The sequence below is a fragment of the Trifolium pratense genome, linkage group LG2, assembly GCF_020283565.1.
Source record: "Trifolium pratense cultivar HEN17-A07 linkage group LG2, ARS_RC_1.1, whole genome shotgun sequence".
Classification (NCBI taxonomy): Eukaryota; Viridiplantae; Streptophyta; class Magnoliopsida; order Fabales; family Fabaceae; genus Trifolium; species Trifolium pratense.
In genome coordinates, this window is record NC_060060.1 from 50,681,707 (window position 1) to 50,732,990 (window position 51,284).

Here is a 51,284-nt window from a genome sequence, read left to right on the forward strand (position 1 = left end):
TGTTTGTTTGTGGTTTATTGTAGGGTAGTTCGACCTACTACTACAACCTATGAATCACCATCATACAATGCACAATATCTTTACTCTATAATATATATTTAAACAACATAAGATACAGTAATATATTTCAAATTTACCATTGAACACAGCTTATGTTAAAATCATTTGATATGTTATTGAGACACATCAAGATTAACGATTTATTAAATAACGTAAATTTTGATGGGTTTCAATAACATATCAAATGATTTTCAAAAAATTTTAAAAAATTTATGGAGCATCTATACAATATAAACTTTCAATCTAACAGTGAATTTCGTAAAGGTGGTCACCGTATGACTCGTTAGAATTTTGTGTTCCGGTGGCGTTTCCACAAGCCGTGTGTACAGTGGCCCACATTCACAGCAACATGCCGTAAGCAACCCCTCTTCCCCTTCTTTCTAATTCTAAAATCTACTACTCCTCTTAAATCTTAAACTAACTACCACTTTTTTCATTCTTCCACTTTTTCACCTCCCAACAAATCAAATTTTGTAATAACAAACCTAATCAAAATAAACAAACCCTAATAATGGCCAAGAAACGTGTTCCCGATTGGCTCAACAGTCCTCTCTGGTCATCTCCCTCCGAACAACACCGCTTCTCCTCCGCCGTTCCTGAACCACCGGAACAACCTCCTTCTCCACCTCCTCTCACCATCAAACAAGATCCTCCTTCAATTCAACATTCCCGAACCAATCACAATCACAATCACAATGCCATTGCCATTGCCACTTCTTCTTCTTCCTCTTCCGCTTCTACTTCCTCCGCCGATGAAAATTCCCACTCCCGTCAGGCTCAGTCCCAGGCCAATTTGTTAGCCGAGGTACTTTTCACTTCATACTCTGAAATCTAAATGCAAATTGGCTAATTTATTATTATTATTATTATTATTATTATTTTGTTCAAATTTACTAATATTGTTAATTTTTGTTGTTACTATTAGTTATCTAGGAAGGTTATTGATATGCGTGAATTGAGAAGAATCGCATCTCAAGGAATACCTGATGTTTCTGGTTTACGTTCTACTGTCTGGAAGGTACAATACTTTTCATTTTTCTTTCAAATTCAACTTAATTAACTGATTATAGCATAAGTGTTTACATATAAACTATTTTTTAATTTTTTTATAATACATATTAACTATTTCTATAACTAAAATGGAAATAAAGTTAACTTAATTCTTATAAACTATAATCGGTAAGGTTTTAAATAACGGCTGTGACCGCGTTAAACAACGGTGACCGCGTTAAATAACGGTCACGGTCACATTAAGGATTTCGTGATTTCGGCTGTTACGGATGCTGCATTATGGATTATGGTCATCACGGTGTGAATTAATCACAATATTGCAAAGATCTTATTAAAATTATTGTACTATCATATATGTGTAACAACTTAAATTAGAGATAAATGTGAAATTTTGAACTAGGAAAGAGTTAAAAGGAGATAACACGTAATTTATGTTCATATTTATACCAAAAATTGTGATTTTTGTTCTTTTCAATTGAAAAAAAAAAAACGGAAGTCTCTATTTATTAGCATTTTGTCGTATCGGCGTGATTTTTTTTACCCTATAAAAATGGCGAAAAATGGTAACGGCTATATTGTTTTGTCCCGGCTGTTTTTGTGGACAGACCGTTTTTTAACACCTTGATAATCTGTTTTCATTAGCTATCCTGGGAGCTTATGGAAATAAACTGAAAACGGCTTATGGACATGTTATAAGTTGTTTCCATAAACTCTCCCAAATAGTCTCGTAAATATTTATGCTAGTAGATAAGTTCAAATAAGTCAATCCGGATAGGCACCGACTAAAAAGTATGTATATTGATTTTGCAATTTGTGTAACTTTTGCAGATTTTTCTAGGGTATCTTCCACCTGATCGTGGCCTCTGGTCCTCTGAATTAGCAAAGAAGAGGTCTCAATATAAACGATTCAAACAAGAGATTCTCATCAATCCTGTAAGTTAGTTGGTTTGGTTGGTTATTTATACTAATTTATTCTATTGGCTTTGTCTGCTTAGCTCCTATCTGAATATTTTTGTGGCTAGTTAGTCAGAAATCACGAGGAGGATGTGCAACTCTGGCAATTATGATGCTGATGAAGTTAAATGTGAGACCAGGGGCATCCTTTCTAGATCACAAATCACTCATGGGGAACATCCATTGAGTCTTGGCAAGACCAGCATATGGAATCAATTTTTCCAGGTACTAGTCTTCTGCAAACTTTTCTCTATAACAAATTAGGAAGCTACTTGTACTTCCCTTCTGCGTAAACTGTGTTTATGCTGCTTTGCACCATTGCCTTTATCATAATTACTGTATCCTCTGTTGTGAAGTAAGCTTCTAAATTGTTATAGTATATTATTACGAGTTTTGCATGTCATGGTTTATTTTATTTGTACAATAATAGTGGGTTTTGATGTAATTATATTTATTTGTACAATAATAGTGGGTTTTGATGTAAACATGCTGACACATACCACTGATGACCTTACTGTTATTGATATTTTAATTGTTAATAATGCTTAATGCTCCTTTTTATGTCGCAAACTATACAAATGTATCTCATAATGTGCTGTACTCTGGGGAGTGAAGACTTTGATATTAAATGTTACACTTTGTATGTTTTAGGATACCGATATCATAGAGCAGATTGACCGTGATGTAAAGCGTACTCATCCAGATATGCCTTTCTTCTGTGGTGATTCTCAATTAGCAAAATCTAATCAGGTTGTTCCTTTGTTTCTTTTGAAACTCACGCAGACTTAATAACAGAAGCCTTTTTCTTGTCCCGAATCTTTTGATTTGATTTTCTTTTTTGGGGGCATTTTCAGGAGGCTTTAAAGAACATATTAATTATTTTTGCAAAGTTGAACCCAGGTATTAGATATGTTCAAGGGATGAATGAAGTATTGGCTCCTTTATTCTATGTGTTCAAAAATGATCCTGACGAGGAAAACGCAGTAAGTATATATCCTTGCGAGCTCTCCCTCACTGCTCTTTCTCTTTAAGGTTGAAATTGTATTATTGCTTTCCGAGAGAATTAGGACAAGAAATATTGCCAAATTCAAAATTCAGCTTTCCAATGTACATAAAAGAAAATGAAAATATGTGAAATGATTAATATGTCCATGGTAATGTTGACGAGCTTTTTCTTTCCAAAATATTTCTCAAATAGCAGTGGTTGAGTAATGTAGATTCACGTTATTCATGTTGTAACACAGGCCTTTTATTATACGCAGGCCTTTTCTGAAGCAGACACATTCTTTTGTTTTGTTGAACTATTGAGTGGATTCCGCGATAATTTTTGTCAACAACTTGACAATAGTATTGTTGGAATTCGTTCAACTATAACAAGATTGTCTCAGCTTTTGAAAGAACATGATGAAGAACTATGGCGTCATCTTGAGGTCATGACCAAAGTAAGATGCATTTTTAAGTACATGTTCTATCTAAATATAACAGAACCATTTTAATAATCTGAGGAAGGACAAACGTTTAGAGGGAGAATTTAACCTTAGAAAGTTGATGAGTAATTCAATTTGGTTGGCACATCAATAATGAGGACATTGCCCTGTTCAGTCATGCTCTGTTTTGTTAAATTTGTGTTTATTTATTTTTTAAACATTTTATATCTCTCTTATATTAATAATTATTAAATTAACTAGAAAGTTTGTTTATGTTAGTAGATAACGAAAGTTACAAATGTTAGAACCACAGATAGTTAACTGTCCAGCAGACGAACTGTGAGACAGGGCAGGAGTAAAATAGGGAAGATGGGAAGTTTGTTAGATTCTTTTATTATTTTTTTGTTAGATTTCTCATGAACGAACACCTGGGACGGATTTTCTATTCTCCGCATTATTCATCTCTGTGTGTTTGTATATCTTATTGATTCTGCCTAGTGATAGACACCAGAATTTGAATAGAAAAACTGAGTAATATTGATACCAAGTAAAACTAATCAGAGAAATAATTTTTGCTATTGTGTTTAATGTAAATTTGAAGGAAAACTATGGCAATGACCAGAGGAGGATTCCTAGCAGAATGGAAATAAGAAAAGCAGAGATTATAAACGCCCCCTTTCTACTCAATAATTTTCATGCCCCCTTTTTGTTTACCCCCCCCCTTCTCTCTCTCTCTCTCTCTCTCTCTCTCTCTCTCTCTCTCTCTCTCTCTCTCTCTCTCTCTGTCTCTCTGTCTCTCTCTCTCTCTCTCCGAATACCTCCTTGTATCTCCTCCTTTCTTTTCTTCCTGCTGTTAATCCTGTTATACTCTCCCTCCCTCCCCTTCCAACTTTGTGTCTATTTCTACTTTTTTCTGTTACTTGCGAATGTGTTTGATTTAGTTATTGAGCAGTTGATTATAAAAATCTCACATTTCTGTTTCTAAATATCAGGTCAACCCCCAATTTTATGCATTTAGGTGGATTACTCTCCTCTTGACTCAGGACTTCAGTTTTGTTGATATCCTTCGTATTTGGGACACCCTTATAAGTGATCCTGATGGTCCACAGGTACAAATTTATTCTATTCTACCATGTATTGTGTTATGTTATAGCTTATTTCAGATATATCTTATGATGATATCTTGATTGTATTTTGAGTGACTTAAATGATCTTAGGATTAGTTGACATTATAAGAGATGATTTGAAGTTGTTAAGTTACTTTTAGATAGCAAATATGAAGCAAAGGACTTGGCTCCTAAGTGGAGGATATATTGTACTTATTGTACAGGAGTAAAGGACAAGGTATCTTCCAATAGAAATCACAAAACCGAAGGAACACAAAGTAAAACCCCGCACAAGATACCAAAAAGCAAACAGATCACGAGGAGACAAATAAGGAACCACCCCAACCGCCGTAAAACCCTTCTAGGAAACCCCTCCATAAAAAGGTCCGCAGCAAAAGGGAACGGTTTTATGAAAGAAAAAAAACACTCCATTTTTCCTTCAGCAAAGAAGACAATTTTATTGCTTCACACTGCTTGTACTGAATAGAATTCTGATTTTTTTTTTTTAAATCAACGAAAGAAGAATTCTGAATTATTTGTTCATTAACAGTGATTCAGTCCCTACTTTTACTTTATAATGTTCTGTATCCTATTTATCCCTCAAAAATATATACCTTGAATGTTATAGGATCCTATTGTAAAGGAGAGATGATTAGTCATGTTGTTGGGTGGATTTATATTTATAAAACAAAACAAAGGGCTTCTTCTTGTGTTGCACTTATTTGTGCAAGGGTATACATTACAACTTACAAGTCATGTTCTTTTCATGACATCTACCTTTCTACAATAGATTCATTTTATCTCAAATTGTGTTTTGAGAAAAGCATCGGATCATGTGTTTCATTTTACCAAGTACATTTTTTAATTCTTTTAGTGGAAATAGAAAAACTGGAAACTAACTTGTAGTACTGTGTAGGAGACACTTCTCAGGGTATGCTGTGCAATGCTAATTCTCGTCCGTAGGCGCCTCTTGGCGGGTGATTTCACTTCTAATCTCAAGTTGCTGCAAAGTTATCCTCCTACAAACATTAGTCATTTGCTCCATGTTGCCAATAAGTTACGTGTACAGCCAGTCTAATGGTTTTCCCTGTTCAATTTTTGCATTTAGTTTTTGTCTTCAGTGTAGCATTTCACTTTTATGTTTGTAAATTACTCTGTAAATGTTGGTTCTGGGCAGCAACTGGTATTGTTTTATACTCGATTTTTTTCTTTTTAAAATTTTGTTTATTGCAATTTTTAAGCCTAAGTTACCGATGAATTTCTTTTGTATCACTATTAATTATCCACTTACACGTGTCCGCGTGGCCTCAAAGGGACAATAGATTGGTGGTAACTTAACTGTTATGAAGACTGTATTTTCTAATGTTTATTTAAGGCTTTTAAGTTTTTTCACGTGTTCTTGTTGACTGATGGTTGATACTTGATATGGCTTGGTTTTCAATTTTTTTGCTGCATACCATTCACCTAATTACGCATTTCTCCTATATTATAAAAGACAATATCCATGTGTAGTGTTTAATAGACATTACTGGCATAGAACCTTTTTATCCTATCAAACGACACTACCCATGTGTAGTAGTGAGACATGTTACCAGTGACATAGAACCTGAGTCCTGAGGCATCAGGATGCCAGAAATGGCAACGTACCTGAATTGGCATTAATGACTGAGCAAATAACAAGCCAACCACCAAGAATTAGAATTGTGTTTTTATACTCTCTTTGTCTTATATGATTCAGAGTGACGCAGTCGCAGAGAGAATTACCTACAGAGAAGGATTTGGATTTTTTTAATAGTGACCAAGTAAAAAACATTGGACAGAAATTTGTCTGCTTTTAATTTTTCAACCACTATATTAATCTAACGGTTGAAATTTAAGTGTGTAGAAAGTTGAGAGAATAATTAGTGGATGTAAAGTTGCTTTAAATGTGTGGTACAAGATATTTAGATGGCTAGGAGTGGTTATAGTGATGCCGCCGAATCTTTTTCATCTTTTTTACTGTTTGAGTGAAGCGGTGTTTTCAAAAAAGTCTAGAAATGGCTTTAGATTGGTGTGACATTGGTGATTTGGTCGTTATGAAAAGCGAGGAATAATTGTGTTTTCAATAATATAGTTTTGGACTCGTCGGAGATTGCGGAGAGTGTCAAAGTGCTATCCTGGAATTTGAATTTGAGTGTTGATAGGTTGAAGATTTTCCTTGCCTTTTTTATGAATGGTGTTGGGACCCGGAAATTTGTTTTAACCGGTAGCTGATGTTTAGGGGCGCAGGTGTGCTAGTGGTGCTGCTGTCTCGGGGTTCTAAAGGTCTTCGGCTCCTCCCGCGCTAGTGTGTGTTTGTGGGTTCTTGCTGTGTAGGGAGTTTTTGCCTAGGCTTCATTGACTCTGTTTTCTTGGCTTTTCAAAGGTGCAACTTTTGGTGTGGATTGAAGCTTTGATAATTGGTGCTGTGGTGTTGTGTTTTTGTAGCCTGGTGGTCTTTTGTTTTTGTTGTGTTTGTGCCGTTTAGGCTTGTTGCTTTTCTCCTATTGTATTTCTTTCCCTCTCTTGGTATGCCTTATACCATGGTTGGAGGTAGTTAATAAAGTTTGCTTTTCAAAAAAAATTAGTGGAGAGGATCTAAAGTCAATAAATTAGTGCTATAAAAACATATTACATGTATTTTAAACAACAATAAACTATTTTTTTCTTCTTGGTTGACGAAGATAAACTAGTTTATTGTCGTCCTTTAAAATACACATAGTTTAGAGTTGAGATTCTCTTTATTTTTTCTTTTTATTATCATAGTTTTGAATAATTTTTCAAATATATATTAAATAATTGGACCCGCCAAATATTACATTATTATATTTATATTTTCAAAACATTAATAACGGTCAAAATGGAGAGGCTAAAAAATATAAGAGGATTTTGACTAAGTTTTTTAAGAGGAGTTGAAATCCTCTCAATTTTCAATTATTTCTATTTTGTTCATTATTATATTGTTATAAAAATATAAATTCAAAAATGTGACATTAAATAAGATCAAATCACTTTTATACACCCAAAATATTTAAAAAGTTTAGGAATGAAAGAAGTAGAATTTATTGAAAATGGAAAGTAACTCAAATGCTATCAGGTGCTCAATTTTTTTAGTATGCATCGAATTTTTGGTTACCACAACACTTGTCTAAATTATCCTTTTCTACTTGAAAATATTGTTCTCATTCATACATATTAGAATTATCTATTACATTGCTTAGAATATTCCAACACCGACCTTAGCTCAGTTGGTAGAGCGGAGGACTGTAGTTGGTATTAAAGCCAGATAGCCATCCTTAGGTCGCTGGTTCGAATCCGGCAGGTCGGATTTTCTTTTTATATTTTTACATAAATATCCTCGCCTGGTTGGCACATGACTTTATATTATTAATTCATCCATTTCTTCCTCTCTCACTTTCTTTTTTTTGGTCAAGTCTCACTTTCTAATTATATCATATTATTATTATTATTAAATAGAGACTTCAGCTATATACGTGCACATATAAATATAGCATTGTATGATCTAAACATGTATAAGTATAACCATGTTTTGTTAAACAGGTATTAAAAAATGTCAAAAACTTTGCCAATCCAACCAAAGTAACTTTAAATTTAGTTTCTTAGTTGTCTACCTTTTCTTAGTTGTTTACCTTGTCAGTTACATGAAGCAAAATTTCATGGCCATAAAAATATTTATACATGAAGTAAAAGATCATTAAATTATAGGTAGTCTTTTTTCATGTTTCAATTGACTTGTTCCCATATCAACAACTTTTGGGAATTAATTCATATAAAAAATGAGCATAAATTCAAATACTACTTTGTTCCATTCAATTACAAGATTGAATGAAACCGGTTACCAAGTTTGTTATGATGCTCCACCCCATATTGTTTCAGATGGTTTATGGGGTGGTCAAAAAAATGGAAGGACTCCAATGAAATCTTTCTTGCCCGTGATTGAATTGCAATTGCTTATCATTTTTGGCATCACTCAAATATGCAATTTGCTTATCAAACCATTGGGACTTCCTCTATTCATTCCACAAATGATGGTAATTACCTTCAATTTAAGGCTTAAAATATGAGCTTCAAATCTAAACCATTTCATTATAGTACATTTAAGGCATAACTACACCTGTGCTTCATTACGTTTATTTTAAGTTTCAATTTGGTCTCTTGCGTTTAAAACGTATCAATTTGGTCCCTTACGTTTTAACCGTTTGCATTAGTTAGTCCTTTCCGTCAGTTTTGTCACATGTGACAATCAGTTTGCATATGTGGACAGACACGTGGACACTTAGACACACCGACAAGTGTATAGTTCGAACGGTGTTAGTGACAAAATTAACGGAAATGACTAAATTGAAACCTAATGGAAACGTAAAGACCAAATTGATAGATTTTAAACGTAAGAGACCAAATTGAAACCTAAAATAAACGTAAGGACTAAATGTATAGTTAAGCCTACATTTAAACAAGTTTGTGCTGAAAATAATTAAACAAACTCATTCATTTGCAGGCTGGGTTAATTATAGGTTTTTCATTTGAGATAAAGCCATTGGAGCCATACATGACCATGTTGTTTCCATATGGAACACATGACATAATTTCAGCAATTTCATCAATTGGTTTTGTACTTTTTGTATTTATAAACGGTGTACAAATGGATTTCAGCATGATAACAAGGACAGGAACCAAAGCATGGACAATTTCAATAATGGGATTAGTTATGCCATTAGTTATTGGATTTGCACCACTACTATTATTTCCTGAAGAAATAGAAGCCATTCAAAGAGCGCACGGACCCGGAATTTATGTGTCATTGGTATCTCATACTATAAGTTCATTTGCTGTAATTGCTTCATTTTTAAGTGAACTTCAAATCCAAAACTCTGAACTTGGTAGATTGGCTTTATCCTCAGCTTTGGTTACTGACATATTGAGAACAACCATTACAACCAATATTGTTGCTGTTATGAGTCATCCTGATATGAAAGTGGTTTTAAGAAACTTGTTATCACTTTTTGCACTTGCTATATTCATTCCATTAATATGTAGGCCAATAATGTTTTGGATCATTAAACATACACCAGAAGGAAGACCTGTGAAAGATAGTTATATTTATATCATCATTACAATGGTTTTTGGTTTAGGTGTTTTATCTGTTAATATAGATCAAGAATTTGTTTTAGGAGCTTTCATTTTGGGACTATCTGTTCCTGAAGGACCTCCTTTAGGATCTGCATTAGTTAAGAAGCTCCAATTCTTTGGTCCAACATTCTTTTTACCTATTTTTGTGACTACCTCTGTGTTGAAATCAGATTTTTCAATGAATATTTCATCATATGTTATGTTATCTATGGGTTCAGTGATCGTTGCTACTCATTTGATCAAAATAACAACATGTTTTATAACTGCCTTGTGTTGCAAAATGCCTATCACTGATGCTATGTGTCTTGCCCTCATTTTGAACACCAAAGGCGTAGTTGAAATCGGCGTCTACAATTCCTTATTCGACAATAATGTACGTACTACATTTACTCTTTTATATTTAAATATGTTTTTATTCCTTTAATTTATGATTATGTTGCTTTAGGAACCTACAAAAATTACAATTTTATTTATGATACCATATTATGTTTTTATATTGGGCACATATGGACCATTATTGTATGTATGCAGATTCTTAATGGGCAAGCATATGGAGTGTTGATGATTAGTGTAATGATGACAGCAAGTATTATGCATTGGTTGGTTAAATTACTATATGATCCTTCAAGGAAATATGCTGGATACCAGAAAAGGAGCTTAATGGGCTTAAAAAGAAATTCAGAAGTGAGAATACTAGTAACACTACAAAAACATAACCATATTTCAACAGCAATAGATTTCCTTGACCTATGTTGTCCAACACTTGAGAATCCAATCACTGTGGATGTACTTCATGTAATTGAGCTAGTTGGAAGAGCATTGCCTATTTTCATTCCTCATTGTCTTCAAAGACAGACATCAGGATCAGCTTCGCATAAATCATACTCTGACGATGTCATTCTTGCTTTCGATATCTACGAGCATGATAATGAAAATGCATTATCAATAAACACTTATACAGCAATATCTCCAGCAAATCTCATGTATGAAGATGTTTGTAACCTTGCTTTGGACAAAGTTGCTTCCATCATCATTCTTCCATTTCATATAAGGTGGTCTGCGGATGGTGCAATTGAATCTGATGACAAGAAAATTTTAAGAGCATTGAACCAAAAAGTCCTCGAAATAGCTCCATGTTCCGTTGGTATCCTCGTGACACGTGCTAATTCAATACCGAAAGCAACAACAACATCAGAACATTCCATTACACGATTGGCCGTCATTTATTTAGGTGGAAACAAAGACGATAAAGAGGTTTTATGCTTAGCAAAACGAGTGATGAACAATGCTAGGATCAACCTTGTTGTTTACCACCTTGTTGCTAAAGATTGCAAAGGTGACTTGGAGCAGTTAATGGTAAATGGTGATGATGATGAAGTGTTGCAAGAAATGATAAATGCGACAAATGTGAGGTATCAAAAAATATCAACAAAAGATGGATCAGAAACAGCTTGTTTTCTAGGCGAAGTTGCGAATCAACATGATTATTTTATAGTTGGGAGAAGACATGAAACTCATTCTCCTCAAACAGATGGATTATCAGAATGGAGTGAATTTCCTGAACTTGGTGTTATTGGTGATTTTCTTGCTTCACCTGATCTTAATAGTTGTGCATCTATTTTAGTTGTGCAGCAACAACTCTCACGCAAGAACGAGCACAAAAGTTGATTCTATAGTTGTCAAAATTAGAAAAAATATAAAAATTTATTTGTAGCATGTTAAATAAAATTGATTTCAATAATATATGCAAATACATTTTCTCTATATTTTTCCAACTAAGTAATGAAATGTTTTACTAATTTTATAGTCACATAAAGCCACTTTTGTAAATTTTTGCTAATTTCATTAACAACATATAACAATTCAAACCAAATAACCATAATCTTCACTAGAGCAAGGATTAAACTTCACCCATAATCTTTAGATTGTTATATATCTTGTTCAACTATTTGACCTAAATTTTCTCTTATCTCTGAAGCTTGAGTTTGAATTGCATTTACAATGTTCATATGAATTCATCGTGTTTATGACAAATTTGAGTTGTTTCAAATTTGTTTGCCATATGAACGATTTAATCAGGAATTTGACTAAAAGTACTAACTTGAAACTTTTTAAACATAATGGATGAAATTCAAACCTAAAATAAATGTAAGGTGTCAAATATGCAATTAAGCCATTTATTAAACATAAAAAAATTTATTTTATTTTTCACTACTAGATAATATTTTTTTAGTGAACATCTTAAATTAGAATAGTATTAAAAACGAGGTTTGAAAATTGGAGTAGAATTTTCTATGGATTAGAATTCAGAATTGAAGAGTAGAATTGAATTCTTTGTGAGTAGTATTCAATTGGAAATTAGAAATTTAAAATTATCTATCGAGGCAGTGAATACTGAATCTCACTTAATTGGAGTAGTAATTGGAATTTAGGTGTATTTGAGTTGTAATTGCAATTATTTGGGTATTGAATGTTTTTTTTTTTTCCTTCCTTTGATTGGAATCTATTGAAAAATAAAATGATAGTGTTTTTTTTCTTTCTTTTTTTTTCTTTGATGAGACAACCTAAAGTACTTGAATCCGTAGCTCAATTGGTAGTGGGAATGAATTGAAAACGTACCTAAATAGATGAGTAAAGAAGATCCTGGGGTGGCAGTGCTGAAATTGCCTAAAAGAAAGGCCCAAGTTGTTACACTATGGACTACTCTGCATGACCACAAGTTGGCGGTGAACTAATCACACAAAACCTCGAACATTTGTAAACTAAATAAAAATAGAAAACAAAGCTAGAACATAAGAACTTATAAAAAAAGAAGAAGCTAGAACATAAGAAATAAGCAAAGAACTTTTATTGATAACTTGGAATTTGTTTACAAGATGGAGCTTTTACAAAGGACCAACACGTCTTTAAATTTGGTCTTTAAATTTGACTTTTATTCCTGGCAGTGACTTGATCATGAATTCTTGGCTTCTAACTTGCTGTTCACGAACATGGTTAGATCCCACACGGTTGTGGATGGCTTAGCTATGGCACAACTTGACTTTTCATTGTCTGTAACATTTTTTTTTTGAATCAATTGTCTTTAATATTTAGTGATGTTTTATTTGGCTTTTGGCTATCAGTATCACCAACACTTAATAACATTGAAAATTCACTTTCTCTTTCATTAAAGAATGACTTCCACTTACATAATTGAAGTCTTGGTCATTAAGACACCTTAAAATGCATCGAATATGCACTTTTCTCTTCACATTTCCAACAATATTAAGTCCATGAGTTGGTTTAGTAGTGTTGACTTGAGTCCTTGTAATATGCTTCTCTCAAGATTTCAAGTTCGATTTCCTTTGGTGCCAATTTCGATGGGCTAATCCATACAAAGGAAAAAAAAACTCTGGCTTTAAATGGGCCTACGCAAGTAGGCGGTGTGATTGGTCTCCTCAGATTAGTCTATCCTAGAACCGGATACAGAGTTTAAACAAAAATCCAATAAAAAAAACAAAGTAAATAATTCTAATAAATTTATTTAAAAGCTTAATTTATTTAAGTAAAATACTAATAAATAATAGAGATATTTGAATGCAAAAACAAATTAACGCGCATTCTCGAAGATTCGTTTCCCTCTTTTTCACTTTACTTTTCCCTCCCAGAATCTCTCTCGCTCTCTGTTCATCAATCTCATAACCAATTCATCGATCTCTCACTCAAAATCACTCTCCGTTCTCACTCGCCGTTCATCACACGCCGTTGATCACTCTCCGTCTCGGAGCACCGCACGCCATCACCGTTCATCATTCGTAATGCAATTTAGATATATTGTTCAATTGATTTACTATTGTATTTTAGTTCAAATGGTAATTCAATTTAGTATATTATTGAGTTAAGTTTGTCTTTTATACCTGAATTTAGGAAAATCTTAAGTTCATGATCGATGCAAAAATATCTTCATTATAATAAAATGTTTTGAGATTATGCAACTTAGAATTAGTATATAAGTTTTGCAAGTGATTTAGTTGGCTTATATTTAGAGCAGGTGGAGTATTATTTTGCTTTTGCTTTGTTAAATGAATCAATTCAATTTAAAGTTATAATTTATCTGTGTAAGTTGATAAATAAGCAGGGTAGATACTAGTGTTGGATAACCATAATATGAATTAGTTATTGAGTGTATTTCTTCGGTTAAATTTTAAGTGTATTTTAGCTTCTGTTTTGCCTGTTCAGGTTGTGTCATACTGATGATTGCTATATGCAGTCTCATTATGTTTTGTTACTGTAGTGAGAGGTGAAATTATATAATCATCTTATTGCTGTCTTCTTTTTGGTCCTCCTCAGGACTATAGAAAATTAGTATTTATTGTACAACATATGGTGGAGGCGTATATTGCGGTACTGAAATCTCTGGCTGGAGAGAAATTGGTATGTATCCCCCTTGTAATTTCATGTTCACATTTGTATTCATCAGTGTCATGTTTTTTTTTTTGGACTAATCACTGTCATGATTTAGTTTCCTTGATTAATGTAATTCATGCCTTGCTCTTGTATTGATCTTGATCCTTGTTAACAGCTGATTACTGAGGCTCAACTATGTGCAATTGCATTTCTGGGAACAGTTATGTCTCTGTTGACATGTCTTCAGTGGCACTCTAGTGGTCATGAGCCCATAATTGAACTCTCAAGGCGGTTGTTATCTGTACAGAAAGATCTTGGGTTGCGATGGGAGCCTGGTTTGTCAACACAACTTGAGCACGACGGTTTGAGCATGACGGTTTGATAACAGGAATAATACAAAGGTTAATTCTTAATCCATCTCATACAAGACCTTCACCATTTTAATTATCCGTGTTTTAAATTTTATGGTATGATTTGTATGAAGATAGAAGTTACAACACAAATTTAGTTACATGTTATTAAGATTTTAAGATTTATGTCTGCAAATTACAGATCCACTTCGAAACTACATGGCCAGAGATATGGGTGGATACCATGAGTAATGTTGATGTATTAGTTGCTGCTATTGGAACTTGCGGCACTATTACAGGCACTGGAGATTATCTGAGAATGATAAACAGAAAAATACAGGTTTGATTATTCCTTTTTTATGCATTTTGTTTTTTCAAATTGAATGATGTATACTTGTTGTTTTTGGCACTTAATTCACTATATATAATATCACAAATTCAAATTTCATAACCTGCATGCTATTGGTGTTAAAAGAAATTTCATGTATTGAATTTGAATCAGTGTGATGATAACTTGTTTAATAAATGAACCAAGCTACTTGAATTACCGTAAAATTAGGATTGATGGACAAATGCTTACAACATCAAGCCCAGTTCTTTTCGCGAAATTCAGGGCCCGCTCTTCTGCTTCTGTCTTGGCATAAGACGACGCGTTCCACTTTAGCTTTGAGACAAGCTTCATCTGCAAATTTCTTATTTTTCTGCTATGGCCGTTTTCTAATCGCTTGTTTTTGGTAAGCACACTAGATATGGTTTTCTGCTATGTTGCCTGACTAATACTCCATTAGTCTTGGTTTATTAGTTCAGCGATATGATTAAGTTTATATTCTACTCTCGTGCCTGTTCCTGCTCCATACTCTAATGCACATGTTCTACCTGAAAAACAAATAGCTTGTCTCAGTGAGTTCCCTACTACATACATAGATGTTAGTAAGTTTATTCTTAACCTACCAATTGATCGGGAGAAAAGTATTTTCATAAACAATATAATCAATCATAAATAAAAGTGTAACTCACAATTATTATTTTTATAATTCAAGTACACTCTGAGCTGAGCTATTCTCAAATGCCTGCTCACCCGATTGATACTAAAGGCTAACAATAGTCAAGTGGTTCCATTATTCTTCAAGTTGGAATTCATACTTAATACTAACTGAATTAGTTATTTTTGACAAGTGTTGGCTGATGGTTGAGGCAATATGATCATGTGGTTCACGTCAGTGGCGAATCCAGGATCCTGAGTTGGGGAGTGTTATTAAAGAAATTAAATTAATAATTATTATATATAAATAAGATATTAAATTATAAATTTTAATGATAATATTCTCATTCCTATGTGATTAAAGAAATTTATGAATTATCAAATGATTGAGCTTAATCAAAGTTCTGCCCTGACTTGGGCATGCTGCAACGTTAAACCTATTAGAGAGAGTTTGTCAGCCATTTAGGTCTCACAAGACTTGATGGATCAGTCTGTAGTTGTGTGCAGAGAATATCCGGTTTACATCAAAATAATCAAATGGTTAAGCTCAAATAGTGAATGAAATTCCCTAAAAATGAATTATTGGGAGAAGTATAGTTTGATTCCCAAAAAGAACAATTATTTATTGAATTTTACTTACGTCTGAGTCGAACTTCGAATTATAAAAATCTTCTCTTAAAAATGTAAGAGTTAACACACAAATAAAAACACTTACTCCCTCCGGCCTTAATTACATCAATTATTCAATAAATCTATAAAAATAAATATTTACTTATAATTAAGACTAACATATGCGAGTTCTACACACATCTCCAATTATTTTGCACTTTTGCATGAGTATAGGTAATTCATCAATTATTTAATAAGTAAAAAAATAAATAAAGATAAAAACATACAAATAAAAGTCTACAACCCTATGCATACTGTAGGCCCTATATGAAACAAGCATGTGTTGCCAATCTTGGCTGTATACCGTTCGGTCAAAATAAAAAAGATAGCTCATGCAACCTGAAGTGAGAAAATGGTGATGCGAATTCAATATTTGAGGGTGTGCAAAATAGTCCGAAAGTAGGATTTTAGGAGTAAATTATACAAATCCAGAGGATGCAAAGTGCACCATAAGGTCCGCCCAACTAAGCGTGGTTTTGGTGACTGGTCCATTTCGCGAGGGAGCCTTAACTCGGTCCGAAATATATTCAATTAATGTAAAATTCAAATATTGTTGCTTTTGGTTCAAATAATGTAAAACTAAAAATTTGTTGGTTTTAGTTCTTGCTGTTAGCTTATTGGGCCACATGATCTAAACAAAAGTTAACAAGTTTTGAATTAAAAATAAAAAAGAAATTACAAGAACAAAATAAAAAAAGACTATAATTATAGAGTAAAATTTATATTTAAGCATTAATTAAATTATCGTGTGAAGGCTACATTACAGGGACTATAATTTCACTCTAATTTATCTTTCATTGATAATCTGAGTAAAAGACCATTATTCTCTATATAGTTTGTTAAAAAAAAAAAAAAAAAACCTTGTGGTCTCGTGTGAAAGTTATAGATAGTTTTACAACTTATTTATAATGGTCAAAGTTTCTTTTTTTTTTTTTGAAAGATAATGGTTAAAGATAACTCATCCCTGATTTTTTTTCTCTCATTGTCTAATTATATCATATGATTAAATAGACATCTCAACAATGTGCACATAATATAGCATTGGATGGTCTAAAAATAATAAAGGTGTTCTGTTAAAAATATATTTAAATAAAGTCAACAACCTTGTAAATATAGCATTCTATGGCTTAAAATACAAATTGTTTAGTTATTTATCTTGTACACCAAAGCAGTTCTTCATAGAATTATAAAAATAAATTATTCAAACTCACAACCAAAGGAAATTTAACCACAACATATGCAAAAAAAATCATTAAATTCTAGCTAGTTTTTGTTTTTCTTCCATTTTCTTTCCATTGAATTGATTTGTTCTCATATCAATTTTGGGGAATTAACTCATACAAAAATGAGTATAAGTTCAAATTATACTTTGTTCCATTCAGTTACTAGATTGAATCAAACAAGTTACCAAGTTTGTTTTGATGCTCCACCCCATATTGTTTCTGATGGTTTATGGGGTGGTAAAGAAAATGGAAGGACTCCAATAAAATCTTTCTTTCCCATGTTTGAGTTACAAATCCTTATCATTTTTGTCCTCACCCAAGTGTGCACTATTCTTCTCAAACCCTTAAAACTCCCTCAATTCATTATACAAATGATTGTAAGTACCTCCAAGTTTTTTTTTCCTTCATGTTTTTAAACTGAATAATAGAATAATTTATTTAGGGTAGATGTGAATAATTTGTATCAACATGTACCAATATATTTATTATTGTTTTCCTGGCTTGTTCATTATACTTTTAGAAAAAAGTTGAATTACAAAAAGAAAAATAATAAATTTCATCTTCAACATAAAATAATAGAATGTCTCTAATTTCATTGAAGACTATAAAGTTCTCTAGAAATGGTAGGTGATCATGAATGGATAAAAATTAACATCATATTAAATTTAACTCATTCTTATTAAATCGGATTGTAAGCCAAACACTATTGGACTTAAAGCATGGATATAAAATTGCAGATTATACCCTGAATTCAAAAGACCGATATAAGATTAAGATTATAAGTGAGATGTGTCACTCTTTATAAATTTGTTCCAGAACTTAAATTATATTCTATGTGGAACTTGGATTTTTCTTGATAATAATGCTAATATTGGAGACTGGTTTTTTTTTTTTCCTTTTCTAATTCAATATTTTACAGTAGTAACATAATCAAGTTTGTGCATAAATTGAACACACTATATTTTTATTCCATTTGCAGGCTGGATTGATTATAGGTGTTACATTTGAGATAAAGCCATTGGAACCATACATGACCATTTTGTTTCCATATGGTACACATGACACAATTTCAGCAATTTCATCAATTGGTTTTGTACTTTTTGTATTTATAAACGGTGTACAAATGGATTTCAGCATGATAACAAGGACAGGAAACAAAGCATGGACAATTTCAGTAGTTGGATTAGTTATGCCATTAGTTATTGGATTAATACCAGTAATACTATTCCCCGGAAGATTAGAAAGGCTTGAAAATGCTAATGGACATGGAATTGTTGTGGCATTGATAACTCATAGTATGAGTTCATTTGCAGTAATTGCTTCCCTATTAAGTGAACTTCAAATCCAAAACTCTGAGATTGGTAGATTGGCTTTGTCCTCAGCTTTGGTTAGTGACATATTGAGAATAACAATTACAACAAATCTTGTTGTTATGGGTAATCCAAATATGAAAATGATTTCAAGAAACTTGGCCTCCCTTTTTGCACTTGCTATATTCATTCCATTAATATGTAGGCCAATAATGTTTTGGATCATTAAACATACACCAGAAGGAAGACCTGTGAAAGATGGTTATATTTATGTTATCATTTCAATGGTTTTTGCTTTAGGTGTTTTATCAGTTAAGATTGATCAAGAATTTGTCTTAGGAGCTTTCATTTTGGGACTTTCTGTGCCTGAAGGACCTCCTTTAGGATCTGCATTGGTTAAGAAGCTTCAATTCTTTGGAATAACATTATTTTTACCTATCTTTGTGACTACGTCTGTGTTGAAAGCAGATTTTACAATGAATTTTTCATCATATGTTATGGTGTCAACTGGTATTGTGGTCTTTGTTACTCACTTGATCAAAATAACAGTATGTTTTATAACTGCTCTTTCTTGCAAGATGCCTGTCACTGATGCTTTGTGTCTTTCCCTCATTTTGAACACTAAAGGCGTCGTTGAAATTGGCATCTTCAATGCCTTATTCGACAATGATGTACGTACTACAATTTTTTTAGGCTTAAATATGTTTTTCATTGCTTACTGAATGTTTGTTTCTCTTTTGGTTACTCTGAAAAATTTTCATTTCATTTTGATCCCCCGTTTCTATCTCAACTTTGGTTCTTATAGCTATCCAAAAATTCTATTAAATACAATAGCTATAAGGACCACATTTTAGAAACGAGGAATAAAAATGAGACAAAATATTTTTATGTGTGTGAATATATATGAATTTCTTAAACTATCACTATCTCTCATATTTGGTTCATGAGCTATAGAAATATAATAAGTAGTAAATAATAAAATTTCAATCTATCGAGTTAGTCCATGAACCATCATTATCTCTCCCGTTTTTATAGTAACTCAAAGAATAAGTTGTGATGAATTAATAATAGATGAAGGACCACTTATTATATTTTTAACTTGATGAATTAATTATTGTTATTCAAATATGATGATAAATGTATACATGTATATATGCAGATTATTAATGGGCAAACATATGGAGTGATGATTATAAGTGTAATGTTCATAGCAAGCATTGTGCATTGGTCAGTTAAGTTATTATATGATCCATCAAGAAAATATGCTGGATACCAAAAAAGGAACATAATGGGATTAAAAAGAAGCTCAGATCTAAGAATACTAATAGCACTTCAAAAACAAAACCATATTTCAGCAGCCATAGATTTCTTAGACCTATGTTGTCCAACACAAGAATCTCCAATCACAGTTGATGTACTTCATGTAATTGAGCTAGTTGGAAGAGCCTTGCCTGTTTTCATTCCTCATTGTCTTCAAAGACAAGCATCAGGATCAGCTTCGCATAAATCATACTCTGACGATGTCATCCTTGCTTTCGATATCTACGAGCATGATAATGAAAATGCAGTATCAATAAACACTTACACAGCAATATCTCCAGCAAATCTCATGTTTGAAGATGTTTGTCACCTTGCATTGGACAAAGTTGCATCGATAATCATTCTTCCATTTCATATAAGGTGGTCTGCTGATGGTGTAGTTGAATCTGATGACAAGAAAATTTTAAGAGCATTGAACCAAAAAGTCCTCGAAATAGCTCCATGTTCCGTTGGAATCCTCGTAACTCGTATTAATTTGATACCAAAAGCAACACCAACAACATCAATTACATCAGAATATTCCACTACTCGATTAGCTGTCATTTATTTAGGTGGATGTGACGATGATGATGAGATTTTATGTTTAGCGAAACGAGCGATGAATAATCCTAGGATCAACCTAGTTGTTTACCATCTTGTTTCTAAGGATTGCATAGAGGAATTGGAGGATTTGATGGTAAATAGTGATGGATTATTGCAAGAAATGAAAAATGCTGAAGGTGTGAGGTATCAACAAATTTTCACAAAGGAAGGATCCGAAACAGCTTGTTTTCTACGTGAGGTTGTGAATGAACATGATTATTTTATTGTTGGGAGAAGACATGGAATTAGTTCTCCTCAAACTGATGGATTATCAGAATGGAGTGAATTTCCTGAACTTGGTGTTATTGGTGATTTTCTTGCTGCACCTGATCTTAATAGTAGTGCATCTATTATGGTTGTGCAGCAACAAATTTCACGCAAGAAAGAGCTTAATGGATGGATTTTGTAGGTATCAAAATATATAGAATAAACAAAAGCTTGCATTGCGATTAACCTTGCCTTGATTCATTCTGTTCATTTTTATGTACAATTCTCTATAATACATTTATATGTACACCCCACAATTTGTTTAAAGTCCAGATTTCTTTTGTTGACTTTGGATCCGTGTGCGTTTTTTCTACAAAAAGGTTAACACTATCATAGAAACTATTTAATCTACTTAATCACAACTAATCTAATTTTTACAATAAATTGAAAAAAAATTATCATAGTTTCTTGCAACACAAGTTAATAGTGCCTTGAATATACTATTCAAAGTTGCTCATTTAGGCACCTATCAGATCCTTCAAACATTAAAAAAGAGAAAGACAGAGAGATTGAAGAGGAGCACAAAGCAACAAGGTGGAGAAGCATTTGTGGCTTGATCATTCGACTTTGGATGCAAATTCATTTTCATTTCATCTCAATTGTAAAGCTACCAAGAGGAAATTATCTTTGTGTTGGGATTGTGTAATTAACTACTATTCCTTTGTAAATTCTACCGTCATAATAAAAATAGCATCGATCCATGAAGACTACTAAAAATTAAGGAAAAGGTTTTTACTATATTTATTGCATTTCATTGATTTGCTAAACAATATGGGACTGGACAACTTTTGTTGTATCTGTTTGATTTGAAACTGGTTATAGGATTGGACAAATTAGGTAGCAAGGGACAGGACAAAATCAAGATTTTTTGTCCCTCACTGAACCACATGACAACTTTTTGTCCAAGGTACAACTATAAAAAATGCGAAAATACTAATTTTATTTTCGAATATAAAAATATTATCACCATATATCTCTGCGGTACAGTTTTGTCATGTCCTGCATTATCTTGTTCTGTCCAGTACTATTCTGTCCAGTTCTTGCTATTTTACGAATCAAACGCACCCATAATGTACAAATATATGTATGTTATCATTGTCTTACGAATGATTTTATTTTGTTGCAAAATTATGATGAAAGTTATTTTTATTTTGTGTAAAAGTTCAATTACAATATGAAAAGGGATTTGATTTATTGAAAGAAGTAATCTATTACGGTGTGAAAAACCAAATGAAGTCCGTGTAAAAAGTAAGACAGTTGAGATCATAGTCTTAGGTCTCGCATCTTAGTTATTGTAAAATATTCAAAGGGATTTTTTTTTTGACAATAAGAAGCTTAATTCATTTCATTAAGCAAATAGTGATCAATACAACGAGGAGTACGTCGACTAAAAAATATAGCGACTAGCTAAGGAATAGGCCGCCATTGCTAAGGGTGAGCAACCATATTCTCTTTCCGCTTGACTTACTTGACCTCAAAGTTTGGAGCTAACATTAATAATGACTTAATAATATGAGAAATTACACACACTACTAAATTCCGATGGACCTCCTTGCCTAGATGCTAAAGCCTTAACCACAATTTTTGAATCACTTTCAAATATGACATGAGAAAGACCTCTGTTGATTGCTTCCTCAATTGCTTCTTCTCGTGTCATTGCTTCTCCCTCCAAAATGCTTAATCTTCCTTGATAGAGGTTAGTTCCTGCAAGTACAAAACGTCCTCGATGGTCACGTAAACACCACCCCCATCTCGTTACTCCGGCTGCATCATAAAAACTAGCGTCGACGTTGCACTTCAAGAAACCGGGGCTAGGTGGAAGCCACCGTGTTGCTGTTGTCACATGTGCCATAATACTAGGTGGAAGCCACTAGCGTCTACACAAAACTGTTTCGGTTTTGCCATATGTGCCATAATAAAACCGATGCTTTACCTGCTGTTGTCACATTCTCATTGCAGCATATATTAAAAATCAGTTCCTTGATATTATGGCTCTCTTGGATCCATTTTTGTATAATATGTTCTAGCCCCATTGGATTATTATGGCTTGGATTGTTATCTTTAGATCAAGAATTCAATAGAATTTGCAAAGTCTGGTTGGGAGCAATAGCATACCTATTCATTAATTTCTGGATTATATTAATAATACAGCCTTTGTTTCAGTTATCATGGGAATGAGCTCATATTACTTTTGCTGGTGTTAGTTTTGGTGACGAAGAGCAAATATTCCTGTAAGTCGTCCATTGTTGATGTCGCCCGTTTGTGGTTTGGCCTAAGAAATCCAATAGTTGTTTTCCATCTGCGTAGCTCGAAATAGAATTTGACAAAGGTTGAGTAAGCACTCCATTTTACTCGACTAGTTGTTGCTTCGTCTTTGAAGTTATGCAGATGGAAGCAATTATTACATTTCTTGGGCTACGAATCAAAGAGGCGGAGTCAACAATGGGCGGCTTAGGGAATATGTGCTCCTCTTTCTGGTGGCAAAGGACTATCTTAATGGCAACAGTTGCCGTCGAGACTGCTCAACCTCTTTTTAATGCCACCTATTTCATTTTTTGACTACCACACCTTCAAGCCGAATTCCGAGTTGGGTAAGTTTCACTAGTATTCTCTATCTTATAAAATTATTGTTGTCAGTTTCATTCACATTACTTCATTTTCTTTGTGATTGTTACAGTCATCTACGGATCAAACATACCCTAGAGATTAGCCGGACTAATCTTTGCACTTATCTAGTTATTGAGTATCATTGTTCTAATATCTCAGGCTGCATGACAAGTGATTCTTCAAATTAGGAGTATGTCTTAATTGATCATATCCTGATTTTACAAGCTTAATTGAGTTACTAATCTAACTAAGATTTCTATTTGCAAAATTTTCCCATCTCACAATTAGTGATAGTTTCCGTAGTTTATATACTCAAAATTGTTGACACGTTGTGAGAGACTAATCTCTTCCACTAGATCCAACTCCCGATTAGTAATAAAATATGATTTTAACACATACAAATCTTATTCCAATAACAAACATGCATTCATGACTTCACGCACTCAGGACGTAGGTAATTGTTCAATCAAGATTGGATGGTTCAAATCTAAGATTGGATGACGCTCAACTAATTAAGGATATTCTTAGTGTGTGACTGCGGGAAATTCTCAACTCTGAGGAATCCAATTTTCATCTAAAATCTACATCTAACATTCCGAGGATGTAGGTTTTAGATGTCAGAAGCCATGTCTCTCCAAAAACCAATCAGAAATGGTCACGGGACAGTGGTCAAGAGACTATGACCATTGGCCAATCTATGTATACCCCCAATTTGGATTCTAGAATTCGAACAATCAAAAACATGTTTCGAATTCTAGAACTCAAACATAGTATTTATATAAAACCACAGGGTGTGAGAGACTTGCAGGAAAAAGAAATTCTCATATGTTGAAGGGCATATGGGCAGCAGAGGAGGCCATGGCCCATAACCATAGGCCTTACATCAAGTAAATAAGATGTTTTCTCTCGTCTTTCATGTATTTTTTATACCCTAAATATTTCAATTTTATCCTTGCTAAAAACTCCGGTTCGCAGAAATCGAAGTTTTTTCTAGTTCAAATTCAGGTAACAGAAACCGAATTTTTTTTCAAGGTAAAAAAAATTCGGTTCGTAGCAACCGAAATTTTTATTAAAGGGGAAAAAAAGTAAAATTCAGAAGGAAAAAGAACCATGAGGGCCTAAAAAGAAAACATCGATAAATAAGACTAACAAAGTCACGTGAATGACTGCTTTCTCCTTCCGTTATTTTCTTTCTTTCCTCTTTGGTGTATATGTCCTTGTTTGTCCCACCATTTGTGGTGTCTATTTCCAATTCATGAAAGGTCTCACTCATTAATTTATTTATTTATGAATTAATCAATTTAAGAGGCTCTTTAATAGAAGCATCTAACAATATATAAGAAACCCTTTAAGTTGCCCCCAATTCATAATCGAATTGTGATCTACATATAACATATTTTTGTTTTTGTCCCATTAAGTTTTTATTGTTTGACTGTAGTCCTTGTAAATAAAAAAATTGTCACTTCTAGTCCTTGTAGTTAGCTTATTCGATCACGTGACATGATTTTATTGGGCCACTTATGACATTAGGACTTGAAAAACTAAATATAAACAACATATTATAATGGTCAAAGGATAACTCATCCATGTTTTATTCTCTTTTTGTCTAATTATACCATATGGTTAAGACACCTCAACAATGTGTACATGTAAAAATAGCAGTGCATGCTTGTAATAAACGTGTTATGTCGAACCATGTATATTGAAATAAAGTATAACAACTTGCCAATTTAATTACCTAAACAATCAATCTTAAAATTTAGTTATTTAGTTATTTTCCTTGTCAGTTACACCGTAGAAGTTTTTTGTAATGACCATAAAAAGAAATTATTCAAACTCACAAGCAACCCAAATTCAACCACAACATGATGCAAAAAATCATGAAACACTTGCTAGATTATTTTTTTCTTTCTCTCCATTGAATTAATTGATTTTTCTCATACCAATTCTTGGGAATTAATTAACTCATATAAAAATGAGCATAAATTCAAATTATAGTTTATTTCATTCAGTCACTAGATTGAATCAAAGCAGCTACGAAGTTTGTTTTGAGGCTCCACCACATATTGTTTCAGATGGTTTATGGGGTGGTAAAGGAAATCGAAGGACTCCAATGAAATCTTTCTTTCCCTTGTTTGAATTACAAACCCTTATCATTTTTGTCCTCACCCAAATGTGCAGTTACCTTCTCAAACCCTTAAAACTCCCTCAATTCATTGTACAAATGATTGTAAGTACCTCCAACTTTTTTAAAAATATATTTTCAAACCGAATAAGTTATATATGGTAAATGTGAAAGATTTGTATCAATATGTACCAATATATTTATTGTTTTCCTAGATTGTTCATTATACTTTTAGGAAAATAAAAAGTTGAATTACAAAAAAAAAATAAAAATTTGTCGCTGATACAGTTGAGAACTATTAAGTTTTCATATTTTTGTGGTTGAGTATAGGCCTCTCAAATTCTAATATGGTATCAGAGCCTATCCTAGATCCATTTGTTGTTTATTGTGGAGACCTCCCATATTTGGGCCACCCGTTGTTGTTGATCCCACGTTCCAGCTTGTTCAGTTCTGGACGTGAGGGGGGGGGGGGTGTTAGAAGTCCCACATTGGCTAGAGATATGGTAAAGATAGCCTTTATAAGTGTAGTGCAAACCTCAACTCTCAAGCTAGCTTTTGTGGTTGAGTATAGGCCTTGTTAGAATAGAAAATATTATATTATTTGTTGAGAAAATATCTCGATTTGGTTTGTTTATTCTTAGCCCTATAATAAAGGGATTTAGTTTAGATTTAAATTTATTCACTTGGTTATAAATACCAATGTAGTATCATACTATTTGATTAATGTAAATAATGTAAATATTGTAATTAGGGTTATTGACATCACTATCAATAATATTTTATTGTTCCTTATTATTTTCTCCTATTCTTTCACCCAAATTTGTCTCTAATTCCATTGAAGACTATTAACTTCTCTATAAATGGCCACGTGACCCTGAATTGATAAACGTTGATATCATATTAAATTTCTATATTAGATCTCATTCTTATAAAATTAAATTGTAAACCTATCATTATTGGACTTGGTGCATATATATATAAAATGGAATATTATATCCTAAATGTCTAAGTTTCGATAGACTTATATCATATTAGGTTTATTTATATCGGGCATAATTCATCCCTATAAAACAAGATTGTAAAGTAAGAGATGTGACTCTTTATAAATTTGTTCTGGACATTAATAATATTCTAAGTCAAAGTTTGATTTTTCTCGATAATGATACCAATATTGGAGACTAATTTTATTTTATTGTCTCTAATTCAATAATATATTATGGTAGTAACATAATCAAGTTTGTGCTAAAATTGAACACACTATTTTTCATTCCATTTACAGGCTGGACTGATTATAGGTGTTTCATTTGAGATAAAGTCATTGGAGACATACATTAACATTTTGTTTCCATATGGTACACATGACACAATTTCAGCAATTTCATCAATTGGTTTTGTACTTTTTGTATTTATAAACGGTGTACAAATGGATTTCAGCATGATAACAAGAACAGGAAATAAAGCATGGACAATTTCAATTGTTGGATTAGTTATACCATTAGCTCTTGGTGTTATACCACTAATACTATACCCTGAAAGAATAGAAAGCATTGAAAAAGCAAATGGACATGGAATTTTTGTGGCATTGATAACTCATAGTATGAGTTCATTTGCAGTAATTGCTTCCCTCTTAAGTGAACTTCAAATCCAAAACTCTGAGATTGGTAGATTGGCTTTGTCCTCAGCTTTGGTTGGTGACATATTGAGAACAACCATTACAACAAATATTGTTGTTGTTATGGGTAATCCAAATATGAAAATCATTTCAAGAAACTTGTTATCACTTTTTGCACTTGTTATATTCATTCCATTAATATGTAGGCCAATAATGTTTTGGATCATTAAACATACACCAGAAGGAAGACCTGTGAAAGATGGTTATATTTATGTTATCATTTCAATGGTTTTTGCTTTAGGTGTTTTATCAGTTAAGATTGATCAAGAATTTGTCTTAGGAGCTTTCATTTTGGGACTTTCTGTGCCTGAAGGACCTCCTTTAGGATCTGCATTGGTTAAGAAGCTTCAATTCTTTGGAATAACATTATTTTTACCTATCTTTGTGACTACCTCTGTGTTGAAAGCAGATTTAACAATGGATTTTTCATCATATATTATGGTGTCTACTGGTATGGTGGTCCTTGTTACTCACTTGGTCAAGATAACAGCATGTTTTATAACTGCTCTTTGTTGCATGATGCCTGTCACTGATGCTTTATGTCTTTCCCTCATTTTGAACACTAAAGGCGTAGTTGAAATTGGCACCTACAATGCCTTATTCGACAATGATGTACGTATTACTTACATTGGCTTAATTGCACATTTGGTCTTTTATGTTTATTTTAGGTTTCAAGTTGGTCCCTTATGTTTCAAATTGACCCCTTATATTTTAAAAGTTTCAAGTTGGTCCCTCGAGTTTCTAAAATTTGAATTAGTTAGTCCTATAAATAGGGACTAAATAATTCAAATTTTGAAACTTGAGGGGACCAACTTGAAACGTTTAAGACATAAGGGACCAATTTGAAACTATCAGTATCTCTCCTATTTTTATGATGATTCATAAACTAACTTGATGAATTGATAATAGATGAAGGACTACTTATTATATTTCTTTCTAACTTGATAGATTAATTATTCTTATTCAAATATGATCATAAATGTATGTATGCATTGCATGTATGCAGATTATTGATGAGCAAGCATATGCAGTGATGATTATAAGTGTAATGTTCATAGCCAGCATTGTGCATTGGTCAGTTAAGTTATTATATGATCCATCAAGAAAATATGCTGGATACCAAAAAAGGAACATAATGGGATTAAAAAGAAACTCTGATCTAAGAATACTGATAACACTTCAAAAACATAACCATATTTCAGCAGCAATAGATTTCTTAGACCTATGTTCTCCAACACATGAATCTCCAATCACAGTTGAAGTACTTCATGTAATTGAGCTAGTTGGAAGAGCCTTGCCTGTTTTCATTCCTCATTGTCTTCAAAGACAAGACTCGGGATCTGCTTCGCATAAATCATACTCTGACGATGTCATCCTTGCTTTCGATATCTACAAGCATGATAATGAAAATGCAGTATCAATAAACACTTACACAGCAATATCTCCAGCAAATCTCATGTTTGAAGATGTCTGTAATCTTGCATTGGACAAAGTTGCATCAATAATCATTCTTCCATTTCATATAAGGTGGTCTAGTGATGGTGTAGTTGAATCTGATGACAAAAAGGTTTTAAGAGCATTGAATCAAAAAGTCCTCGAAATAGCTCCATGTTCCGTTGGAATCCTCGTAACTCGTGCTAATTCAATATCGAAAACAACACCAATAACATCTGTAACATCAGAATTTTCCACTATTCGATTAGCTGTAATTTATTTAGGCGGAAACAACGATGATGATGAGATTTTATGTTTAGTGAAACGTGCAATGAAAAATCAAAGGATCAACCTAGTTGTTTACCATCTTGTTGCTAAGGATTGCATAGCAGAATTGGAGGATTTAATGGTAGATGGTCATGACTTATTGCAAGAAGTAAAACGTGCTGAAAATGTGAAGTATCAAGAGATTTTCACAAAGGATGGATCACAAACAGCTTGTTTTCTACGTGAGATTGTGAATGAACATGATTATTTTATTGTTGGGAGAAGACATGGAATTCGTTCTCCTCAAACAGATGGATTATCAGAATGGAGTGAATTTCCTGAACTTGGTGCTATCGGTGATTTCCTTGCTTCACCTGATCTTAATAGTTGTGCATCTGTTATGGTTGTGCAGCAACAACTTTTACGCAAGAAAGAACTTAAAGAGTGGATTTTATAGGTTTCAAAATAGAGGCAGATTCCATATAAATTCAGAAAAACCATTAACTATTTTTACAAAATTCTATGTATAGCCTACTAATGTACGACCTTTATGAAAATCTTTTTTGGCAAGCAAGTTACTCCCTCTTGACTTAAATCTTAGTTAGATACACATGTTCTTTTTGTTCAAGTATGCAGTTGACTGTAACACATGATCTAACAATCTTTAGGTTCAGCCTTTATTTATATATATGACTCAAATTTTAGTGGGAATGGATTGAAAATGTAGTTGAACTTCAAGGTATGTGGTTCGATTTCCACAGACAAAAACTCTACTAGAGAGGGATAGAGAATATCGTGAGATACAATATCGGGATTGCCTACTAAATACATAGAATATGGGTTTGGACCGTTACTAAGCAACTTGCTTGCTGGCAACTCATGGATCTATGATCTCATGGGTTTGTAAAAAATATAATTTTTTACAAATCTATAACAAATGCTATTAAAATAATACAAAATCTATAACAAATGCTATTAAAATAATAAAATAGATTTTTTAAATAAATAAATTACCTAAGGAATATCTATTTTAGTTTTAAATTTTACGATTCGATCCTCCTTTTCCCCCCTCGTCCCAACGGCCATAAGCTCATCCTAGAGCAGAAAGCCATAACGGCCGTTGGATGGATCTGACTCGAACCGACCCAAAAGGCTACGTTTTTTCTTCAACCCCCTTCATTTGCATCTTCTTATCTCTCTCTTCTCGATCAACTCTCTCAAATCATCTCAATCTGAAAACCCTAACGCCACCTTTACCCTCCAATTCCGGTTGCCACAGACGGCATCTCTCAATATTAAACCGATCAAACTCTCTTTTACCATCTCTACTTCAAAAGCCCTCAACTGATTTTCGGTTCTGGTAAGTTACGCCGTCAACACCGCCACAGGTTCTGCGTTTTCCGACCGCCGTGGACCTCAGTTTAAGAAAAGGCACATATTACACACTTCACTGCATCGTTCTCGTAAGATCTATCAATAATTTTTATTTTTTTAATCAATTCCGGTTTATTATTGTTATCTGTGAAATTTCATATGAAATTCTATTGGAATTATCTTTTGAATACCGATTATTAATTATTGATATATATGCAATTTTGAAGCCAACTAATTACAATAACTGATTCTGAATCAGTTAAATCAGTTATTTGGTTGGTGTTCATTGGATTTTGGATTTTTCTTTTGCCTTAAGACAATTTAATTTGATATTATTCATTTCCGATTTGTAATGATTCTAAAAACAACCTAATTGAAGTAGATATGGAGGAACAATTCATACTTAGAGTTCCACCGAATGTTGCGGAGCGGATAGAGCGTCTTCTGAATGAAAACAATGCTTCTTCATCGGAGGACAAGTCGCTAGATTTGCAATTTGGCGAGGATGGAAGAAGCGGTACATTTGTGATTGGGGATGAGCACTTCCCAGCTTCTCTATTGGATCTTCCTGCTGTGGTTGAATCATACAAGACTTATGATGATAACTCTTTGGTTAAGACTGCTGATATTGGTCAGGTCAGGTATCCATCGTTGGTTGCATTGTTCGTTCGGTCTTAATCTTATTCCTAGATCTGGATGATTAAATAATTGCTTGCTTTCATAATGAATTCAACAACAGATTATTATGGTGAGGGAATCTGGTGATGCTGCTCCGGATGTAATTGAGTGTAGACATGGCCTAACACCTCCGATGAGAGATGCTCGCAAACGTAGATTCCGCAGAGAGCCTGACCTCAATGTAATATATTCATTCGCACATAACATTATCTTAGCATACCTGAGGCCACTCTATTATTTTAAAAAAATTGTCTGCTCTCTTACCGAATTTTTTCATTCTTCATTTTGCAGCCTGAGCTTGTCTCCCGTGTTGAGAAAGATCTTCTCAAAATCATTGCTGGAGGAACGGCTGAAAATCTTGATATCCTTTCATCTTGTTTGTTTCAAGCAATAATTTAGTGAACTTTCTAAATCTCTACGTATTTTATCATTCCACTTTGAAATGGATAGCTGATGAGATCATTTTCGTTACTTACCTTTTTTGCATTTGCATCAACGACAAAAATTTGACATGGTTTCATGTGATCTATTTGCATCAATGACAAAAGTAAGTTTGTTGATTTTATATTAGTGTTAAGTGTAAACAACCTTTGGCTATTTTCTTGACTGAGATTCACATGTGGAAGTAGCTGAACAAGAAGGGGAAGAGAATGCTCGAAGTGCTAATAAAAAACCTGCAGCTACACCTGCATCAAAGCATGATGTTCCAGAGACTCATACAAACGCTGGGGATGCTGACAGGAGCGATTCTGATGAATCTGATGAATCAGTTTGACCAATATTAACTACCAATGAGTATTGATATCAGATGAATGCTTGTAGACACCTTTTTTGACATATTCTTGAACACTCTTTATGAATAATAGATTATTTTATAATAAGAAAAAGAGTCAATTTTTGAAAATATATATTGATTTTCTAAAAAATGAATAAATCATAAAAGGGTGTATAAAAAGGTGTTTTGCTTTCATTCACATTGTATAATTTTGTTCTGTTAAATTTGATCCCATCTACAGTTTTAAGATAGGATGCAAGATTTGCTATCCCATATTGTGCAATTATGTTACATTATCTGTTGTATTTTACCCTAACTTTATGTAAACAGTAAACTGCCTGTAAGGTCCTACTTCACCCAGCCCAGCATATATGAGAATAAGGTTAACCATATGTTTTTAAAGATATTGTGTTATTGTGCAAAGCAAATGCTTCATAATACGGGATTTAAGTTTTGTTTAGTAAACATCATCTGTTGGTCTTTCTCACTTATCCAAAATCTTAAGTAATTAAGTTTATGATCTTTCTCACTTATATAGTATTCAATTTTTTCTATAAAAAAAGTACTCACCTTCCACTTTTTCAAGCAATATAGAATTTAATTTACAGTACCTCACATTTGTCACAACAAAAACATGCCTCCACCAAAACTTGACCAAAACTTGTCCAGCAAGCTTGTGACTACAATGGACATATCATTGAAATTGAATCACTATTATATAGAGAGTACTCCATGTAGCATCCACATGTGCACATTACCACCAACCATAATGATAATGTCATAACGGATGTTGGAACAACGTGTTTGAGACAAACAATTTGCATCACTGAAAGAAGATCTGAAATTCAGAAATTATAAGGCTTATGTCAAACCAAGCTGAGTTTGTATAAGTTTTAAATTTTTTTAACATTTACTAAACTAAATTCACGCATAATTCTTGATTCTTATACGCAAAAAAACTAACAGAACACAAAATATAACTGAAAAGTTTTCCTATTTATGCAGTGAAAAAAACATTACTTCAACTCATAACATTAAACAAAAAAACTCATAACATTAAAGACAACATAACTTCATAACATTACTTCCTAGTTTCCGTCACCAAAAAAAAAAAACACATTACTTCCTAGTTTAATTCCTAGTACATAACATTAAACACAACATACCGTTACTTCATAGTCCTTCCTAGTTTAACTCCTTAGACTTCCTTGTTTAATAGTATTTCATAACTGTTAATTCCCAGTGCCCTCCAAGAACTTCAGGGTTTGTCATATGCATGCTTCATCCTTGAAAGTGTGGTTACTTCATTGTCGAATGGACTCTTGTTCCTAAATGTTATATAAAGAGAATTTTCTTGCATGTTCATAACTCACATCATATAACAAACACCAATATACAAATAAATCTAAAGTCTTACAAAACAAATTATTTTTTATCACATACGAGTTGCTTTCTCTCCCACCAATCATCTGGTGCTCCAACAATGTTATTCATAGGATCCCACCCTAATCCAGTTTCTTTCCCAAACAAGTTGTACCATGCTCGCCAATCTTTTCTTAGACTGCCATACCTGTTCTTTAGTTGAACTTTCTCATACTTCCGGTCAACTCATGAAATCGGGAAATAATGTTTTTCCACCCTTTTTTCGTAAAACTGGTACCAACACATTCACCCTTATAAACTTGATACAAACAAGTTTTGATTTTCAGTTGACTTATTCACCCCATCTTTAGTTGTAGAGGCCGTAGTAGAACAAATTGAGATAAAATTGGTAATTGAAAAATAAACCTTCATTCCAAAAAACCATGAAAACTATTAATTGTGTGAACCAGCTATAGTAGGTCACATGCATAGGTCCACCGGTGGACCCTTATTTTTGGGTTCATATAAGTGGCTTCCCAATTTTTAATTTTTCTTTAAAGATAAACTTAAATGGCTTGAATTGAGAGTCCTCTAATACTTAACTCAATTCTTTTAGATTTAATATTTTTAATATTTTATTGGAATTCAAACTCAAAACTTCACAATTTTTAGTGAATTTCTATTTGTAACTACCACTTCAACAAAAATAAAAATAGAAGAAAAATTTAATAACATAGATAATATTTTGGCCAAGTGTATACTGCTAGTGCCACATCATTAATAACATTGACACTTCATTAAAACTAACTCTAAAATTAAGTAGAGGACTAAATTGAAATAAGGACTAAATTTACGAAAAATTGAAATAAGAGACTAAAATATTAATTTTAAAAATAAAGGAATCAAAATTTTAATTAAAAAATTTAAAATAGAGGACCAAAATGCAAAACTGCATTTATCCCAAAAAAAAAAAAAAAAAATGTTCGAACCAAAGCAAAAATAAGAACCTAAGTAGAAATGAACTGTTTTGAAAAAAGTGCAAAACAGGGGGAACATTGAACAGTACTACCTAATTCACATTTGAAATTTGGAACCATTTTTGACTGATTAATATGGCCGCAGAAGCAAATAAGATCCGCAGGTACTCTCTTTCTTCTTCTTCTTTCTCTGATTCCATCTCCGTTATTCTAACGCCGTTATCTCATTCTGCAAACTTTTCAGTCGAATTTCAGAGATTCACAACTTCATCAAAAACGACGAAGAAGAATCAAACCCTTCAGATTCCGCCGATTTACTCCACGACTGTGCTCTTCATGTTCAAGTTGCGTACAATTCTTAAATTGAATAAACTCTCACTCTTAATCTTACCCTAACACAATCAATTTATTCACTTTCAATTTTCATTTCTCACAGAACACAGTGCAACAAATTGTATCCGAATTCTCTGATATCGATTCTCTACAAAATTCCGATTTCGGTAATTCAAATCAACTCTTTTTCCTTTTCCTTTTCTTTATGTAATTTTAGGTTATGTGAATTTTCTTTTGTGTTGTTGTTGTTTCATATGCTTATGTAGAGTATTTGACAAAGGAACTTAATGATGTAAAAGTTGAATCCACCAATGTAGCTACCGAGATTGAGTATCTTGCGAGAACTCGTAAGGATGGTTAGTTTCACTCACTTTTTGTTTGTTTTTTTGTTTCACATAACCACCAATGGATTATACTGTGTAATTATTGTTATTCTTTTTTCTTCAGATTCTATTAATTTGGAGGCCAAACTTGAAGAATTGGAATGTTCTTTACAATATATTGCATTAGAGGTTGGTATTTGCTAGTTGCTACTTGGTTTGGTTCTCTTCTAAACAAAGCAACCTGTTTGGATAAAAAGGTTGTTTGTGGCTTTTAGCACAAGCACTTCTCATGATAAGTGCTTATGTATAAGCTATTTTTATAGAAAAAGATAAAATAAGATTGTTTTTGTATGTGCTATAAGTTGTTTTCTTAAGCTATCTTGGATAACTTATGAAAATAAGCTGAAAAAGCTTATGAAAAAAGTCATAAAGGACAAAACTTATCCCATTAAATAAGCTCAAATAAGCCAATCCAAACATGCCTTAACTAACTATGTTGTGTTTTATACTTTTAGCTAATAATAAACACTTCTGTCCTAAATAAATATCAGACCAGTTAACTAAATTATGAGAATTAAGAAATTGGGTATGATATTAATTTGTTAAATGGTAGTATTGTTTTTGCGCTTCATAGTATTTTTTGGAAACTTATTTGGTTATAGAAAAAATGTTAAATAATTAGGGGTATTTTGGTAAACAAATATATAATGCAGTTGAAATTTTGAAGAGAGATTCGAACAAAATGGGATGATGAAAGTTCTCGAGGTTTCTATATTTAGGGACGGAAGTAGTAGTAATATACCTATGCTCATTATGACGAAGCCTTGTTTGTTTTCAATTTTCATTTAACCATCCATTTGTTTATTGAGTGGAAGGGGATTCTCCAGTCAGTAATCGTGTTTTGACAGTTGTTTTTAATAATTATAGGAGCAGATGACAGCTGAGGCTAATGAAGGAATTGTTTCTCCAATGCTGGAAGACACTGTCATGAATCTAGGCGAAAATTTGGAGGTGTTTGATTTCTATGCCCCATTGCTTGCCGTTTATTTTTATTCTTTTTGGCATTGAATTAGTTTCAAACCCATGTGGACTCATTACACCGTGAACATTTTTCTGCTTCTTTCACTTTGGTGGTTCTTCACTGTAACTTTTATACAAAGTGTATATTTTTATTGAAATATTTCTTCGTTGTTGCAGCAATTGGAACTTGAGAGTAAGGTTGATGAAATGAAGGAGATTCTGAAGACTATGGAGTGTCTTCAGTGTGAGGTCAAATGGTAAGTTCAACTATTTTCATTCGCACTTTCAGATACTATGGCTTACTCATCTTGCTCACCTTTTCAGGTTTGATGCTATAGATCAGATTGACGATGTATTGACGGGTCTAAAAGTGCTTGCATTTGACGAGAATTGCATTAGGCTGTCTTTGCAAACTTATATGCCAACGGCAGAGAGCATTTCTTGCCTACAGAGAGTTGAAGATACCAATGATGCATCTGTGCAGAATCATGAGTTATTGATTGAAGTGTTTGAGGGGACCATGAAGTTAAAGGATATTCAGGTTTCAAAACAGATCACCATTTCATTCTTTGACTTGTTTGTTACGACCATTGTTCATTAGATTTGACAATGGTGTTCAGCAATGATGTGGAAAATTACTGATATGAACCATATAATTATTAGGGAAAAGTGACAGTTTGAGTGTTGCCATTTAGATAAGCTCATATGAACTATGAAAGGCTTTTCTGTCATCAAATAATGTCTGCTTTGAAGTTGTTTCTTTTGGTATTTTGAAGTATACTTTTTGTGTTTTTTGAAGCAGAATTGACCATGAAAATCATGGTCAACTTCTATTAGTTTGATCTGATGGTGATATTCATTCTGATATTCCATTTGGCTTTATAGTTATCATTAGTATCTTGTAAAAAGCTGAGTTTATAACTATTTTTTTAGTGTCTTCAACTTTATGCCTTATGGTGTTTGCTCTAGTTACTTTTCTTTTTATTTTTAGTACCTTTGTTGTAGGTGATTAATACTCTGTAAATGTTGTTTTGTATTTGCAAAATTAGGTGAAATTTTTTAAAGTTTAGTAGTCATGGAGTTATTTTTAAAGTTTAGTAGTCATGGATCATTTACCAATTTCAATTAGCCCAGACATTTCTGGATGGAATCTTTAGCATCATATTTTGTTGTTAACTTTAGATTTCATGTAGAAGACTTAAGAAAGGGTAATTATAAGATTAGGTTCTGAAGGAGCTTATTTCTATTAATTAGTAATAACGCTTCATACTTCACATGTGATCTTAGCAAAACACAGCAACAATATCATTTTTCCTTTCCTAATCTCTTCCTTTAGGAGGAGATTGTTGGATACTTTTGATATAATGATGTTTGGTTATACTTGATGAACGACGTATAAAATCAAAAGCATCAAGTTATTCGTCAGTTTAGTTTTTAGCATATGCTCTTGATGATTTGTTAACTTTTTTGGTTTTGTTATTTAGGTTTTTCCAAATGATATATATGTGGATGACATTGTTGATACTGCAAAGTCTGTCAGGTCCGCCATTTCTTTCTTTTTGCTCTGTCTAGGTTTACTTAATTCTCCCCTCCACCGAAATTCCTTATGGCTATAACTTTTTGACCATCATTCACCATGCAGTAATTCCTCATTGCAATGGTTAATACAAAAACTGCAAGATAGAATTATACTAAGCACACTTAGGAGACTTGTGGTAAATGATGCTAATAAATCAAGGTGAGAGACTGTAATATAATCCTTTCAGTTTGATGTTATTAAATTTGGATTATGATTTAATATTCTTTTCACTATTTCTTGTCTTAATGTAGATATTCTGTTGAATACTTGGACAAAGATGAGACTATTCTAGCTCATTTAGTTAAAGGAATTGATGTATACATAAAATTGTCTCATGGTTGGCCAATATTTGGTTCTCCATTGAAGCTGATATCTATCAAGGGTTTAGATATTTTGAAGAAAAATTCTGCAAGTTTTCAATGCGAAGTTGAGGTGAGAGAATTCCACCTAGCTATAAAAAATTTCAGACATTATTCTTCCTTGTGCTGTACAGATGTGTTAAAGCATTCTCTATGTGGTATCAAAGTTTTCACCTCAAACTGTCCTACTTAAATTGCTTGCTGAATCCACTGGAATTGTGGAGTAGTTTATACATATATTTTCATTTCTTTGATAGTAGCTGGAATATTAATTCACCGACCTAGCCAATATGCTAGTCCGTATGTTGTTTTTAGTCCTCATATGATAGTACTCCGAAATGTGCGAAACTTAAAATTTACTATTACTAGAGTGGCCTGGTTAGGAATAGAGTGTATCAAATTATGTAGAGTTCAAGCCTGGACATCAATAAACCCACCTATGTAATCAACATTATGTAGAGTTCAGATTTTTTGTTTGAAACTGTCAAATGCAAGTTTTAAACATCAAGAATTAGCTCAATATAGGTTTATAAAGAAGCAGTAAATGTCCTCCAATTTGTTGTATCATGTTACTGTCTTTTAATTCCTTTCAATCATATTACTTGGTAAATTTATATTTGACAATACTTGGTAAAATTGCAGTTGTATTGATTCTTGTACTAATTTTACTTGGAATATGTATTTTTATTGTTGAGAAGTGAAAAGTTTGCACTTGTGATACAAATTGTGGTGGAAGAATGTAGATAATTTAAAGTATACATTTTGGAGGCTAGTAGATTAATCCGCAAACTTTTAAGAAATTAGCATGTTGTAATTGGCTATTAATTACATGTTTTTAAGTCATATTTGGTGTGTGGTATTCAAAGAGTAAAGTAATTGGAATCCCACTTTACCAAAAAAAAAAAAGTAATTGGAAACCCCTTTGATGTTTTGCTATTAGTTTCTTTTTAAAAAAAAATTTGAAAAACAAAACAAACGGGTGACTATCTGTCTCCTACATACAAGTATCTGTAATGAAATCATATCTCATATTTGTGGTTAACTTCAATGGTTGGAAGATTTGTGCACTGACATTGTTCTTTGGTGGATTGACTATTCAGAATCTGGCCAACTCTTTAGACACTCATACTCGGCAAAATATACTGCGCTTTGTTGATGCTGTTGAAAACGTGCTTAAAGAGCAGTTGCAGCTTGATAGCCGCTGATGGTTCTGGCTAAGGATGTGCTCACAAAATCTGTATGTTTGAAGTTCTGTATCTTGTGCTCATATTCACTTTTCTATTTGCTGAAGCAAATATTATAATTATCTTGTTAAGATGATTTACTTCAATTTTAGACAAGAAACTGACATGCTAAACTGGTATATGTAATATTCGAATTGTCAGGATCAGTTAATCAGATATTGTGATAGAATTGAAAATTTCACATGAGTAATCCCATAGTTCATAAGAAGTTCATATTTTTAAAATGATAGAATGTGTCAATGATAAAAAACGGTATCCGTTTCCTTTCTGTGCCTTCATTCATCAGATCAAAAGTATTAACACCACTCAAGTTTTAGTCATATCCTGCACGTACAAGTCTTATTTGAAAGGGATTTTCCTTTTTCTATTTAAATAATACCTTCAACTCCTTGTCTTAATCAAATAAAAAAGTTAGAATATTTGAAGGTAAAAATGTGTCTTCCACTTGGTAATTCATAAAAGATCATGAAATTGCAAGTTGATTAATATATGTATTACAAATATTATATGGAGGGGTATTAAGCAACACCATATCACATTCTGAATACTTAAACACACTTTATTCAAATGCTCAGCGAAGCAAGTGAAGATAAAATCCCCCAGAAACAAAGAATTAAATGAGCATATAGTGTTATAGCATATCTAGGCAATTTAAGTGCCAACACTGTGGAGCACTACAGTCTCGACAGTGAGTCCTTAAGAACTCAAAAAGAAACGTAGGTATATTACATATACACTTGAGGAGAGAGAACTGGTAGATGAAACACATGCTTAACTGATCAAATTCCTAGCAAATTCAAATATTAATTGAAAATAACATATAATTGATAGTTGAATGGGTTAGTGGTATATTATTGGAGGTTGGTGAATTGTCTTCCACTTGCAAGTTACAACCCCCGCATGACTGCATGGACTGAAAGGTTTGCTAGTTGCTACATACCAAACTATATATTTCTAATTCTAATGTATGTGGAAAAACGTATTAATATTTGGAAGGGAAATTTGAATGGTCAATCATATATTGTTGTTTTGGTGTTAAAATATCAACCAGGAAACTCAATGGAAACAATCAAATGATTGGCTTGATATATTCCAAGGGCTATCCAGTGTTAGGTGAGGTGAGACTGTTGATTTTTAAATTGAATTAAAATAATATTCTCGTCCTTAAGCTTTTTAAATTATTTGTTTTTGTCCTTTAGTGCATGTGCATCTTATTATTACTTATGAATTATGATGAGAAATTCTATCTTGGGCAGAAACCTAAGAAAAAATCATTTAGGCACACACTCACAAATATAATAAAGGCAAAATTACACCAGAAGTCCTTTATCTTATTTATTTGTAATACTTTGATTCTTTATCTTTTATTTGTAACATATAGGTCCTTTATCTTTTAAAACATGCACGATCATGTCCTTTTTTCTATTTTTTATTTAAAAATGCTGATGTGTCGATGACTTGGCAGTAATGTCACTATTTTTTTATTATTTTTTTTACATAAACATTTTAAATAAAATTTTAATTTTTAAAAATAAAAACCTAAGAATGTTCATATTCTATATTCTTCATCTTCAATCAAAAAACCTAATACCCACAACCCAAAAAACCAAAAAATTTAACCAGATCTGAGAAATTAAAGCCATAAATCACATAACAAAATCAAGCAAATATTAAGAAAACATAAATCAAGCAAGTCCCAAAAATCTAAAACACAACCTCATAAATTTGTTAAAAAAAAACTCATGAATTTGTTCTCACTGTCTCTTGCCAACAAGTAACACCACACAAGACAATAAGATTAAGGGCGGCTAAAGCTCATACAATTTGCAGTAGATCTGCTTGAGGTGGTGGAGCTTTGGAGATACAACTTTAATATGTGGATTTGACAACAAACTAAGAAAAATAGATGTTTGGTGGTGTAGCTTTGGAGTTTTAATTTTTTTTATTTTAGATGGATATTGAGGAGAACATAACATTGATATTGTTTGTAGGTGTATTTGAGAAGAAATTAATTTTGGGTTAAGGATGAAGATGATGAACATATGAAGATGATGATGAACACATTAATTTTTTGGGTTTTTTATAATTTTAATAAAAGAAAAACATTTTAAAATGTAATATAATCCAATTTCAAAAATAAATTATTATTTATAATCCTACATGGCCATGCCATCTCAGCATTTTAAATAAAAAAAAGAAAAAAAGGACATGATTGTGCATGTTTTAAAAGATAAAGGACCAAAATGTTACAAATAAATAAAATAAAGGACTTCTGGTGTAATTTTGCCTATAATAAAGTTAAAACAAAATTAATATTGTCACGTCATCTAGTCATTTCTTCTTTAAATTTTTTTACTCATGTATGTGTGCCTAAAAGATTTTTTCTTGGGTTTGTGCCCAAGTAAGAATTCCTCACTTATGATACCGTTTAAAATACTTTGAACTCGTTTCAATCCGTTATACTTCCTCCGTCCCATATAAGAACTAATTTAGCTAAATACACTGTGTATATGTTTTGTTTTGACCGTATTTTTCTACAAGTATATAAATGTAAATATTATAATATAAGATTTTGTTTGATTTGTGTCTATGAGTATTTTCAAAATATCAAATTTCTATAATTTTTACTAATGCACAATTAAAGATATTTGTAATCAAAGTTATGCATTGGTGTGCGTGCACTGGTCAAATAGTTCTTATATTTTCGGACGGATGGAGGAATTATGATTTTGAATTCGTAGTAGATATTGCATATTATTCTCCATAGGTGTGTTTAGTAACAATTTGTACTGGAACACGAACTCGAATTTTCCCTATGTGTTTTTTTTATATATAATTTCAACACTTTAATACACATATAATTTAAATATGTATACCTCAATGTTGCATGAGAACATATCCAAATAAAATGTGTATGAAAAAATTTAAAAAACAATTTTTTTTATTAAGTAATCTAGTGGCTATAAATTCTATTTGTAAAGTGAATAAGTTGGATGTCCGAGGTTCGAACCTTGGCCACTGCAACTAGGCTACCTAAAAAAAAAGCCTCCCACACAAAATATGTATGCTCTCCAGCACTTTTGATCGGTTGAGATCAGATCATATCATATTTGTGTATTTTCTTTTTGGTAAAGAGGGGTTTCTTGAGTTATTTTTGTCAAGTAGCCTAATGCTTAAAAATTTATCTTTTTAAATAAATAATTGAGAATTCCGAATTCAAACTCCAACGATGCATATAAAATGCAATATTTCAGCCCATTAAGCTCACACTTTATCAACAATAAGAGAGTGTCTAAGCATATTTGTGTATTTTCACATTGCTTTCCTTCATAACAAATAGCCGTGCTCTAATTGTAATCCATTAACTTCTCGTGATTTTCTTCTCACTGCTACTTCATTGTTCTTTCAAATTTTGTGAAAATTCATTCCTACTAAATTGTAAAGCTTTTCTAATAATGAATTGTTGAAAAGAATTTGAGTTTATTTTTTTTAAAAAAAATAATTATTTATCAAATTTTATGATTTTCTAGTCGAATTTTAGATTATCAATACCCCTTTCTCGTGAGAACTTGAGAGTAAACAAAAAAATAAATATATATCTTAAAGCTCCATTGAAAATGTAACTAAATAAATTATATATATTTGAATATAACTTAGATGATTAATAGATATAAATTTATATTTTAACACTTGAAAAGTGTAATTAACTACGTTTGTATTTAATTTAGTTGATGGTTAATTTATTACAAAACCTTATTATATTTATTAACTACATATTAAACATAATTAACTATATATTTAAATTGTGTTAACCAATTTTTTTTTATAAGCATTGTATTAACCATCTGATTTGTTGAGGAAATTTGATGTTTAATTTATGTGTCAAAATAATGCAACTCAAGGCGATACTTCAAAATAACAGTTAAATAATTTAGAGTAATTTATGTTGGCGGTACAATTTTCAGCAGAATATTCTTCCCAAAGAGCGTGATTCATAATTTGCGGTGATCATCTCTCTTAATATAATAGCTTGACTGATCAAAGTGAGTCTCTTTTTTTTATTTTATTTTGTTGACAAACAAAAATAACGATATTCATTAATTCAAATTGGTAAATATTACATCAATCAAAATCATTACATATTCAAAATTGCTAAAAACTAAAAAGGATGAATCTGCGAATAAGCTCACAACATCCGAGTTAATAGCATAAAACGGCTTTAGTAACAATTTGTACCGGAACACGAACTCGAATTTTCCCTATGTGTTTTTTTTATATATAATTTCAACACTTTAATACACATAATTTAAACATGTATACCTCAATGTTGCATGGGAACATATCCAAATAAAATGTGTATGAAAAAATTTAAAAAACAATTTTTTTTATTAAGTAATCTAGTGGCTATAAATTCTATTTGTAAAGTGAATAAGTTGGATGTCTGAGGTTCGAACCTTGGCCCCTGCAACTAGGCTACCTAAAAAAAAAGCCTCCCACACAAAATATGTATGCTCTCCGGCACTTTTGATCGGTTGAGATCAGATCATATCATATCATATTTGTGTATTTTCTTTTTGGTAAAGAGGGGTTTCTCGAGTTATTTTTGTCAAGTAGCCTAATGCTTAAAAATTTATCTTTTTAAATGAATAATTGAGAATTCCGAATTCAAACTCCAACAATGCATATAAAATGCAATATTTCAGCCCATTAAGCTCACACTTTATCAACAATAAGAGAGTGTCTAAGCATATTTGTGTATTTTCACATTGCTTTCCTTCATAACAAATAGTCGTGCTCTAAATGTAATCCATTAACTTCTCGTGATTTCCTTCTCACCGCTACTTCATTGTTCTTTCAAATTTTGTGAAAATTCATTCCTACTAAATTGTAAAGCTTTTTTAATAATGAATTGTTCAAAAGAATTTGAGTTTAATTTTTTTTAAAAAAAATAATTATTTATCAAATTTTATGTATTTTCTAGTCGAATTTTAGATTATCAATACCCCTTTCTCGTGAGAACTGGAGAGTAAACTGTTGGGTTTTGAAGATTGGCTACAATTTTGCAAAAACATCATAAGCCAACTGCTGTACCTAAATGCTGCAGAATGCCTGTACAGCATGTGTCCCCAGGAAAACAGAATGCGCTATAATTACGTTTGCATATCTAGTGAAGATTTGATCTACAAATATGATAGTGCTTATCCAGTAAGCCAAAACGCGTTTGTTACGAAAAGATACTAAGAAGGCGGTTTGTTTTATTTGTTACAAAAATATATTTCAATATTTTTGTTTCAAATCTTTTTATTGAAGAAATATATTTTTTGGAGTAAATCTTTTTTCAAAAATATATTTTTGGGATTGAAGAGTTTGTTGAAGATTTATTTTTCCAACAAATCTTGGGAGCTGTCAATAAAGATTAGATCAAACAATTCTGAAGATTTATCTTGAAGAAACAAGATTATTGAAGACTATAAATACATAGGCTTGAACAACGTATAACTTACGAATTCCAAAGAGTACTTTACAAAGTGTGAGTTTTAGCTTTTAGAGTGTTTTAATTGTGAGCCTTTCTTGTATCACATTGATGCAAGCTTAGGACTGTGTTTAAGTTGTAAGTTGTGTACTTACTCCGAAACTTTTAAGCAAGGAGGTTAGGTACGATTAAAGATTCAACCTTAAGCTTTTAAGTACGGGTTGTGATCGTTTGTGTCTTGAAGGGTGACTTCACAATTGGTTTGTTACTGAGTTTAAATCACAGGTTGTGTGATTGAGAGGAAGTGAGAGGGGTCTCATATCTAGGAGTTCCTAGGTAGAAGTTGCATTGAGTAGTGATTAAGTGAGGAGTTGTAAACGGGGGAGTTTAGCTCTGAATTAATACTACTGATAGTGAATTTCCTTCCTGGATTGGTATCCCCCAGATTAGGTGTGTTTACACTGAATTGGGTTAACAAACCTACTGTGTTCTTTATCATTCTGCACTTTATTACTCTGTTCGTTCTACTCTGTTTTGTCTGCTGTGAGATACAGACAACTGCTGTAACATCTGTTATTGCACTTGTCGACTACGTGTCAGGAATTTCAATTGGCATCAGAGCAGGCACCCTGTTCTGTTTTGGGTGAGCTCCAGGGAAGATATTTCTGGAAATATGGACAAGGACGGAGGAATTGTGAGCAGGCCACCCCTGCTGACTGGTACCAACTATGACAATTGGAAGCCACATATGATAGCTTTCCTAAAATCAATTGATAGTAGGACTTGGAAAGCCATACTAACAGGATGGGATCATCCCAAGATAAAGGATGCTAATGGAGCTGATAGAGAGGAATTAAAACCAGAAGAAACTTGGACTACTGCAGAAGATACAGCAGCTCTCGGAAATTCTAAAGCCTTGAATGCCCTGTTCAATGGAGTTGATCAACATATGTTCAAGCTAATCAAAAAGTGTACTGAGGCAAAGAAGGCTTGGAATATTTTGAAAACCACCTATGAAGGGACTGCCAAAGTAAAAATCTCCAAACTGCAGATGTTAACCAGAAAATTTGAGAATCTCTCAATGAAGGAAGATGAGAGTGTTCATGATTTCTATATGACAGTAATGGAATATGCCAATGACTTTGACATGCTAGGAGAAAAACTAGACGATGAAAAGCTAGTAAGGAAGATTCTTAGATCACTCACTAAGAAGTTTGATATGAAAGTTACTGCTATAGAAGAAGCTCAAGACATCTCAAGTATGAAGGTTGATGAACTGCTGGGATCACTACAGACCTATGATACATCAATCAATGAAAGGTTAGAAAAGAAGAATAAAAGCATTGCTTTTATGTCTAATACTGATGAAGAAGAGATGGATATTGATGTAGACTCCACTGAGAGCATATCTGAAGCTATTGTTCTACTTGGAAGACAATTCAATAAAGTTCTAAAGAAGATGGACAGGAGGCCAAAACCAAATGGTAAAGGTTTTACTCAAGATACCAGAAAGGGTTCAGGAATTCCTAGAAGGCCAAAGACTGATGACAAGCCTAGTCAAAACAAAGGGATTCAGTGCCATGAATGTGAAGGCTATGGTCATGTACGAGCATAGTGTCCCACATACTTGAAAAACCAAAAGAAAAGCCTGACTGCCTCCTGGTCAGATGATGAATTGTCAGACAACGAAGTAAGTGAAGCAGCTAAGCAGATTACAACTCTAACTGGAATATGTGCATCTGAGACAGATTCCTGCGAAGAAGAACTAACCTATGATGAATTAGCTGACTCCTACAGAGAGCTATGCTTGAAAAGTGAAGAAGTGTGCAGAACCCTTGAGAAACAAAAAGAAACCATCTCCAAACTTCAGACAGAGAAGCGTGACAACATATCAAAAATAAATGCACTACAGGAGAAGGTAAATTATCTTACCTCTGATCTTGAAGAAGCTAAAGATGTGATAGACAAACTAAACACAGACAATTCAAGATTAAGAAAGTTTTCTGATATGCTATATAAAGACGATAATCACATAGAAGGTCTTCACAAAGCAGATGAAAGGTTAGAAGAGATTCTGGAGAAAAATGTGTTAAAACCTAGACACATTGGTCTGAGCTATGAGAAAGTCAACAAGCTTAAAGGATATGATCCCAATCTCATGTATACCCAGCCAAAAGGTACGCAGACTGCAAAAATATTTAAGCAAAAGTTCTCCCATTCCAAGCAGCATCAGGGAAACAGATCTAGAGGAAAAACTCATCATTGGGTATGTCACTATTGTGGTAGAAGAGGTCACATCAGACCATTCTGTTATAAGCTGTATGGATATCCTGAAAGAAAGTCTCAACCAAGACCTGTACCTATTCAAAAGAAAGAATGGAAGCCTAAGAGTGAAGATGCTGAGGTAATACCAAAGAAAAATGAAGTCTGTCAAATAGCTCATATCTCACTTAGAGTCTCATCCAAAGAAGATTGGTATTTTGATAGTGGGTGCTCTAGGCACATGACTGGTGCTGATAAAATGCTGGCAAATATAAGATCTTACTCAACCAGCTACGTAACGTTTGGTGATGGAGCAAAGGGGGAAATTGTTGGTATAGGAAAGTTAATCAATAAAGACTTACCTAAACTGGACAATGTTTTGCTTGTGAAAGGGTTGACAGCAAATCTCATCAGTATTAGCCAGCTATGTGATCAAGGAATGAAGGTCAACTTCACTCAATCTGAGTGCTTAGTCACTGATGATAGAGGTGATCTAGTAATGAGAGGTTCAAGGTCAAAGGACAACTGTTACCTTTGGGTACCACAAGAAGAAACCAATCTATCCACCTGTCTCATAACTAAAGAAGATGAAGTTAAGTTATGGCACCAAAAATTGGGACATCTGAACCTAAGAAGCATGAAAAAGGCCATATCAGAAGAAGCTATCAGAGGGATACCAAAGCTCAATATTGGAGAAGGCAACATCTGTGGTGACTGTCAAATTGGTAAACAGACTAAAGTGCCACACCAGAAGCTGCAGCACCTGACTACAACCAGAGTCTTTGAACTTCTACACATGGATCTCATGGGTCCAATATAGGTTGAAAGTCTAGGAGGAAAGAGGTACGCCTATGTTGTGGTTGATGATTTCTCAAGATACACATGGATAAACTTCATTAGAGAAAAATCTGAAACTTTTGACGTGTTCAAAGATCTATGTACTCAACTACAAAGAGAAAAAGACAATGTTGTTCTGAGGATTAGGAGTGACCATAGAAAGGAATTTGAAAACTCAAAGTTCTCAGATTTCTGTGCATCTGGAGGAATTGTTCATGAATTTTCTTCCCCTATAACACCCCAACAAAATGGTGTTGCTGAGAGGAAAAATAGAACTTTGCAAGAATCAGCCAGAGTGATGCTACACGCTAAGAAACTTCCTTATATGTTTTGGGCAGAGGCCATGAGTACTGCTTGTTACATCCATAACATAGTGACACTAAGGGCTAATACAACTACTACTCTGTATGAACTATGAAAAGGGAAGAAACCTACTATCAAGCACTTCCATGTGTTTGGAAGCAAATGCTACATCTTGGCAGATAGAGAACCAAGAAGGAAGTTGGATCCTAAGAGCGAGGAAGGAATTTTCTTAGGTTATGCAACAAATAGCAAAGCCTATAGAGTGTATAACTCCAGAACTAAAACTATGATGGAATCTATTAATGTGGTTGTAGATGATTCAACAGAAGACAAAACGACAGATGTGGCAGATGATGCTATAGCATATGACTTACCAAGTGTTGAGACTGTAGAAGTAAAAGAATCAGAATCAGATACTGAAGCTTCTATTCCAGAACCAACTAAAACACCAAAGAAAGGTCCTTCAATCAGAATTCAGAAGAATCATCCTATAGATCTAATTATTGGTAATCCAGATCAAGGAATAGCTACTAGAAGGACAAATGATGTTATAACTAATTCTTGCTTTGTGTCAAAGGTAGAACCCAAAAATGTGAAGGAAGCTCTGACTGATGAATATTGGATTAATGCTATGCAAGAAGAGTTGGGACAGTTCAAAAGGAATGAAGTTTGGGACTTGGTGCCTAGACCAGAGAATGCTAATGTGATTGGTACAAAGTGGGTTTTCAAGAACAAGTCTGATGAAAAAGGAAATATTACTAGAAACAAGGCCAGACTTGTTGCTCAAGGATATGCTCAGATTGAAGGAATAGACTTTGATGAGACATTTGCTCCAGTTGCTCGTCTTGAATCCATAAGGCTGCTACTAGGAGTTGCTTGTATTCTAAAGTTCAAACTGTTTCAAATGGATGTGAAAAATGCCTTTCTGAATGGGTACTTAAATGAAGAAGTCTATGTGGAGCAACCCAAAGGATTTGTGGATCCTAATCTTCCAAATCATGTGTACAAATTGAAAAAGGCTTTATATGGCTTGAAGCAAGCCCCTAGAGCTTGGTACGAAAGGCTTACTGACTTTCTTGTCAAGAATGGTTACAGAAAGGGAGGGAATGATAAGACTCTCTTTGTAAAAGAAGAAGGAAAGAAGCTTATGATTGCTCAGATTTATGTAGATGATATAGTTTTTGGAGGAATGTCTGACCAGATGGTGCAGCACTTCATACAGCAGATGTACTCAGAGTTTGAGATGAGTCTAGTTGGTGAGTTAACCTTCTTTCTTGGTTTACAAGTTAAGCAGATGAAAGACTTAATCTTTATCTCTCAGAGTAAGTATGCCAAAAACATCGTCAAGAAATTTGGTATGAAAAGCTCCAGTCATAAAAGAACTCCTGCAGCTACACATCTAAAACTAACTAAAGATGAAGCAGGTGTAGATGTGGATCAAAGCATGTATAGAAGCATGATAGGAAGTCTTCTATATCTCACTGCAAGCAGGCCAGATATTGCTTTTGCAGTTGGTGTTTGTGCTAGATATCAAGCTGCTCCAAAGATGAGCCATCTAACTCAAGTGAAGAGGATTCTCAAATATGTAAGTGGAACTTGTGATTATGGTATGATGTATTCTCATGGTGAAGGTTTTATGCTAGTAGGCTATTGTGATGCTGATTGGGTAGGTAGTGCTGATGATAGAAAAAGCACTTCTGGAGGTTGTTTCTTCCATGGAAATAATTTGATTTCATGGTTTAGCAAGAAACAAAATAGTGTATCTCTCTCTACTACTGAAGCAGAGTATATTGCAGCTGGAAATAGTTGTTCTCAATTGCTATGGATGAAGCAAATGTTGAGTGAATATAATGTTGAGCAAGATGTCATGACACTATATTGTGACAATTTGAGCGCCATCAACATTTCAAAAAATCCAGTTCAACATAGTAGAACAAAGCATATTGATATCAGACATCATTTTATTAGAGAACTTGTGGAAGATCGAATTGTGAATCTGGAACATGTTGCCACTGAGAATCAACTGGCAGATATCTTTACTAAGGCATTAGATGCAGTTCAGTTTGAAAATTTAAGAGGCAAACTTGGGATTTGCCTATTTGAGGAATTATAGCAATTACTGCATGTGTGGCGTGCATCAATTACTTCCTTTTGTCTACATTTAGTAATGCACGTTGTAATGGGTAATGTTGAAACATCTGAAGACTTGGGAAGAATTTTGTGTTTGTTGATTATAAGAAGGGTGTTTCTTGTGGTGAGAAAGTGTTTGGCAGAGGACAATGCGTGGAGTTCTCCCCTGATGAGTTTCACAAAGTCTAAGGATTATGATAATGTTAAGAATTTTGGGAATCTTAATGAAGAAACTGTTAAAGATTCTGAAACCTTAGGTTTAGAAAACAATATGACTACTGGAATTTTGGAGAAAACTGTTATACGCGAGTCTCCAGATATTGTGATCATTCCTCATGAGGAGAAAGCTGCAGAAACAACTACAACTGGTAATGTTTCTAATGGTGACACTGTTGTGGTCTCTCAATCTGATGAAACTTTGAAGAATGTGTCTGAATATTGTGAATCTGCTGAGGAGAACAACAAAGCAGATCTGAATTTGATTGATGTAGACAATCTCAACTATAGAGAAAGTCATGATGAGAAGACTCTTGCTCCTATTGCTAAGAGATTGAGAAGTAATTATGGTAAGGGTATTGCTACAAGTAGTCAGAAAACTAATACATCAAGCAAGGTAAAGAAAACTTCAAACCCTGCTAAGAAACCTGCTAATTTTGGACCCCCTAGAAGTGCTAGTAAGGTCAATGTATCATTTGCTAAAGGGAAGAAGAGTTCAAAAAGAAAAGAACCACTATCCAGTGATTCTGAATTTAAAGAAGAAGCTGTAAAAGTCACAACTGGTGGCTCATCTAGGAAGACTGTGAAGGGAGAGAAAGTGCCTTTGAATGTTTACTTTGCTCCTCTGGACAATATATCCTTTCACTTTGAAGATGGTTCATCCAAAGTGGAGATTTAAAAGGCTGTCACTTGAAAGAAACTTAAGCTCTGATCTTATGAAACACAAAGAGCTTATGGAATTTTTTGAAGCTGCTGGGCTGTTGAAAACTGTTAAGGACTTAGGGAGCTGTTATGAAAAACTTGTTAAAGAATTTTTTATCAACATTGGTGAAGATTGTTATGATTCAGAGAACCCTGAGTATAGGAAGGTATGTGTCAGAGGAAGATGCACTGAGTTCTCCCCTGCTATTGTGAATGATCTTCTTGATAGAAGTACAAATGGTGTACATAAGATGAAAGTATCTAATGATGAAATTTTCCAAACTTTCACCAACAATCAAGTGAGGAAATGGCCAGGAAAAACTGTCTCTGCAAAACTCATTGCCAAGAATGCTCTGCTGAACAAGATTGATGTTACCAATTGTGTGCATACCAGTCATACTTCTGAGGTATCTATA

At 33.1% G+C, this 51,284-nt stretch overlaps 6 protein-coding genes and 1 non-coding gene across 14 annotated transcripts; all 7 read left to right on the forward strand.

The window, feature by feature from the left end:
* Positions 1-318: 318 nt before the first annotated feature.
* On the forward strand, positions 319-5,776 carry LOC123909572 (TBC1 domain family member 13-like). 4 transcript variants are annotated; one of them, XM_045960431.1, is made up of 9 exons: positions 319-865; positions 986-1,078; positions 1,900-2,004; positions 2,098-2,250; positions 2,677-2,775; positions 2,880-3,008; positions 3,288-3,467; positions 4,445-4,561; positions 5,475-5,776. In XM_045960431.1, the coding sequence occupies exons 1-9, from the start codon at positions 572-574 to the stop codon at positions 5,634-5,636; spliced, it is 1,332 nt and encodes a 443-aa protein (XP_045816387.1). In that variant the 5' UTR covers positions 319-571; the 3' UTR covers positions 5,637-5,776. The 4 variants fall into 4 exon arrangements, with proteins under 4 accessions (XP_045816387.1, XP_045816390.1, XP_045816388.1 ...); XM_045960432.1 differs by lacking the exon at positions 5,475-5,776 and adding an exon at positions 4,720-5,463 and having other exon boundaries at positions 385-865; XM_045960433.1 differs by lacking the exon at positions 5,475-5,776 and adding an exon at positions 4,783-5,463 and having other exon boundaries at positions 386-865.
* A 2,033-nt stretch (positions 5,777-7,809) lies between these two features.
* On the forward strand, positions 7,810-7,904 carry TRNAY-GUA. Its single transcript has 2 exons — positions 7,810-7,846; positions 7,869-7,904. It is a non-coding gene; the product is annotated as a tRNA-Tyr (tRNA).
* Positions 7,905-8,373: 469 nt separating this feature from the next.
* LOC123904891 (cation/H(+) antiporter 4-like) lies at positions 8,374-11,395 on the forward strand. Its single transcript, XM_045954498.1, has 3 exons — positions 8,374-8,628; positions 9,096-10,100; positions 10,259-11,395. The coding sequence occupies exons 1-3, from the start codon at positions 8,374-8,376 to the stop codon at positions 11,393-11,395; spliced, it is 2,397 nt and encodes a 798-aa protein (XP_045810454.1).
* A 1,925-nt stretch (positions 11,396-13,320) lies between these two features.
* LOC123910242 (cation/H(+) antiporter 4-like) lies at positions 13,321-21,600 on the forward strand. Of its 3 annotated transcripts, XM_045961330.1 has the most exons (6): positions 13,321-13,521; positions 14,057-14,140; positions 14,289-14,514; positions 14,666-14,803; positions 18,317-19,318; positions 19,807-21,600. In XM_045961330.1, the coding sequence occupies exons 4-6, from the start codon at positions 14,708-14,710 to the stop codon at positions 20,956-20,958; spliced, it is 2,250 nt and encodes a 749-aa protein (XP_045817286.1). In that variant the 5' UTR covers positions 13,321-13,521; positions 14,057-14,140; positions 14,289-14,514; positions 14,666-14,707; the 3' UTR covers positions 20,959-21,600. The 3 variants fall into 3 exon arrangements, with proteins under 3 accessions (XP_045817286.1, XP_045817285.1, XP_045817287.1); XM_045961329.1 differs by lacking the exons at positions 13,321-13,521; positions 14,057-14,140; positions 14,289-14,514; positions 14,666-14,803 and adding an exon at positions 17,202-17,714; XM_045961331.1 differs by lacking the exons at positions 13,321-13,521; positions 14,057-14,140; positions 14,289-14,514; positions 14,666-14,803 and having other exon boundaries at positions 18,314-18,389; positions 18,472-19,318; positions 19,807-21,078.
* Positions 21,601-25,398: 3,798 nt separating this feature from the next.
* On the forward strand, positions 25,399-29,378 carry LOC123909916 (cation/H(+) antiporter 4-like). Its single transcript, XM_045960849.1, has 3 exons — positions 25,399-25,653; positions 26,828-27,832; positions 28,227-29,378. Exons 1-3 carry the CDS (start codon positions 25,399-25,401, stop codon positions 29,376-29,378), a joined length of 2,412 nt encoding a protein of 803 aa, XP_045816805.1.
* A 575-nt stretch (positions 29,379-29,953) lies between these two features.
* On the forward strand, positions 29,954-32,150 carry LOC123908475 (transcription initiation factor TFIID subunit 7-like). Of its 2 annotated transcripts, none has more exons than XM_045959127.1 (5): positions 29,954-30,384; positions 30,675-30,931; positions 31,035-31,154; positions 31,265-31,334; positions 31,591-32,150. In XM_045959127.1, exons 2-5 carry the CDS (start codon positions 30,680-30,682, stop codon positions 31,746-31,748), a joined length of 600 nt encoding a protein of 199 aa, XP_045815083.1. In that variant the 5' UTR covers positions 29,954-30,384; positions 30,675-30,679; the 3' UTR covers positions 31,749-32,150. The 2 variants fall into 2 exon arrangements, with proteins under 2 accessions (XP_045815083.1, XP_045815082.1); XM_045959126.1 differs by having other exon boundaries at positions 29,999-30,384; positions 30,678-30,931.
* Positions 32,151-34,115: 1,965 nt separating this feature from the next.
* On the forward strand, positions 34,116-39,126 carry LOC123908474. Of its 2 annotated transcripts, none has more exons than XM_045959124.1 (11): positions 34,116-34,251; positions 34,332-34,431; positions 34,524-34,587; positions 34,687-34,776; positions 34,868-34,932; positions 35,671-35,754; positions 35,941-36,020; positions 36,088-36,304; positions 37,248-37,303; positions 37,406-37,501; positions 37,594-39,126. In XM_045959124.1, the coding sequence occupies exons 1-11, from the start codon at positions 34,223-34,225 to the stop codon at positions 37,892-37,894; spliced, it is 1,182 nt and encodes a 393-aa protein (XP_045815080.1). In that variant the 5' UTR covers positions 34,116-34,222; the 3' UTR covers positions 37,895-39,126. The 2 variants fall into 2 exon arrangements, with proteins under 2 accessions (XP_045815080.1, XP_045815081.1); XM_045959125.1 differs by having other exon boundaries at positions 34,687-34,767.
* The last annotated feature ends 12,158 nt before the right edge of the window (positions 39,127-51,284 follow it).

Bases quoted from the DNA above. Each gene is read 5' to 3' on its own strand.
- LOC123908475 (XM_045959127.1), top strand. From the start codon at position 30,680: ATGGAGGAACAATTCATACTTAGAGTTCCACCGAATGTTGCGGAGCGG. The intron at 30,932-31,034 runs GTCAGGTATCCA...ATTCAACAACAG, and splicing joins AGACTGCTGATATTGGTCAG to ATTATTATGGTGAGGGAATC. The intron at 31,155-31,264 runs GTAATATATTCA...TTCATTTTGCAG, and splicing joins GCAGAGAGCCTGACCTCAAT to CCTGAGCTTGTCTCCCGTGT.
- LOC123910242 (XM_045961329.1), top strand. From the start codon at position 17,460: ATGAGTATAAGTTCAAATTATACTTTGTTCCATTCAGTTACTAGATTG. The intron at 17,715-18,316 runs GTAAGTACCTCC...TTCCATTTGCAG, and splicing joins AATTCATTATACAAATGATT to GCTGGATTGATTATAGGTGT. The intron at 19,319-19,806 runs GTACGTACTACA...GTATATATGCAG, and splicing joins ATGCCTTATTCGACAATGAT to ATTATTAATGGGCAAACATA.
- LOC123904891 (XM_045954498.1), top strand. From the start codon at position 8,374: ATGAGCATAAATTCAAATACTACTTTGTTCCATTCAATTACAAGATTG. The intron at 8,629-9,095 runs GTAATTACCTTC...ATTCATTTGCAG, and splicing joins TATTCATTCCACAAATGATG to GCTGGGTTAATTATAGGTTT. The intron at 10,101-10,258 runs GTACGTACTACA...GTATGTATGCAG, and splicing joins ATTCCTTATTCGACAATAAT to ATTCTTAATGGGCAAGCATA.
- LOC123909572 (XM_045960431.1), top strand. From the start codon at position 572: ATGGCCAAGAAACGTGTTCCCGATTGGCTCAACAGTCCTCTCTGGTCA. The intron at 1,079-1,899 runs GTACAATACTTT...TAACTTTTGCAG, and splicing joins TACGTTCTACTGTCTGGAAG to ATTTTTCTAGGGTATCTTCC. The intron at 3,009-3,287 runs GTAAGTATATAT...TATTATACGCAG, and splicing joins ATCCTGACGAGGAAAACGCA to GCCTTTTCTGAAGCAGACAC.
- LOC123909916 (XM_045960849.1), top strand. From the start codon at position 25,399: ATGAGCATAAATTCAAATTATAGTTTATTTCATTCAGTCACTAGATTG. The intron at 25,654-26,827 runs GTAAGTACCTCC...TTCCATTTACAG, and splicing joins AATTCATTGTACAAATGATT to GCTGGACTGATTATAGGTGT. The intron at 27,833-28,226 runs GTACGTATTACT...GCATGTATGCAG, and splicing joins ATGCCTTATTCGACAATGAT to ATTATTGATGAGCAAGCATA.
- LOC123908474 (XM_045959124.1), top strand. From the start codon at position 34,223: ATGGCCGCAGAAGCAAATAAGATCCGCAG. The intron at 34,777-34,867 runs GTTAGTTTCACT...TTTTTTCTTCAG, and splicing joins TGCGAGAACTCGTAAGGATG to ATTCTATTAATTTGGAGGCC. The intron at 36,021-36,087 runs GTAAGTTCAACT...TCACCTTTTCAG, and splicing joins CTTCAGTGTGAGGTCAAATG to GTTTGATGCTATAGATCAGA.